The sequence below is a fragment of the Oratosquilla oratoria genome, chromosome 43 (genome assembly GCF_046742065.1).
Source record: "Oratosquilla oratoria isolate Oo_2021 chromosome 43, ASM4674206v1, whole genome shotgun sequence".
NCBI lineage: Eukaryota > Metazoa > Arthropoda > Malacostraca > Stomatopoda > Squillidae > Oratosquilla > Oratosquilla oratoria.
The window spans coordinates 29573704-29641893 of record NC_134819.1 but is presented as its reverse complement, the minus strand read 5'-3'; the positions used below and the strand labels follow the sequence as shown (position 1 = coordinate 29641893).

At 41.3% G+C, this 68190-nt stretch overlaps 4 protein-coding genes across 8 annotated transcripts; 1 reads left to right on the top strand and 3 right to left on the bottom strand.

Annotated features, from left to right (window-relative positions):
* Positions 1-5536: 5536 nt before the first annotated feature.
* On the bottom strand, positions 5537-18044 carry LOC143021887 (uncharacterized). 2 transcript variants are annotated; one of them, XM_076179689.1, is made up of 6 exons: positions 17910-18044; positions 14087-14326; positions 13354-13533; positions 12292-12432; positions 10620-10802; positions 5537-9893 (listed from the first exon to the last, which is right to left on the bottom strand). In XM_076179689.1, the coding sequence occupies exons 2-6, from the start codon at positions 14324-14326 to the stop codon at positions 9207-9209; spliced, it is 1431 nt and encodes a 476-aa protein (XP_076035804.1). In that variant the 5' UTR covers positions 17910-18044; the 3' UTR covers positions 5537-9206. The 2 variants fall into 2 exon arrangements, with proteins under 2 accessions (XP_076035804.1, XP_076035803.1); XM_076179688.1 differs by lacking the exon at positions 17910-18044 and adding an exon at positions 17033-17721 and having other exon boundaries at positions 5540-9893.
* A 10436-nt stretch (positions 18045-28480) lies between these two features.
* LOC143021809 (uncharacterized) lies at positions 28481-30231 on the bottom strand. The gene is made up of 2 exons (XM_076179545.1): positions 30189-30231; positions 28481-30052 (listed from the first exon to the last, which is right to left on the bottom strand). Exons 1-2 carry the CDS (start codon positions 30192-30194, stop codon positions 29666-29668), a joined length of 393 nt encoding a protein of 130 aa, XP_076035660.1. The 5' UTR covers positions 30195-30231; the 3' UTR covers positions 28481-29665.
* A 2004-nt stretch (positions 30232-32235) lies between these two features.
* On the bottom strand, positions 32236-33105 carry LOC143021823 (uncharacterized). Its single transcript, XM_076179586.1, has 2 exons — positions 33063-33105; positions 32236-32926 (listed from the first exon to the last, which is right to left on the bottom strand). The coding sequence occupies exons 1-2, from the start codon at positions 33066-33068 to the stop codon at positions 32540-32542; spliced, it is 393 nt and encodes a 130-aa protein (XP_076035701.1). The 5' UTR covers positions 33069-33105; the 3' UTR covers positions 32236-32539.
* A 3776-nt stretch (positions 33106-36881) lies between these two features.
* On the top strand, positions 36882-62143 carry LOC143021894 (gamma-glutamylcyclotransferase-like). Of its 4 annotated transcripts, XM_076179704.1 has the most exons (7): positions 36943-36977; positions 41769-41893; positions 42393-42579; positions 47556-47690; positions 49072-49205; positions 52283-52463; positions 54609-62143. In XM_076179704.1, the coding sequence occupies exons 3-7, from the start codon at positions 42523-42525 to the stop codon at positions 54693-54695; spliced, it is 594 nt and encodes a 197-aa protein (XP_076035819.1). In that variant the 5' UTR covers positions 36943-36977; positions 41769-41893; positions 42393-42522; the 3' UTR covers positions 54696-62143. The 4 variants fall into 4 exon arrangements, with proteins under 4 accessions (XP_076035822.1, XP_076035823.1, XP_076035820.1 ...); XM_076179707.1 differs by lacking the exon at positions 42393-42579 and having other exon boundaries at positions 36882-36977; XM_076179705.1 differs by lacking the exon at positions 41769-41893 and having other exon boundaries at positions 36923-36977.
* The last annotated feature ends 6047 nt before the right edge of the window (positions 62144-68190 follow it).

Sequence of the window (68190 nt, the reverse complement as noted above, 5' to 3'; positions counted from 1 at the left end):
AGAACCATTGAGCTCACGATACAGTGAAATATGTTAGATTGGGGTTGGACTCCATATACTTTTCTAATAGTATATTCATTTAGAAAGTTATATTTAAGTGAACGTTTAAATCCTGCCAAAGATTTTTACGTGCTCACATGATATCGTGATAAAGAAACAGCTAAAGGTCGTGCTGCTCATGACCGCCCTGTTTTGGTTATTGGGAGTTGGAGCGAGCGAGACGCAGAATCGATTACCGAAAGAGTGGGTTGTGCCGTGCGCAAAGGAAGTGAATGCAAAACGTGTCAATTACTGCATGCCGTAGATGTTGGTCTGGGTGGCGACATCGCCTGTCGTTACTTAGAAGAGCGTCTCATGGTGCGTGCGCAAAGGAATTGGATGTGAAATGTGTCAGTTATTTGGATGCTGCAGAGCTTGCTTTAGATGACGTTTTCGCCTAACCTGACATCACAAGGGTGTGCGTCGGGCCTGGGCATGGTTACCATATTTAGATTAATTTTGACATGATTATCCTTTAATCAGAGGGGCTTCTTTCAGGCGAATAAAATCGCCTGGAAATGACCAGGAAAATATAGAAGAATCGTCGCTGCCCACGGTCGGATCACTTTCAAGAAACTCTACCTTCAAAGTTTGGGAGGGTGACAAGCAGGAATATCCTGGAGTAGCAATTATTCTAATTGGGGGCAGGAGTATGGTGGTCAGTCTATCTAGTCAGGTGAAAGGTTGGTTAGGTTTGAATTGTCTTAGGTTGATTACGACGGATAAATTGATGAGTAAAGTTGGGTTGCAATGGGTTAGGTTTGGATGCATCTTCGATTGCAATTACTCTTTCCAGTAAACCTATGTTAGCGTATGATTCTTTCCAACATGTTTATATTGGTGCACGATTCCTACTAAGACCCTTATAGAAATACACTAGTCCCAAATGCAATATATATAACACAGGAATCACTAGTGAGAAATGTAGTAACACTTTGTAAACACAACTAACACCACAGTCAGACGAAAGAAAGAATTGAGTAAGCGAAACTAAATATTTCGATTGCTAACTGCAGTCGTCTTCAGTAGAACAAACGGTCCATCACACTTCTGGGAAGCATCACGCATTATCACAAGATCCTTCTCACGTATAAAAGTTTGCGATGGTTTCTTCCGTTAAAACAGCTTCAAAGTTTGTATTTGTATTTGTTTGTATTTATTTGTTTTTGTTTTGTATTTATTTGTTTTTGTTTTTGTTTTGTTATCATTTGTCTCTGATTTTCATTTATTATTAGTTATATGTTCATTTATTATTATTTACTATTTACCTGTTTATTATTTAACTATACCTATGCATTTATTTATGTATTTTATTTGTTATTTACATTATTATAGTTTTTATTTATTATTTTGTTATTATTATGATTTTTTTCGCATCCGACCTAGATATGGACCAAAAGGTCTCCTGTCGGCATGCTCCACTTTTGTAATCTTTTGTAAGTTCATCAATCAGTTGGGCACAAGGGGGACGAAATAATGGACAAGCTGACCGGCGAGGTCAGGTCACGTGAAAGGCACACGAGCACGTGGTGCCCTTCAGGTAGTTGAGGAAGTGTGTGTGTGGGGGGGTTAATTTTCTGGTGTTACTTTTAATTGTTTGAGATTTACAAGCATTTTAGGGAACGATGAACCCAGGCCACTTCTCACACGATGAGGTCAATTCACGACCCAGGTCGTGATATCATTCTAAAATGAAATATGAATTAATATAAAATGGAATTTGTATGATGTAGATATTCTTTCCGTGTAGATAACAAGCCAAAGTAGCACTCATTTTCCCCTTCAGTACAGAAGAGAATGACCAGAATGATACAAGGGCTTAGATCAGTGGTTCTTAACCTTTTTTGGCAGCGACCCAAAATTTTGCACAAATCAAGCATCGCGACCCAAGCCTACATAGATATTGTCGGTTTTACATTGAAATTTAAAAACACTTCAAATAAATTTTCTGCTTTGGAGTTTTTATTTAATCATGGTCTGCTTAGAATCCTAAAACTAGGCATCATGTATTTTAATTATTACAGTATATAATTATAATGTATTTGTAGTGGGAAAATGATTATTTTCTGCAAACCCTTAGCGACCCAATAAAATGGCTTGGCGACCCAAATTTGGGTCGCGACCCAGAGGTTAAGAACCAGGCTTAGATATTTACCCTGCGAAGACAGACTTAAGCACCTTAACTCACACTCTGGGAAGACGAAGCGTTTGTGGTGATCTAATAGATATTCAAACGGATGAAGGGCTCTAACAGGGGTAATGTAGGCAAGGTCATTATATTAAGACAACAGGGCAGGACTCGTAGTAATGGATTTCAACTGAATAAATTTAAATTTAAGAAGGAACTGGTCTACCAATAGAATGGTTAACGAATGGAATAGATTTAGCAACACTGAAGTGAGGGGGGACACGGTTGTTTTAAAAGAAGGCCAGATAAATTTATGTATAGGGATGAAAAATGCCAAGGGACATGGAATTGCCTAGTGTTGGCCTTATGGTCTCTTGCATTCCCCTCCGTTCTTATGTTCTTAATCTTGGGAACTTACACTTGCACATAATCCCATTGTTCATCCCAACGCCTTCCTCACAATCATTATCCCATCACGCTCCTGCTGCGTCATAACAACTGCGTTGTCTTATCGTGCTGGTCACTTATCTGTTGTCCCTTTTCCTTCTGAGACTCCAGTTGTCTTGTTGGTGTATTCCTATTTCATCGCCTCTAAATTGTCCATCACGTCTATGGTAGAATTACTTCTTATACTCTGTCAACGACAAAGTCTACTATTGTTCATAACCTAATCTTAGATAAAATGGTGCTAAAAGAAATAAACAAAACTAAATTTTGAATTTCATTTGAGTGATACACTTTTCACTTGTCAGGATAGCAGCAAGTCCCACCTAATATGGACGGAGTTAATCAAAGTTGGCCTAATATCACCTTATAGTTTTTATGACCAATGATCCACCGGCGCTTGTATCCTTAATTAAGGAGATTATTTTTCTTTGGAAATGGGGATCATGATTTATATTGTGTAGTATTTATAGCTTGGTTATGAGTCCTGTTTTTATTATTTTCACGATTTATTGTAATTATTGTTATTGGTTTTATGATGATGATGATGATTATCATTATTGTTATTATTATCATTATTATTATTATCATTATTATTATTATTAGTATTAGTAGTAGTAGTAGTAGTAGTAGTAGTGCATTGGTTCTGACCCAGAGCAGTGGGCGAGATGCTCCAGGATCTCCAGGAGCCAAGAAAAAGAGGGAGCGAGGGGTGGTGAATGGGAGTAGAGAATGTGAGGATGAAATAGGTGGGAATCGATTTATGCCTGACTTTGGCTACATTCCTTATAAGGGGGGAAAAGCGGAACACGATTCAGCCCTAAGCATATGCATGTGTGTATGTATGTATTATTATAATTATTATTATTATTAGCATTATTATTGTTATAATTACCATCAGTTATTATTAGTTATAATTATCATTACTATTATCATCATTATTATTATTGTTATCATAGGGAGGGAAAGGTAGTTGCAGTAGGAAATGCTAAGAAAATGACTGATGAGTGAGCAAAATGGAATAGAAATTAGAAAAGATGAGGTGAAAGCAGTTATGAAAATTATGAGAGCAGATAAGGGATCTGGGTTGGATGGGTGCCATGCGGAGTATTTAAAAAAGGGAGGTTCAGTGAGGTTGATGTTTGTCTAAAATAGGGGAGTACCAGAGGACTGGAGAAGTGCCTGTATAGTTCCACTTTACAAGGGAAAAGGGGACAAGTGTGAGTGTAGTAGTTTCAGAGAGGTCAGTTTGTTGAGTGTAGTTGGGAAGGCTTATGGGAAGGTTTTGATTGAGAAGATTAGGAGAGGAACAGAGGTAGTAATTGGTGAGGAACAGAGTGGGTTTAGGACAGGTAGGTGTCGCGTGGATAATTTTTTTGTGGTAAGGCAGATATGTGAGAAAGGTTTAGGAAAAGGTAAGGGTGTTTTTTGGCCTTTATGGATTTGGAAAAGGTTTATAATAGAGTAGACAGGGAGGCACTGTGGGAAATATTGCAAATATATGGGATAGGAAGACTAGCTGTTAAGAGCAGTCAAGACTTTTTATGAGAGCATTACAGCTTGTGTTAGAATTAGAAGTGGAGAGAGTGAGTGGTTTGATGTAAAGCTGAAACTTCACCAGGGGTGTGTTATGTCGCCTTGGCTGTTTAATTTATATATGGATGGGGTGCAAGAGGTAAAAGCAAGAGTAATGGGCCAAGGATTGGAGATGGTCAAAGAAAATGGATAAAGTGGGAGATAAGCCAGTTGTTGTTTGCCGGTGACACTGCACTTCTAATTTGATCAGAGGAGCGATTAAGGAAGTTAGTGATGGAGTTTGGGAAGGTGTGCAAAAGAAGGAAGTTGAAGAAAAATGTGGGTAAAAGTAAGGTGATGAGATGTACAAGGGGAGAGAATGGCAGCAAATTGGAAGCAAGTATTAAAAGAGACTGGAGGAAGTGGATAGCTTTAGATTCTTGTGTGCAAATAAGGCTGGAAAGGGAGGAGTGGAGGTGGAGGTAGAATGTAGATTGAGAGAAGCAAGTAAATGCCTTGGGGGATTAAGTGTAATGAGAAACAGATATTTGGGAATGGACAGAGGAGATTGTGTTGTGTTGACAGGACTGCATGGGGCAAAAATATGGAACATAAGAGAGAAAGAGTTTAAATCTGTTTGAAATGCCTGGGAAGTATGGTAGGGGTTACTATGCTGGATAGAGTGAGAAATGAGGTGAGGAGGAGAGTGGGGGTGGAAAGGGAGTTGGGAGATAGGGTTGATGAAAGAGTATTTTGATGGTTTGGACACATGGGAAGAATGAGTGAAGAAAGATTAGTAGTAAAAGAAGTGTAGAAGGCAGAGGTGGAAGGAGTGAACATGAGGGGGTGACCAAGGATAAGTTGGATGGATGAGGTAAAAGGGGCATTGGGAAAGAGGAAGATATCTATTGAGGAAGGAAGTAGAAGATAGGGGTTAATGGAGAATGGTTGTGTATGGATGATACTGTGATGCATGGGAGTGGGTGGGGGATGAGGGAGTATGTGTTAATGACATTTTGATGCAGCCCAAAGGGATTTCTCTCCATCTCTTTTTCTGCATGAGGGGACGAAGAGGTGGGCGGGGGTCACCAATTAACTGAAACAGCTTTGATGTGGATGTGCTATGTTGCTTCTGACCCAGGGTAGTGGGTGAGATGCAGGGATGACCCATCATCCAGGAGGAGCCAAGAAGAGGGAGGGAGGGGTGGTGAATGGGAGTGAAGTATGTGGGGATGAAATGGGTGGGAGTGGATTTAAGCCTTTTGACTTTGGGTACCTCCCTTGTAAGGGGGAAAAAGCCCTTGGTATATGTATGTATATTTATATGTATTTAGGTCTATGTTTATATCTTTATTCATACATACACACTGTACATAGAGGAGGTATCCAGGACCTGTCAACAATATGATTTTGTGGTCCTACTTCTCTTCACCTCCTCTCTCAATTAAGAAAAGGATCACAAGATCCCAAAGCAAGACAGACACTGGACTCCTAATATCCATTCATCTACACCCACTTCCCTTTATCCCTCATCACCTCCTATATTTCTCTCAGCTTCCTCTGGTTTATGAATTTTTTTGGCTCGAAGGCCAAGCACCGGAGCCAGCTTCCTCTGGTATTCTCTCATTTAGTTTGTTTACTTTCAGCACCTCTACTTCCCACCCTTTTCCTCCATGCTCAATATCCCTTCTACCAAAAAGTTATTGGACATTCCCCTGAAAACATGAACACTTAGAATTCTTCCAATCATTACACTGAATACCATATGAATATTAAAAGAGAGGCCTAGAGTTTTATAGTTCTTTTCCATGCAGGAGTTTAGCAGTTTAATCTCATTGTTCAGTTTTTTTTTTTTTTTTAGTCACGGTTGTTAGGAGTGAGCTTACTGATGATTTCTGGGGTGACTTCCATTCTATTTTTTCTGAGATGTTGTGTCCAGCTTGACAGCAGCTTCTCGACAAATGAGGAAAGAAAGAGGGCCTTAAGAAGAATGTATCTTTTTGAGTTCAAAGCTGCAAGTAGACACACCAACCCCACCTCCATATGGTGTGGCTCCGAGGACCCACTACCTAATGTGTGGATTGGGCTCAGAAACTCAATCTATTCATATATAAATCTGACAACCCATGTCTGCTTCCTTCCTTTTTTATTAGCAAGTGACATAGAAACTCCATAATCACACATTTCACTATTTCTTCTGGGAAAGATCAATTGGAAGGATTAAATTACTGTCATCATTGGCCATAGCTTTTCTGGAGAAACTCTAGGTAAAAATGACAACCACATACATGAATACAACACCTGGTATGCAAAAATCAAGATTTTAAAGGTTTCAAATCCTGAAAGGGTTACATAAAATATGGGCAACTGTATTTACATACTTCATGAACTCTCTCAAGGAAATCCTTGAGGGACACAGTCCCATACAATCTATCTATATACCAAAGACTTTACTCCCTTATAGGGGAGGTAACCAGCCAAGGTTATACCCATCCCACTCCTATTTGTTTCCTTTTCCTTTTAGCTCCCCGTAAAAGGGAAACAACACACATGAAAAATAAAATCTAAAGCAATGACAGAGTTCCTGATGGTCCAGCAAAATGAATACCTGTAAATTCCTCAAAAAAACTTTTATTTCTTGTTTGTATCCAATAAATTACACGGACTACAAATCACATAGAAAAGGATGTGCTTCAGCACCGTAGGAGCAACTTTGGAAGAATACATGGTTTTTAGTGCTTATAGCACATGGAATCACTTGTTGCAACTCAAGTATGGGGTCCACATATTGATTAAGATGGCAAAAGCATGGGTTTTTTTCCTCTTAATGGAAGGAGCTTCTGGCTCAGTATATGTACAAGCCTCAGATTCAGCACGTACAAAATATTCGGACATAGTACAATATACACAAGTGAGCTAGGTTTCAAGCTTTTAATTCATGTGAATACACATGCTCATGTATGTGTTTACACTGACAGACTTGCATTATACTGTATATGTCCTACTTGCATGTACCAATATATACACATTCTTTCTCAGTTATTGATATTTTTCTTTACATCCATGATTGTGAGTATTGTTCTCTCAGTTCTGATGGATGCAGACCAGAACCAATTTTCTCACAATACCATTGTGTACACATATACATAATAAGTATATATACATGCTCCATTGTATGTATATTGGGTTGACTCATATTTGACTCTCAGCTTCAATACTTTACAGTGCATTGGCTTCAGGAAATGTGAACACATTTTCCACCCATTTACTTACAAGGGTGGAGCAATGACAGGTTCTTGCAAGGGGTGATCCTACAAGATGAACATCTGAGAATCATCTCTGTGCTGTCCATTTTCAGAACCTGTGAACACTTCCACTTCCATCTGGAGGCACAACCCTAAGTTGCTAACACTCAGTCCTCATACTGGGCTCAGGCTCTTTCTCCACCTTTCCACATGAGGAGAACTGACAACCAGCGATTGCTCCCCTTCTACTATGACAACCTGGTGACACAGAAACAGCCCCACACTAATACTACACAGATGACTCAAGGTTTCTTCCTGGAAAGAATAATGGGAAGGCCCACAGTTATCAGCTGCTGTTGTGCTATAGATTTCCAGTCAATGAAAGTCAACAATTATTATTATCACTTACAGGCAAGATGACCAATGTATATATTAAAACTTTATACTCAATTTATATACAAATTTCATTCCAGATATATGTACAGATTTTAAAGTAAATTTTTACATGGGACTTAAAACAGTATATACACAGGCTTTAGTCTTATACATAGTCATCATACGTTATGCACCAGATGCATAATCTTTAGAAATGCAGGATGTAACTTAGTTTTGCATACAGTATTCAAACATGTTTCAGGCTTTATATATAATGGTTTATGATTCAATCCATACAACAACTTTAACTGGTCTACAGATAAGTTTTTAATATGGTACACAAACCAATATGACATACATTTACTCCATTTTGCAATTTCACTTCCCTACATATGTTTACAATTCAGTACCAGATAAGAAGCATGCAAAAACTGCATGCTATAATTTACAGGTTCCAAACTTACTGCAAGAGCAAACTGCAAACCCCAAGCACTCTTCCATTTTTCACTTTTGAGTGTATTAGTATTTGTGTGAGTATGGGAATGGAGGTTCAGGTATGAAAGTATACCTGGCCGTGATCTGTGCATGTATGAAACTGTCAATGTGTATACACATGTATGTGTTAATGTTTAAGTGCGCACACTCATACATGAGTAGATGCATGTAAGTGTGTGTTTAAGTGTATGTACCTTGTATTGTGTATATGTATACAAGTGTCAGTGTGGACAAAGAATGGTTACCTGGAAGTGATAGTCCTATGTGCTGGTCATCAAAGAGAACTATGTCCCTGCCACACATCTTCAAAGCTCATCAATATTCTCATCTCCATTTGAAGATGCACATCTTCAAAACCTGTCAACATTCCCACTTTTATCTGAAGATGGACATTTCAAAACCTGTCAGCCCAACTTCAACTGTATTTCCTCTACTTTTTCACATAAAGATGATTTAATCTAATCAGTGATGGCTCCCCTACTCCAGCTACTACAAACTGGTGACACAGAAACAGTTCCATACTAATAAACCAAAGACAAAAGTCTCATGTTTCTTACCACAGGGGTTTATGGGAGGATATGAGGACTGTTGACAGCTATTGCGCATACATGTATGGTCTACCTGCTCGTGGTAGACCTGCAAGATGGACAATAGAAACTACTGTCCATTTCCAAAACCTACCAACCCTTTGGGACTGACACTCTTAATCTAGATTGGGCCCAAAATCTCGACTTCAAATGCATTTCTTCTACCTTTCCACATATAGAGAGCTGACAATCATGTGACTGGGTGGAGGTGAGAGTATTAATAGGTTCTGAAACTGGGTGGAGTGGAGAAAATTCTCTCTGATGTCCATTTAATAAGATCCCCACATGCAGGGTGACGTAATTTTACTTTTATGATGTTTAATATGGAATTTCATGTTTAAAACTATCAATCTGTCATACAACTTGTATCATACATCCTTATCTCTCTTTTTTTGTAGACGGGAACATGGCTTGTTTACGTACAGAACACCGATAAAGTCTATGACGTGAAAGCTCAATTGGTCTTCGGAAACTCTCCTTACATTCAAGACACTGGAATGGCTTATTTGGGCTGTGATGCTCCCGAAAATGGGACTGGAGGGAACTCTGTAATTTGTAGGAAGATTCACAGAAAAGACAGGCAAATGGTTTCTCAGTGGCGGAAAAATCTGTTGGTGTTGTATTTTGAAGTTTGATTCCCATTCGATATCGTGTTTCTGCTGTTCCTAAACCATTGTCATATACCAGGACTGGCATGTGGAAGACTCGCACATGCATTTTCAGGGCCAAGGCTGAGTCACATCTTGTCTTACAGTACATACAGAGGAAGGCTTGAGGTCCTTCTTCTTCACTTATAACACCAACTTTCAACTTCTCATCTGGTGAAAAGAAAGCTGGGTCTGTGTCAAACACTAAATTTGAAGACATTTGTTGCTGTTGCTGTTGCTGCTGCTGCTGAGGTGGCTTTTGAATGGTGTTGTCAACTGGTCGTCCTTGAGACTGTATGTGTTGTGCTGGATATGATTCCTGGAAGTTGCCTTGATGCTGCTGCTGCTGCTGCTGTTGCTGCTGCTGACTTTCTTCATCTACATTTATGTCTGGTTCAATCTCCAGCATTGCAACACTCTGCAGAAAAAAACACCCCATTTAAACCCTTTTTTACAGAAGAGGCGACATAGGGATAAAATAACCTCATGCCAGACATAATAAAAAGATAAATACTACCCACTGCAGAAGGGTGTTAACTGTGATCATTTTAATACTTTTCATTCATAGTGATGGGATGTCATGGAAATTGATTGGTGTGGCAGCAGCCAAAATAAATGGTCAAGTATCACACAATACAAAGAAAGGGTTAATCTTGGTAAAAACAAAGTTGTGCTTCATGACACACATCTACATATATATATATATATATATATATACACATATATATACATACATACATACATATGCCAAAGGCTTTTTCCCCCCTTAAGGGAGGTAGCCAAAAACAAAGGCATAAAAACCACTCCCGCCCATTCCATCTATCATACTCCCCTCCCCTCCCTCTTATCTTGGCATATACACATGGAGTTGACCAAGTCAATGCATCCTTTTGCCTTCACTCCTCCTCATATTAGAGAATTATGAAAAGAGGGTGTTCCTACTCTCCTTGTTTCAGACCCATTCAGTCATCTTTTACAACATGCAGGGTAGTCTATTTATCTATGTACCAGGAAGAGATAATGTACTGGGTAAGGGTACAGTGGGGCAATGTAGAACGAGGTATTTGGGGTCTTCAGTGACTGCATTTGGGGCATGATGCACATGCACACAAATACACACAAAGCGAGACTTGCTTGAACTTACCTCACAATCATCATCACTAATAGTTTCATCTCCATTTCTTCCTCTCCCTCTGCCCCTTCCTCTGCCTCTCAACCTTCCCCTTGAGAAATCCTCTATCTTCCCCCGAACTCCTCGTCCTTTTCCTCGTTTCCTTACTGAGGACTGTGTCATCTGAATACAACGTAAACATCTTGGTTTGAGCATCTGAAACAAAACAATAATGACATTTATACTTGTTGCTGGTGAAAGAGGTAAATATCAACAGTTAAATACAGTATGCTAAAATGTGAGGATGCTGGGTTGGGGACTGGAGAGGGTTAATGAGATTGGTGGGGGTAAATGAGCCAGTTGTTGTTTACTGATAACATTATTTGTGGCTGGGTCAGAGGAGGATCTAAGGCAGTTATTGCGAGTTTGGCAGGGTATGTGAGAGGAGAAAATTGAGAGTAAATATGGGTAAAAGTAAGGTGATGAGATGTACATGGGGTGAGGTAGACTGAACTGGAGGTAAGTCATAAAAGAGAATAGCTAGAGGAAGTGGATATTATTAAGTATTTGGGACCACATATAGCAGGGAATGGAGGAGTGAGGGGTGAAGGTAAACTGTAAAGTGAAAGAAGCAAGTATATGTTTTGGGGAATTGAAAAGTGTCATGTGAAATAGGTTACTAGGGGTGGAGGCAGAGGAGATTGTATGAATGGGGGTGACTGTGCCTACAACACTGTATAGGGCAGAGAATTGGAATAAGGGAAGGAGAAAGGAGAAAATGAAATGTGTTTGAGAGGAAATGTTTGAGAAATATGAGGGTTACAAGGATGGATAGTGTGAGAAATGAAATGGAAAGCAGGGATGGAAAGGATGAAATGGAAAGCAGGGATGGAAAGGGAGTTGGCAGACAGGGTTGATCAAAGAACATTGGGATGGTTTGGGTACATGGAAAGAATGAGTGAAGAAAATTCTGTGGAAGGCAGAGATGGATGGAGTGAACTTGAGAAGACCAAAAATGGGATGCATGGATGGGGTGAATTGGGCCTTGGGTAAAAGGAGAAAGTCTGATGAGTAGGGGAAGTAGAGGGCAGATGACAGGTTGAGTGGAGAATAGATGTGAATGGATGATAAACTCATGTGGCCTGAAGGGATTTCTCTTCATTTTAATCTTATCTATTCATTTAGGCAAGGATGATGAGGGACAGTTGCCATGTAATTGAAACAGTGAGGATAAACTAGCTTCAGTTGTTGGACCCTGCTGCACCTTACTGCATTGCTTCTGACCCAAACAGTGATTTGGGGATAGGGATGGCCCTTCATCCAGTAGGAGCTAAGAGATTGTTTACAAGGGAAACAATTGACTTAGGAGGGATGTGGGATGGGTGGAGGGAGGATTACACACCTTGGCTGGCTACCTATTCCAAATCTTGTTATTCCCTCGTGTCACATGAAGAATTGTCACCCCAGAATGCCCACATGAAGAATCGTCACCCCATGAGATCCCACTTGAAGAACTGTCACCCCATATGCCGAATATCAACAATGGAATAAAGATTAGGTTAGGTTACATACGCCAAATATCAACAGTGGAATAAATATTAGGTTAGGTTAGATTAGGTTACCAACTTGAAATAGCTCCCATTATCCTCCTAACATCTGGTTACATAAAAATATTACTTGTAGGCATAAGCTTAGCACATCATACCTTATCTGTCCTGGGATATTTAAGTTTTAATTTATGCACCGTTTCCAGAAATTTTGTGCGAACATCTGTCTTTGATTCTGTTAAGGTTTGCTGAAGTTCATCAATAATATCTAGCAGATGGTAGCATGATTTACAAACAACCTGAAAGAAGAACAAACTTGTATTGAACAAAAAACAAACAAACCATGAGAACAATCAATAATTCAACTTGTTACCCCCAGTTCTCTCTTGCAGGAGACCTAAGATCCCCAGAAAACCAGTCAGGCCCAATTATTTTGACCATAAGTCACTTGGGAAAATAATTTATGTTGCTGTCTGAAAGGGAGTACAGAACAGTATGATATTTTGTCTGCAAGACCCAGCACTTCATCCTTGGGGACAACATCATACCAATGGTGGAAGTGGTGATGTGATATGGTTTAACATCTCAAACTCCCCCCTCTCGGAAGGCTAGGACGGTGCCCCTCAAAGAGGCCTTTGTAGTGGGGAATTTCATGAACCATGCCCTTGGTTCAACGTCGCCGGTGGCAGAATTTGAACCGCCATCACCTCGACCTTCGCCACAAGTAACGACGCCCTAACCCGCTCAGCCAGCGAGCTTCCAGGAAGTGGTAAAATATATTTAAAGAGGGTAGCATGGGATAATTGGAGTATGGTGTTCACTCAGTTTTATGTTCATACCATTCTAATATGTGGAGGTGACCTGAATATTGATGGGACACTACAATTCCTACTCGTTTTGGAAGACCTTCTCTGTTGAGTCAATTTCTGGGGGAGTTTGGTTAAGTATAGACTTTGGTAGTATTCTACATAAACATCAATAATAACTTGCCTCCAATACTTTATAATACATCCATACAAGAACAAATGCACATTCAGACTACAAAGAAGAAGAAAAAGGAGCAATAAGAAGGGGAGAAAAGGGATAATTAGGAGGAAGATGAAGATGAGGAGAGAAAAGTGCAAGAAAAAGAGGAGGACATGGAGAAGGAGGAAGAAAAGGAGGAAATGAGGAAGAAGTCTTGACCAAAACTGAGTCTACTATTTCCTTCAGATACGTACCTGAGAGTGTAATTTTCCATCTTCCAGCTTATAACCTAAAACATCCATTAGCAAGACAATCAGAGGAGCATGTGAGTGATTCATTGAAGTCTTGAGTGTTTCATAGGACTTGTCCATGACTGTAGTATTGCAGACAAAGCATTGCTGGTAATCTGTTTCAGTCCTTTGTGATATGTTCACCTGCAAATCAGGAAAACTCAAATCAACTCATTCATCAAAACCCTGAAATGTCCAAGACTGGAATATGCATCAGTAGAATGAAGAATGTAAGCAAGATTGAGAGAATACAAAGGGCAGCAACCAAAGTGGTCCTCAGCCTGGTAGATAAACCATATGAGGAAAGACTAAAAGTACTGGGTCTAACAACTTTGAAAGACTGAAGAGAAAGAGGTGACATTAGTGTTCAGGTCACTAATAGGGATAGTTTGTGTTGATAGAAAAGATCTGATTAAAGACGGGAGGGCTTTTAGAGGTCATGGAAATAAATTAAGAAAGACAGCCCAAGCTCAAGCAATACACAAGTTCAAATCTAAATATGATAATTGGAAATCAAAGATATAGATTAAGTTGGAACCGTATATGAATTTGAGTCTAAGTATGTTAGAAAATTAGAGAATAGGAGATGGAACCCGATGAGCGTTGCTCCTTTCCTGTATACTACAGTAAATACAATTAGGTAATTACATACACACACATACATATACACAAGTATAATTATGTTGTATATAAATACCGGATGTGCAATTTCCACACTGCCATGTTGCTGTAACATGTGAGGTGCTGGACTCATATGTGCATTTATGAGGTCTGTCATTGTATTTGGTGCAGTAGAAGCTCCACCTTCATCCACAAGACTTGGGCCATAATTAGTATTGTTTGGAGTCATCAGACCTGCAGGAGTTCCTGTAGGAGTGAAGGTGTCGTAAACAACTTCTGGGGAATCTGTTGTGTTTTCATCCCATTTTTCAGCCATCTGAAAATAAAAGTAGTACTGCATACTCAGTACACAACTACATGTGCTATTCAAATATCAGCCCACAAAACAAGAAGACATGCATATGTATGAATTGCAAAAGTGCATATATGATAACAATACAAGCCCTCAATTTAACAGATCCCATTTAATGGATTTTGGAGATGATGGTCAAGCCTAGAGGATCAAAAATAAATTGTGTGTCCCTCCAATCTGCAATCACAGCACATCAAGTACCTATCTATAAAATCCTTGGTAAGTCTGATATCAATTAACTATAAATATATAGAACATTACATTTATTAGACAAATCTGTCTTAATCAGTGATACTTTTGAAAACCTTTACTTCACTAAGGAGCTGAGAATTTCTAGCAAGAGACCTATATCAATAGACTAATGATCAAAAGAAAACCTTTGTTTCTCATGAATTATATATATATATATTTATATATATATATATATATATATATATATATATATATATATATATATATATATATATACATACACACAATTTCAGATATGTCTAGTTAGAAAATATTATCTGATAAAAATGCAAATCACCATATAAAAAATTACTAAGAACTGATATCACTTTCACTGATGCATTTTGTGACATCACAGTTCTTTCCTCACACAACCTCATGACATAAGACTTCTTTTGCACTGGCTTGCAAAACATTTAAGAATTAGTGTACCTACTTTAAGATATCCAAGTGATGTGCTACATACCCAGTAATCTTTCAATGTCATACCACCCAGCATATCAGCCACCTAAGGATATATCCCTCAACTGCAAAAACTCAATAGCAAACAACATATTGGCAGATGATTTGAATGCATATCACACAATTTGGCAAAACACACAAACAGGAGACTATAGGGGATGCAAAATAATAGAATTACCTCCCAACTCTTTATTTATTAAACTCTTGCAACCATCCCATTAGGAAATTTCAACATAACAACCAATAAAGCATGTCTCCTGACACAATAATATGCTCACCCTTCCTACATATATGGGAAACCATACATGACCATCCTTCAAACCATGTTTTCTGCAGTCACTATTTAAGACTTACTGATACCCCTACAGACCAGTTACACATTCTCTTACAATTAGATTGATCACCCTGATCATTTTTAATTTTTCCTATCCCTCCTTTCTAATGCTCTACTTCAAAACTATGGCCTGAAGCTAGATCTTGTAGGCAGGTTCTGGTGTCAACACCATGGTCTGTCTGGGGACACACCACTCCCATATTTTTGCCTGAGCCTCACATATTGGTGATGGTCTATGATCAAGTCCATTGCCACTCCTTGTGAGGTTGGGCCATGTGGGATTGGAGAGTTATCTGGGATGTTGGCCAGGAATTTGTCTAGTCTTTTCTTGAAAGCTTCTGTGCTGACTCCCATTAGGTCCCTTATCTCTCTTGGGAGACAGCTGATGAGTCTGGGGTCAGCTCAGGTGAAGCTTTCTGTCTGGGTTCTTCAGTCACTGGGAGCAGCTGGTTATGGACTTTCTTTTGCAGGTCCCACCAAACCTGGAGTGGTGTTTCCCTCTGATACCACCTCCTCCTTTTTGTAATGACTTTGGCGATGTGCCCTCCAAGCCTTTGTAGACATAAATCACTATAAAGCACTATTTGCATCTCTGCAGTGAATAGAACTTGAGGATTTTCAGCCTCTCCCTGTAATTCTGGGAGTCCCCGACTAATCTCTTTGTGAATACCCTCTGAACCTGTTCAGGTTCGTGTATTTCCTTGATTTTTTGTGGAAACCACAGCTGGCATACATACTCCAACTTTGACACTACCAGGGTCTCCCACAGAGGTAGCAAGTGCTCAGGCTACCTGGTCTTAAAGGTCCAGAGGATCCATCCACTCATTTTATGAGCAGCACAAGTGATGTGGGTTGTGTGCTTTGAAGCCACAGTCATCACTCATCCACACTCCCATGTCTCTAAGTGATTTCTTTGTCTTTATTTCCTCTGCACCTGCTGTGTACCAGTACTCTTTTAGGTTTTCATTTGGTGCTATTCCACAGATTCAACTTTTTAATGTGCTACCACTGATGTAATACTTCTAACTTCCCCAAAATCAAAAGTCAGGCATCAATGTGAAGTGGGTCTCTATGGTTAGACCTGTTTTACCACCAGTTATCAATAAACAGTGTTGTCACACCACCCAACAATAGACGCAGATACAATGTAATATGAAAGACACATTGAACTTATTTTATCATACTGGCTGACATGCCTTTAGAAGTGGGGAACACTACAAGAAGCCACTTCGCAAGTCTCCTCTCCCTTCATGGGTAAGCAAGACCACCACTCCTTAAGTATGGCAATGTAATTTGCTTCCATTCTTAACACAGCAAAATTAAAATAAAGCACAAGCCACAACCCATTATTATAATTTATACTACCAAATGTGCAAAATATATTTGAACACAAACTAGATTTCTAGCAATTCATTATCAATAATATTTCATGAAGTTTAAATTATCTTAGATTGACTATGGGATTGGTGGTTAGCATAGGAGGGGTAGAAGAAATATTCAATTCATACTGTCAGACAAGACCACTTTTGACTTTACTCTACGAATGCCATTGGATCTAAACTTTCCTAATGGGATAGTTCAACTTCAGGCAGTGCAACAAACTGTCAACACTGCTACAACTTAAATAATAATTAAAATCTCACCTTTCAATATTAGGCTGGTCTAAAATTTGCAACGAGTCACTATATCCAATTCATCCCCAGCAAAGTCATCTTTCATAGGTTTGTACTCTTACTTAGTAGGTAAGAATTTTTTTTTTCTCAAGTTGTTCTTAGTCTTACTAACTGTTCACCGACTACCTCAATCAGGGCAAGTATTTCAAGGACTTACACATTTCTATAAACCAATTATTATACATCAACATCAGATAAAGGCAGTTTGCACAATTTACTTGGTCCGATAATGTGAAAAATTCCAAAGCGTTTACTTGTATTAATGCTGATGAAACAACATATTTACGATGTCTCAAGACGACTGATAGACAACTGAGTGCATAGGCTAGTAGTTATCTACTATCATATTTATTAACTGAGAATTTTGTACCATTTCTCTGCATTACTGATGCTCATTTCATGATGACTACTATCACCAAATTTAATGGGCAAACTGACAATCTGCACGCCATTAATTAGGATTGACAAGTATCACATTTTGTCTTTTCCTTAAGGTTTATACAGGATTTTAAATTATATTAGGACAAAAGTACTGCCGCTGATGTTTTCAATATTATTTGTTTCTGCATTTGTTGTTATGATGTTGTTCACTAAAAAATATTCGGAGTATTGTTGTTTTTAAAACACCCATACATACACTGATCCTCTATGACGTCTATGAATATTGCTTGAATATAAACTTATTCAGAAACCTTTTAAATACAATTTGATTCTTTAAGATTTCAACAAGTTTGAACGAAGAAAAACAATATAACAGGGTATATCAAATAAATATCTAAATTTACTAAGACATGTTTACAAGATATAACGATATTATCTATGCAGTGTAAGTTTATGATGCTTTTACCCGCTTTCTCGTTGTTACACGATACTGGTGTTAATTCCTGCGGACGGTAATGCACCTTGCGGCCAGTCTTGATTTCTAGGGCTAATTCAGTGAACAGCCCCGCCATATCTCTCTCTCTCTCTCTCTACCGCCACATCTCTCTTTTTCTTTCCTCACCCACTCTCCCTCTACTGCCATATTTGTCTTTCTTTTTTCCCACCGCCATCTCCCTCCCTCTACCTTTTACCCCGCCATGCCTTTATTTTCCTGTCTCTCAAACTCTCTTTTTCCCACTTTCCCATTTATTAACTGTGTGTGTGGACATCTAAAGATATCATTTCAACGAGTACCAAATGAACTACCAAACGCTTGAACTACTTGTGCACGCCATAGCATACAAAAGTATTAGTTACATGTATCAGCAGTAATAGTCAGTTCTGTTCACGTAATGTTATACAATATTTAGTTTTCGTAACCGTGTTTTTTATTTTACATAAAAACTTCGAACTTGAAACGGTAAGCTCTTTTATTCTATGCTAAGAAGAATTTACTGAATATCATATTTCAACATAATATTTGTACTTGTTTCATCGTCTAGTTCACTTACCAATCTTGATTTTGAACAGTTTGATTTTACATTATAGTTACTGTATGTGTAATATTTCATGTGCATCTTCACGCATTTAACAAGTTGGATTGTGATTCTGCATTACAAATGAATGACCTCAATAGCGAGTCCAACCACCGCGGGCGTCAATTTCCTCGTTTCGGTCACCTTTCAAGGCAAGAAGAACATCCCGTCCGAGCCGGTGTCTGTGTGGTGATTGGTTTGACGACACCACCAACAGCATCACCACTAGTTGATACTAGTACAGTGATACTAGTCGATACTAGTTTCGTCATCGCATCGCGCACTGGGCATGACGCATCGCACGCTGGGCCCTTCTCAAGCCATAAAAACACTCTCGACCCATATGCTATTCTGCTGAAGTTTGCAGTTTTGAGATAGACACATGCTGGGATGTTTACGAAAAGGGGCATGTGTTTCCATTGGTCATTTGTGGTATACAGAGAGAATCTTAACCAATCAAAATAAGTTGTAGGAGGAGCCTATATCATTCCGAGGTTTCCTTATAGCGAGCAATAGTGTAAATTTCAGTCTTCATAGCCGCATCCCACGCACAAACATATACACTTCCTTTTTCTTCGACTAAAATTCGCTTCCTTTCTCACTTTCTCTTATACTACATCTTCTCATTTCAGTTTACCTCCCACTAAAGATTTTTCCGTTTTTCCCCCTTTCTCTACTACTACGCCTCCTACCATTTTCTCAACTTTCGTTGGTGATCCTAACCCCGTTGGTAACCCCGTTGGTAATCCCAACCTCCTAACCTCCGGCGTCGGGCGCTTCCCTCCAAGCTCCTGGTCAAGTCCTCCTATGCCATGACAACAATCTAGCCCCTAATTGCTCGCGATTCGCCCGGTGGCAATAGCCCTCTTTTATACACTACTATCTTTTCATTTTCTAACAGACGTTCTTCCCCTCCCACAAAACCCGATCCCGCGCAAGCGAGGTGGTCTTTTCTTGAATTCCAGAATTCCAGTCTTCAGTCTTCTCTCTTAAGAACATAACAACACTGTCAAGTTCAGTCTAATCTGAAATTACAATTTATTCATATTTACGTTAAATAGTCTATTCGTGACTCAAGCAGTGCATCATGAACCTTGAAGCATCCTCGCAAACCAGAGAAAGGTCTGTGCCAAAGTCATTGTCCAGCCTCCCACACCCGCACACTCGTACACATCACAGTGATTCACTATATATTTTGAATAAATCAATATCACATGATAATAAAAGTCACATAATTGAGAAACATTAGTCTCATTCACCACCAAATGTGAAGTGATAATTTATTGTATATACGTTTGATCATGTTCCTTGTTATTCCGGTTTTCTTGGCCACAGCTACCACTTACGTATATCTATTCATATTTATTCGTAAACAAGGAGCACGACATCTGGAGAGGTGGCTCATATGTAGCAGTTATAAGTTTTGGCGATAGTACATAACGTGAAGTAACGAAGATGTCACCGAATTCCAGTTTTGCCATACAACACATGAAGAGCGACTGATTCATACGTTCGCCGCCAGAGTGAAAGATCCAGACTATAGACTTCCAGTTCTATAATGGACTGTCCTCGTCACCCTTGACGTATCAGCACTGGACTTGTGAAGAAAACGAACAGAGGATAGCCCTGGATTATTTTTGCGTTGACTTGTCTTGGGTGGACTTCCACTTGCTCTTGTACTTCGACTCCTGATTCGTGATATGCGGGTTCCAAAACAGTTGTTGCAATAAATTGCCGTCATACCGATAATGATACCGCTAATGCATTGCCAATGAGACGTCTCACGTAGCCAATCCATCAGGTTTAGCCCTCTCCCGCTTTTCCAGCTTTCGGGCAATCGACAGATGAACTTTTTCTTTTGGACATCTGTTGGGGTCATGGAGATAGAAGAGGATTGGTAATCCCTTCTCTCCTTAAGAACGACCATCGATCTCAAGGAGCTCGTCTTAATTCTTTCAGCTTCGCGAATGTAGGTGGTTTACAGTCAGAGTTCTCCCCCCAGGAGGGCTACCGACCAAGGTTCTTGAGCCCTACCTACCAGAGCACGACTGGTTTGATGCGGCGCCAGTCATTCGCTGATCGGGCTGCTTCCGTCAGCAATATTCAGCCCCATACGACATGGAGGCCGAAGTCAGCATTTGATGGATTAAAGCTACGCTTTGCGCAGGCCTTAAGACCATTTAGCTGGGTTATGTTTGGTTAAATCATGCCCGTCTCGGCCAGACCCACTACTTGAGGATAATGACTGTCCCACGGTTGGTACCATATTGTGCAAAAAATAAATAAATAAATAAAATAGATAAATTATTTCTTTGTCGCGGCTCGTGCCGCTTAAATTCTTCTTATCGGCTTAAGAAACCTGCACAGCGAAGCTATAGCGATAATCCCATACCACACTCCTGGTCATATGGCCATTTCCCGAAGGTTGAGTGTGGTTTGAATTTTCCGCCAAAATCATCGGAAATTTAAAATTCCCGGCTCTGTGCAGGCATGCGCATTGTCGACCCCACCTCCCCCTCCCTATTCCCTCCCTTCTTACCCGGCTAGCTCGAGCCGGACGTCGCGTCACTTCAATGAGAAATGAAGGCTTCGCCTGTGGGAGGAGGGAGGGACCCTAAATCTGTGCAGGTTTCTTAAGCCGATAAGAAGAATTTAAGCGGCACGAGCCGCGACAAAGAAATATTATCGGCTGAAAGAAACCTGCACAGCGAAGCTATGCATGAGACGAGGACAGGTGGGAGGAGAGGTGAAGCCTGAATCAAACCGTTATTACGTGTGTCTTTCCTATGGGAGACTTATTCATTTTATCACTCAGTAGAGGGGAGACAGAAACGTCAAGTACCCACGCCGAAGAATGTGACATGCACAACATTGCACTGTTCACACAATGCGTAAATTATACGAAATTTGTATCCTGTTCAACGGTTCCTGGCCCCTCCCCACTCCTCGGTCGCCCTTTGCCCCCTCCACTTTTTTGAGATGAGAGGGGTGGAGCCGTTTCCATGGCGACACATGGGACAGGGGCGACTGAGTGGTAGAGACACCGTGTCCCCAAGGGAGTCGTCGATGTCCAGTCCCTAGGTCCCGCACCCGCTCCACAGAGTGGGTGCGGAGAAAACTCCAGCGACCGGCGTAGGGCCCCCGACCGAAGCCAGGGACGCAACAACCTGTGGAGTGCTGAGGGTATCGGCCCGGGCAGGTCACGCGGGAGAAGCAGTATGCTCCTGTCGACCTCCCGTACCAGCCGTCGGCGCCCCAAGCGGCTCAGTGGAAGGGCCGGGGTCGCGAAGTTGAGGCCCCCCCCCCCCCCCGCCACCGAAGGAGGGAGGACGTGTGAGAGAAGCACGCTCTTTTGGCGCAGGGGAGCACCCGAAGGACGCTGACTGTGTCCCACTCAATCCCGAGCCAATAAAGTCTGTGTGGGAGCAAGGGCAGACCCGTCCCAGTCCACCCCGAACTCCACGTCCGCCAACACACTCAGAGCCATTGAGATGTCGGCCGATGCACCCTCCCCGGTGGGCAAATGCATCCACTAGCCGTCTAGGAACATGAGTGTGGAGACGCTTGCTTCCGTCCAACGTACGCCTACCACTCTCACTAGTTTCGTGAAGATCCTCGGGGTAAGCGAGAAACCGAAAGGGAGTATGCGAGGCCAAGTTCGTTTCCGAGCGACCTCGTCCGTGGGCGTTAGTCAAGAGGCTTCGTCCTGGGTGAAGACGTTCCCTGAGCGTCTCCCACGAAGACGGGCCTGGACCCTCGGTATGTATCCAACTCACCCCAAGTCTTCCCGCGGGAAGTTCTCGAAGCCCGTGGCGAGCGTCTTCATCCAATAGTGTGCTATGGCAATTTGTGACGTCTCGTCACCCACAAGCGGACTTCTATATGTTTAATACCTAGTGACATCATGTGATTGTACTGTGACGTCACCGGATTGATCATGGCGCCATAGGATCGTCTCGTGACGTCACAGGGACACAAATTGACGTCATAGGACTACATGGTGACGTCAATTTATCACAATGACGTCATCATACCGTGACATCACTGAGTCACAGTGAGCGTTGAAATAAATTTTGACGTGGTAAAATTCTGGACCATCATGACTGTAGATTAAATTAAGTTGAATAGGAAAAGTCATGTTCATTTCGACCTAAGTCACAGTGAGCGTCGAAATTAATTTTAACATGGTAAAATTCTCGACCATCATGACTGTAGATTAAATTAAGTTGAATAGGAAAAGTCATGTTCATGTTGACCTGAGTCACAGTGGGCGTTGAATTAGTTTAACATGGTAAAATTCTTGACCATCATGACTACAGATTAGCTTAAGTTGAATAGGAAAAGTCATGGTCATTTCGACCTAAGTCACAGTGAGCGTCGAAATTAATTTTAACATGGTAAAATTCTCGACCATCATGACTGTAGATTAAATTAAGTTGAATAGGAAAAGTCATGTTCATGTTGACCTGAGTCACAGTGGGCGTTGAATTAGTTTAACATGGTAAAATTCTTGACCATCATGACTACAGATTAGCTTAAGTTGAATAGGAAAAGTCATGGTCATTTCGACCTAAGTCACAGTGAGCGTCGAAATTAATTTTAACATGGTAAAATTCTCGACCATCATGACTGTAGATTAAATTAAGTTGAATAGAAAAAGTCATGTTCATGTCGACCTGAGTCACAGTGGGCGTTGAATTAGTTTAACATGGTAAAATTCTTGACCATCATGACTACAGATTAGCTTAAGTTGAATAGGAAAAGTCATGGTCATTTCGACCTAAGTCACAGTGAGCGTCGAAATTAATTTTAACATGGTAAAATTCTCGACCATCATGACTGTAGATTAAATTAAGTTGAATAGGAAAAGTCATGTTCATGTCGACCTGAGTCACAGTGGGCGTTGAATTAGTTTAACATGGTAAAATTCTTGACCATCATGACTACAGATTAGCTTAAGTTGAATAGGAAAAGTCATGGTCATTTCGACCTAAGTCACAGTGAGCGTCGAAATTAATTTTAACATGGTAAAATTCTCGACCATCATGACTGTAGATTAAATTAAGTTGAATAGGAAAAGTCATGTTCATGTCGACCTGAGTCACAGTGGGCGTTGAATTAGTTTAACATGGTAAAATTCTTGACCATCATGACTACAGATTAGCTTAAGTTGAATAGGAAAAGTCATGGTCATTTCGACCTAAGTCACAGTGAGCGTCGAAATCAATTTTAACATGGTAAAATTCTCGACCATCATGACTGTAGATTAGCTCAAGTTGAATAGGAAAAGTCATGTCCATTTCCACCTGAGTCACGGTGAGCGTCGAAATTAATTTCAACATGGTAAAATTCTCGACCATCATGACTGTAGATTAGCTCAAGTTGAATAGGAAAAGTCATGGTCATTTCGACCTGAGTCACAGTGAGCGTTGAAATTAATTTCAACATGGTAAAGTTCTTGACCATCATGACTATAGATTAGCTTAAGTTGAATAGGAGAAGTCATGTCCATTTCGACCTTTTTTTTTTTTTTTTTTTTTTTTTTACTTGTATCGATATCAATCAATATATATATATATTCATTTATTTATTTATTTTTTATAAAATAATATTGTACAATTCACATAGTGCATAAATTCTATGTAGAATATTGTATCTTGCTCAGCGGTTCCTGGGCCTTCCCCTACCCCTCGGTCGCCCTTTGCCCCCCCTTCTTTTGCGAAGAGGGGTGAGCCGTTCCCATGGCGACATGGGACAGGGGTGATCGAGTGGTAGAGATACCGTGTCCTGAAGGAATATTTCTTTGTCGCGGCTCGTGCCGCTTAAATTCTTCTTATCGGCTTAAGAAACCTGCACAGCGAAGCTATAGCGATAATCCCATACCACACTCCTGGTCATATGGCCATTTCCCGAAGGTTGAGTGTGGTTTGAATTTTCCGCCAAAATCATCGGAAATTTAAAATTCCCGGCTCTGTGCAGGCATGCGCATTGTCGACCCCACCTCCCCCTCCCTATTCCCTCCCTTCTTACCCGGCTAGCTCGAGCCGGACGTCGCGTCACTTCAATGAGAAATGAAGGCTTCGCCTGTGGGAGGAGGGAGGGACCCTAAATCTGTGCAGGTTTCTTAAGCCGATAAGAAGAATTTAAGCGGCACGAGCCGCGACAAAGAAATATTATCGGCTGAAAGAAACCTGCACAGCGAAGCTATGCATGAGACGAGGACAGGTGGGAGGAGAGGTGAAGCCTGAATCAAACCGTTATTACGTGTGTCTTTCCTATGGGAGACTTATTCATTTTATCACTCAGTAGAGGGGAGACAGAAACGTCAAGTACCCACGCCGAAGAATGTGACATGCACAACATTGCACTGTTCACACAATGCGTAAATTATACGAAATTTGTATCCTGTTCAACGGTTCCTGGCCCCTCCCCACTCCTCGGTCGCCCTTTGCCCCCTCCACTTTTTTGAGATGAGAGGGGTGGAGCCGTTTCCATGGCGACACATGGGACAGGGGCGACTGAGTGGTAGAGACACCGTGTCCCCAAGGGAGTCGTCGATGTCCAGTCCCTAGGTCCCGCACCCGCTCCACAGAGTGGGTGCGGAGAAACTCCAGCGACCGGCGTAGGGCCCCCGACCGAAGCCAGGGACGCAACAACCTGTGGAGTGCTGAGGGTATCGGCCCGGGCAGGTCACGCGGGAGAAGCAGTATGCTCCTGTCGACCTCCCGTACCAGCCGTCGGCGCCCCAAGCGGCTCAGTGGAAGGGCCGGGGTCGCGAAGTTGAGGCCCCCCCCCCCCCCCGCCACCGAAGGAGGGAGGACGTGTGAGAGAAGCACGCTCTTTTGGCGCAGGGGAGCAACCGAAGGACGCTGACTGTGTCCCACTCAATCCCGAGCCAATAAAGTCTATGTGGGAGCAAGGGCAGACCCGTCCCAGTCCACCCCGAACTCCACGTCCGCCAACACACTCAGAGCCATTGAGATGTCGGCCGATGCACCCTCCCCGGTGGGCAAATGCATCCACTAGCCGTCTAGGAACATGAGTGTGGAGACGCTTGCTTCCGTCCAACGTACGCCTACCACTCTCACTAGTTTCGTGAAGATCCTCGGGGTAAGCGAGAAACCGAAAGGGAGTATGCGAGGCCAAGTTCGTTTCCGAGCGACCTCGTCCGTGGGCGTTAGTCAAGAGGCTTGTTCCTTGGTGAAGACGTTCCCTGAGCGTCTCCCACGATGGACCCTCGGTATGTATCCAACTCACCCCAAGTCTTCCCGCGGGAAGTTCTCGAAGCCCGTGGCGAGCGTCTTCATCCAATAGTGTGCTATGGCAATTTGTGACGTCTCGTCACCCACAAGCGGACTTCTATATGTTTAATACCTAGTGACATCATGTGATTGTACTGTGACGTCACCGGATTGATCATGGCGCCATAGGATCGTCTCGTGACGTCACAGGGACACAAATTGACGTCATAGGACTACATGGTGACGTCAATTTATCACAATGACGTCATCATACCGTGACATCACTGAGTCACAGTGAGCGTTGAAATAAATTTTGACATGGTAAAATTCTGGACCATCATGACTGTAGATTAAATTAAGTTGAATAGGAAAAGTCATGTTCATTTCGACCTAAGTCACAGTGAGCGTCGAAATTAATTTTAACATGGTAAAATTCTCGACCATCATGACTGTAGATTAAATTAAGTTGAATAGGAAAAGTCATGTTCATGTTGACCTGAGTCACAGTGGGCGTTGAATTAGTTTAACATGGTAAAATTCTTGACCATCATGACTACAGATTAGCTTAAGTTGAATAGGAAAAGTCATGGTCATTTCGACCTAAGTCACAGTGAGCGTCGAAATTAATTTTAACATGGTAAAATTCTCGACCATCATGACTGTAGATTAAATTAAGTTGAATAGGAAAAGTCATGTTCATGTTGACCTGAGTCACAGTGGGCGTTGAATTAGTTTAACATGGTAAAATTCTTGACCATCATGACTACAGATTAGCTTAAGTTGAATAGGAAAAGTCATGGTCATTTCGACCTAAGTCACAGTGAGCGTCGAAATTAATTTTAACATGGTAAAATTCTCGACCATCATGACTGTAGATTAAATTAAGTTGAATAGAAAAAGTCATGTTCATGTCGACCTGAGTCACAGTGGGCGTTGAATTAGTTTAACATGGTAAAATTCTTGACCATCATGACTACAGATTAGCTTAAGTTGAATAGGAAAAGTCATGGTCATTTCGACCTAAGTCACAGTGAGCGTCGAAATTAATTTTAACATGGTAAAATTCTCGACCATCATGACTGTAGATTAAATTAAGTTGAATAGGAAAAGTCATGTTCATGTCGACCTGAGTCACAGTGGGCGTTGAATTAGTTTAACATGGTAAAATTCTTGACCATCATGACTACAGATTAGCTTAAGTTGAATAGGAAAAGTCATGGTCATTTCGACCTAAGTCACAGTGAGCGTCGAAATTAATTTTAACATGGTAAAATTCTCGACCATCATGACTGTAGATTAGCTCAAGTTGAATAGGAAAAGTCATGTCCATTTCCACCTGAGTCACGGTGAGCGTCGAAATTAATTTCAACATGGTAAAATTCTCGACCATCATGACTGTAGATTAGCTCAAGTTGAATAGGAAAAGTCATGGTCATTTCGACCTGAGTCACAGTGAGCGTTGAAATTAATTTCAACATGGTAAAGTTCTTGACCATCATGACTATAGATTAGCTTAAGTTGAATAGGAGAAGTCATGTCCATTTCGACCTGTTTTTTTTTTTTTTTTACTTATATCGATATCAATATCAATATATATATATATATTCATTTATTTATTTATTTTTTATAAAAATAATATTGTACAATTCACATAGTGCATAAATTCTATGTAGAATATTGTATCTTGCTCAGCGGTTCCTGGGCCTTCCCCTACCCCTCGGTCGCCCTTTGCCCCCCCTTCTTTTGCGAAGAGGGGTGGAGCCGTTCCCATGGCGACACATGGGACAGGGGTGATCGAGTGGTAGAGATATCGTGTCCTGAAGGAAGTTGCTGATGCTCACCAGCCCCCGAGGTCCTGCACCCGCTCGCTCCACAGAGTGAGTGGGTGCGGAGAAACGACGCCAGCGATGCCGCAAGGCCTCTGATGTTGTGGGCGTGGGGGGCATGGCCCGGGTCGGCCTTCCGGTGCCCTGTTGGTGGTGTCAGCTAGCCAAGACAGGAAGTCCAGAACTGTGCTAGCGGAGATGGTCACTATCGCGTGTCTCCGAAGGAAGTCCTGGAATCTCCGGTTGGGAGGGTTGTTGGATCTGGATGACGGTCGGGACCGTAGCGAAGACGCGGTCTGTCGCTTCCTGGTCGAACAGACCACGGGAAAGGGGAGCTGCTCTCACCACGCCCCGGCGAGCTATCTCCGGGGCCGACCGCGCTGCAGACTGACGAGCTGCCAGACGAGCCGCGGTGAAGGCCCTCGCTGCTGGGGGTAGGGCTGATGACGCCATGTTGGCTGTACCCTCTGCCACGGTAGAGAGTGCCGCCAGGGTGTCTCTGCATACAGAAAACACGCGAATCAAATTAGTAGGGCGAGAAGGATCCCGATCCCCGGAGGGTGTAATAAAGTCACATCGCTCAATTGTAGAACGTATAACATATGCGAAGCCGAGGTCGTTTCCGAACGACCTCGTCCTCGGGCGCTAGTCAAGAGGCTCCGTCCTGGGTGAAGACGCTACCCGAGCGTCTCTCGCCAGGACAGGTCTGGACCCTCTATAGATTGAAATATCCCACTCACCTCAATTCTTCCCGCGGGAAGTCCTCAAAGCTCGTGGCGAGCGTCGTCAGCCAGTTCCTCATCATCGCCATTGCCGTGACGGTCGAGATGGTAGAGGCAAGGTCTTGTCTGGTCGAGGCCTCCGTCGTCAGCAACTTAGCCTCCGGTTCACTAAGTTGCTGGGGGAGGGCGGGGTCCCTGCCCGAGTGCCACAAGCAATCGCGCAGGCCCTCCGGCGCGAAGGGTGGTGGCAGGACGACGGGGAATGATGAAGGGATATGCCGTCGAGGAGGAACCGTCTTGGGTTGGTCTTGGGCCCGCTCGAGAGCAGGGATGTCTAAGGCTTTCTCCCCTTTCTCCTGCGGGAACCAGGCGTTTGGGGAGAGTGCTACCGCCGGTGAGTCCCCCGACCTGTCGACAAACATATGCCCATCAGGGTTTAAACGAGGGTTCCCCAGGAGAGCACCTAATGCGTCCAGAGTGTTAGAGGTGGAAATCCTGGAGGGCGTGGAGGCCGGGGCGGAGAGGGGTCGAATCTTATATAGAACCTTAGCCCCCTCCGCGTCGTTGGCCCACTTTAGGATAACGTCATCTCTCCTCCTCCAGCCCTCCAGTAGCGAGTAGTCGGGAGACCAGGCCACTAGCTTGTGATCTTCTCCAAACGAGTACTCCCAGGACCGGGGAAGGTCACACCATGAGAAGGGGTGAACTCAAGAGTCCGTCATGGTAGGAGGATAAGGTAAAGAAGAACTGTAGTGGTCCTCCACCCCGTCCAACCCGACGGACGTCTGATTGGGGGGTTCCTCCTGAGAGGGGCCTTCTAGTCCTATACCTGTCGCCGGCACGGAGGGGCGGAGGGAAGGACCAGGAGGGAGAGTGGGAGGGGGGGGCTAGAGCCGTAGGTTCAATAGGAGGTTGCTCTGGAGAGGGGTGCGTTATGATTTGCGCGGTCTGAAAGGCCGGATAATGTGATAGGGCCGATTCAAGGACGGGGCCTATCAGGGACGGAAGGAGGGCAGCCACTTGGGCAGCCAGAGTTCCCTCTCCCCTCGTTTCGTCCCCCGGCTCCCTGCCCTTGTGGGATTTACGGCGAGGAAAAGGAGAGCGAGGAAGGGAGGGTGAGTTGGGGGGAGAGGCTGTGGAGGGTGGGGACAAGCTGAGCGTCCTGGACCTCGGTGAGGCAGACCTCTTTTTCGAGCGAGATTTCCTGCCGGGTTCACGTGAGTGAACTAGGGAGGAAGACGAGTTCGTGGGGGTGCTTGACAAAGCAAGCCGTAAGGGTTTTAAGGACCCTTGATGGTCGGATGTATGGGGCTGCCGAGAGGCCTGAGGACGCTCGGGGACACCATACTCCGTAACATCAGACTCGTCCCCTTGTACTCCGAGAGGCCCAGGTTGTCCACCAACGGAAGTCTCGGAGACATAGGGAGACGGATGGCGAGGGCGAACGAGGCCCAATTCCACGCCTAACGCCGGATCCGCCCACACCAGGGGGGGGGGGGTCGTCAGCGGATTTCAATTTCCGAGCTCTGCGCCATGCCTCCCGAAGAAGTTCGAGGGCGGCTAGCTTGGAACGGGTTTTGGGAGGAGCAGCACGAATCTCCTCAACCCGCGCTTTGCACACAACGCAGGCTAGGGGGTTAAAGCCAGCTTGTGAGAAACAAGGGGCATGGCGGGAGCAGAGGTCGTGGTGGCCGTCTGACGAGATCCTGGCTGTGCAGCCGGATTCCACACACAAGCGTTTGGTCTGAAAATAGAATAATGATAATCATAGAAGGGGTGTCCCAAAGGTGTCTGGACACAACACCGAAGGGGAAAAACTGCAGGAGAACAGGTAGGGCTCCCTACGAGAACACACGAGCACGAGCAGGAACCAGACTTACCGGCATGAAAAGAAGGTGGGTTGTGGAGTGACCGACTCGTCTGGTTCCGCGATGCTAAGTGACGCGACGTCCGGCTCGAGCTAGCCGGGTAAGAAGGGAGGGAATAGGGAGGGGGAGGTGGGGTCGACAATGCGCATGCCTGCACAGAGCCGGGAATTTTAAATTTCCGATGATTTTGGCGGAAAATTCAAACCACACTCAACCTTCGGGAAATGGCCATATGACCAGGAGTGTGGTATGGGATTATCGCTATAGCTTCGCTGTGCAGGTTTCTTTCAGCCGATAAGTTGCTGATGCCCAGCCCCCGAGGTCCTGCACCCGTTCCACAGAGTGGGTGCGGAGAAACGCCAGCGATGCCGCGAGGCCTCTGATGTTGTGGGCGTGGGGGGCATGGCCCGGGTCGGCCTTCCGGTGCCCTGTTGGTGGTGTCAGCTAGCCAAGACAGGAAGTCCAGAACTGTGCTAGCGGAGATGGTCACTATCGCGTGTCTCCGAAGGAAGTCCTGGAATCTCCGGTTGGGAGGGTTGTTGGATCTGGATGACGGTCGGGACCGTAGCGAAGACGCGGTCTGTCGCTTCCTGGTCGAACAGACCACGGGAAAGGGGAGCTGCTCTCACCACGCCCCGGCGAGCTATCTCCGGGGCCGACCGCGCTGCAGACTGACGAGCTGCCAGACGAGCCGCGGTGAAGGCCCTCGCTGCTGGGGGTAGGGCTGATGACGCCATGTTGGCTGTACCCTCTGCCACGGTAGAGAGTGCCGCCAGGGTGTCTCTGCATACAGAAAACACGCGAATCAAATTAGTAGGGCGAGAAGGATCCCGATCCCCGGAGGGTGTAATAAAGTCACATCGCTCAATTGTAGAACGTATAACATATGCGAAGCCGAGGTCGTTTCCGAACGACCTCGTCCTCGGGCGCTAGTCAAGAGGCTCCGTCCTGGGTGAAGACGCTACCCGAGCGTCTCTCGCCAGGACAGGTCTGGACCCTCTATAGATTGAAATATCCCACTCACCTCAATTCTTCCCGCGGGAAGTCCTCAAAGCTCGTGGCGAGCGTCGTCAGCCAGTTCCTCATCATCGCCATTGCCGTGACGGTCGAGATGGTAGAGGCAAGGTCTTGTCTGGTCGAGGCCTCCGTCGTCAGCAACTTAGCCTCCGGTTCACTAAGTTGCTGGGGGAGGGCGGGGTCCCTGCCCGAGTGCCACAAGCAATCGCGCAGGCCCTCCGGCGCGAAGGGTGGTGGCAGGACGACGGGGAATGATGAAGGGATATGCCGTCGAGGAGGAACCGTCTTGGGTTGGTCTTGGGCCCGCTCGAGAGCAGGGATGTCTAAGGCTTTCTCCCCTTTCTCCTGCGGGAACCAGGCGTTTGGGGAGAGTGCTACCGCCGGTGAGTCCCCCGACCTGTCGACAAACATATGCCCATCAGGGTTTAAACGAGGGTTCTCCAGGAGAGCACCTAATGCGTCCAGAGTGTTAGAGGTGGAAATCCTGGAGGGCGTGGAGGCCGGGGCGGAGAGGGGTCGAATCTTATATAGAACCTTAGCCCCCTCCGCGTCGTTGGCCCACTTTAGGATAACGTCATCTCTCCTCCTCCAGCCCTCCAGTAGCGAGTAGTCGGGAGACCAGGCCACTAGCTTGTGATCTTCTCCAAACGAGTACTCCCAGGACCGGGGAAGGTCACACCATGAGAAGGGGTGAACTCAAGAGTCCGTCATGGTAGGAGGATAAGGTAAAGAAGAACTGTAGTGGTCCTCCACCCCGTCCAACCCGACGGACGTCTGATTGGGGGGGTTCCTCCTGAGAGGGGCCTTCTAGTCCTATACCTGTCGCCGGCACGGAGGGGCGGAGGGAAGGACCAGGAGGGAGAGTGGGAGGGGGGGCTAGAGCCGTAGGTTCAATAGGAGGTTGCTCTGGAGAGGGGTGCGTTATGATTTGCGCGGTCTGAAAGGCCGGATAATGTGATAGGGCCGATTCAAGGACGGGGCCTATCAGGGACGGAAGGAGGGCAGCCACTTGGGCAGCCAGAGTTCCCTCTCCCCTCGTTTCGTCCCCCGGCTCCCTGCCCTTGTGGGATTTACGGCGAGGAAAAGGAGAGCGAGGAAGGGAGGGTGAGTTGGGGGGAGAGGCTGTGGAGGGTGGGGACAAGCTGAGCGTCCTGGACCTCGGTGAGGCAGACCTCTTTTTCGAGCGAGATTTCCTGCCGGGTTCACGTGAGTGAACTAGGGAGGAAGACGAGTTCGTGGGGGTGCTTGACAAAGCAAGCCGTAAGGGTTTTAAGGACCCTTGATGGTCGGATGTATGGGGCTGCCGAGAGGCCTGAGGACGCTCGGGGACACCATACTCCGTAACATCAGACTCGTCCCCTTGTACTCCGAGAGGCCCAGGTTGTCCACCAACGGAAGTCTCGGAGACATAGGGAGACGGATGGCGAGGGCGAACGAGGCCCAATTCCACGCCTAACGCCGGATCCGCCCACACCAGGGGGGGGGGGGTCGTCAGCGGATTTCAATTTCCGAGCTCTGCGCCATGCCTCCCGAAGAAGTTCGAGGGCGGCTAGCTTGGAACGGGTTTTGGGAGGAGCAGCACGAATCTCCTCAACCCGCGCTTTGCACACAACGCAGGCTAGGGGGTTAAAGCCAGCTTGTGAGAAACAAGGGGCATGGCGGGAGCAGAGGTCGTGGTGGCCGTCTGACGAGATCCTGGCTGTGCAGCCGGATTCCACACACAAGCGTTTGGTCTGAAAATAGAATAATGATAATCATAGAAGGGGTGTCCCAAAGGTGTCTGGACACAACACCGAAGGGGAAAAACTGCAGGAGAACAGGTAGGGCTCCCTACGAGAACACACGAGCACGAGCAGGAACCAGACTTACCGGCATGAAAAGAAGGTGGGTTGTGGAGTGACCGACTCGTCTGGTTCCGCGATGCTAAGTGACGCGACGTCCGGCTCGAGCTAGCCGGGTAAGAAGGGAGGGAATAGGGAGGGGGAGGTGGGGTCGACAATGCGCATGCCTGCACAGAGCCGGGAATTTTAAATTTCCGATGATTTTGGCGGAAAATTCAAACCACACTCAACCTTCGGGAAATGGCCATATGACCAGGAGTGTGGTATGGGATTATCGCTATAGCTTCGCTGTGCAGGTTTCTTTCAGCCGATAATGGAAATAAGCGTTCATGCTTTTTGTGTTATCCTCGGCAATTTACATTTATTATTTCGAACTATGTGTTCTTGTCATTATTTGCACTTCATGTACATTGATTTATTGCCAAATAAAGTCTATCTATCTATCTATTTCTAGCTGAGTTTCAACACTAGACAGCGACATTAAAGAGAACTACTACCAACAGCTCAGTCACTGAGCAAGAATCAGAGACCGTGCCATCATCATGAGACTGAAGTAATGCGATATGATATCTGGGTTTTATGGGATGGGAAGGATAGAGTTTGGAGCGTGTGGCAGCTATTTCCCAGTGTTAATTGGGTCTCCGTGCATTGAGCGGTCACCGTTTTATCGCCACCATTACTACCATCAAAGGTAGGCATTGCACAAATAACTTTACCTCCATAACCACAAGTCCACCGCTGCTTTGGTGAGGGATTTGGCTCAAACAGAAACGATATCCAACAATGGGGTCGAGATCGTGGAACAAGCTCAAGGTCGTCCAAAGCCAGGCTCTAGGCGCCATCACAGCGTACCCTCCAGGGATCCCTGTGGCGAATCTTAGATGGGAAGCGGGAGTTACCTCCCTTCGTCTACGGGCGGAGAGAGTTTGTTCCTGTCCTCTCATCCGACTTCTGGCCGGTCCAAGGGAGGGAGAGTGAAATCAAGGCCTTCTAATTGCCCTGGACGTCACAAAGGAAAAACAGACAACAGTCCTACTGGCCCTAACAAGGCTGTTTGTGTTTACAAAACTAAGCTACCACTATCCTATCCAATCACAATTAAATGCCAGGTTGTCAGATCTTTTATTGCAAGGGTTAATAAGGAGACTCTACCGGTCACTCCTCGCCTTTGGAGTCCGGAAATTCGGCGTCGAACTCTGGACAGACGCCATGCAGACTATGCCTTTCCTCCCCCAAATCTTCCATCTCACGAGGAGTAAGGCTGACTGCGACCCGGCGGCAAGATTACAGCCCGTGGTCCTCGGAAGTTCCACTACAGACGGATCTTGCTGCCATCTACAAGGCCCTGGATCACGCCTCTCTCTGCTGGGCAGGGGGCAGTCGTGATTCATACTCACTCAAGGAGCTATTGATGTCACCCGGTCGAAAAAAAAAGCAGATGACGTCTATTTACGATGTCAATCCAGCCCTCGTTGAACTTCTTGCACCGCCAAGTCTCTAATGTTTCACAGGATCCCCAGTTACACTGGGGTTCCAGGGAACACTTGCGTAAGATGCTTTCAACGCCACAACAAAGGTTTAGCAAGATCACACAGATCAAGGGCGTCACTATCAAGAAGGCCAGATTGTCGGTCAGGGTCAACCATAGCAGCCTTATTGCTACTTTGGCCTTGACGAGGTGCGAGGCAGTCCACCTGCCTCCTGGTAGAGTGGCTGAATATATCTTCCGCAGGGTCTCCCTTGGATATCGTTGTGGATGGCAAGTGTTACGTGCAGGGAGAGACATTCACGAACACAGCAAACTCTGTGGGTTTGCGGTACAACGACCCCCACCACTATCTTCTAGAATGCAGAGTTACTGTTTTTCTTCGGCTTGGCCTCAGCCCGCCACTCACCTGGGAATGTTTGGCGCGGCACGTCGCTGTACCCTTTTCCGAAGAAACCTTCAGCTTCCTAAAGGAACACCCTCACCCTGGATCGAAGGGTTGCCCTCCCTTCCCGATCTCCTCCGGGTACTGCCAATCCTAACAATGGCATTGCATAGACACCGCTTCGTAAGTTCACGTGCGAACTGTTCCGGTCAGACGCGCCGCAAGTTTGAAGTTCAGACGAGTCCCAGCCCAGCAAACCTATGATTAAATGCAGTGGAGTTAGGTGTTTTGTGGGGATACTAGGGGAGGTTGCCCTGCTAATCATTAACACATTTTTATTTAATTCACTATTATTTGCTTATTTATGTACTTGGTAGTATACTATTCTTTCTTTCTTTTCGTTGTATGTTGTTTTACCCATTTATCAATTTACTCTCTCAACTTATGTTATGTGGTCATTGTTTTATTTCCAGTTACGTTATAGACTGAAATATCTCTCATAAGGGTGCTTTTCCAGTGTGAGCTAGTACATTTTGTGTTGCATTTTACATGTTTGATGGATGAGATATATTACTGTGTTTCATGTCATATTTTGTGTAAATGATAGTCATATTGTTGATAAAATCATGGATGGATGGAAAACAACTTAAATTGAATCCGAATAAAACTGAGGTGTTGATTGTGGGAAAGAAAATGAGTCTCAGAAGATTAGGTACTAGGAGTCTGCGGATATTGGATAGTACGTTGGATGGAAGAAGTGCTGTTAAGGATTTGGGTGTTCTATTGGATGAAAATCTCTCTTTTGAAGCTCAAATCAATAAAGTGGTGAAAGTTGCTGGATATCATTTGAGGAATATTGGTTTTGTGAGAAAATATTTGGATGAGGATACTGTAAAGATATGCTTCTTCATAATTATGTTATAAGTAGACTAGATTATTGCAACTCTCTTTACTTTGGCTTACCAAAATATCGGCTTCGGAAACTACAGTATGTTATGAACAGAGCTGTGAGATTACTCATAGGTCTTGCACCTCGTGAGAGAGTAACTCCAGTACTCATGGAATTACACTGGCTACCAATAAAGGCGCGGATAGTTTTCAAGATATGTCTTCTGACTTTTCGAGCCTTGAAATATGGAAAACCAGAATATCTAAGGAGTCTTCTCAACGATTTTCAAGTGGATACTACTATGGGGCTTCGGCATAGTTATGAACAATATAGGTTGAATGAGCCAAGAAGTAATTTGGTAATGGGTTTTCGAGCGTTTGAAAGATGTGCGCCAAGACTTTTTAATGAGCTACCACTAAATGTCAAAATGAGTAGAAACTGTGCCATTTTCAAGAAAAATTTGAAGACACATTTGTTCACCGAGTGTTATGACATGGATGATTTGTGTATTAGAAGTGACTATAGTGTTTGATAACATCAATGGAGGCCCTGCAGAGCACCGATGCTGGTGGAGCGGGGCCTAGAACTCCCAAATAACAAGTAACAAGTAAAAATGTGATATCATATAAATCCTTATACAGATAATTTACCATTTCACGGTGAAAGAGAATTGGTATATATCTATTTAATTAATCATCATTTGCTTATTTGTGTTCTTGGTAAAATATCGTTATATGTTGTTTTACCCAATTATCAATTTACTTGCTCAACTTATCTTATGTATGTAATTATTGTTTTATTTCCAGTTACGTTAGACCGAAATATCTCCCATAAATATGTTTTTCCAGTGTGATCTAATATATGGTGTGTGTTGTATTTTGGATATTTGATAGATGAGAAATAAAATGGTTTCTTCTCAGTTCAGTATGATGTCGACATTTTGTGGAAATTGCAATCCTGTTGATAATAAAATTGTTATATTATGTAAATCCTTATATAAATAGTTTGCCTTTTATCATAAAACATAATTTTATACGATTAAAAAATTATCTTGTGACAAGTTTCACTCTTTATCATCATTTATATTTAAGATACCTAACATATAAAATAACAAAATGAAGAAAACATTAAAGCAGACGACAACGTTGAAGCCTGTCAGCTGAGCCTATATGACAGTAGTCAGGTAATATAGTCTTTGAAATTGATGCATGAGTTTGCGTGGGTATTTGAATTACATCGGAACTTATTGTATGAACCACGTACTTGTAGATGCGATTACTGACGAACTCTTTATGTGACTAAGAGAAGCCAGAAGCTGTAAAACAATGTTGATAATACTGATGTGATTCCCCAGATTCGCAAGACTGGTGTGGAAGGATTATCTACAATATTGTACTAATGAGTTTAACCCCACAGTTCATTATAAAATGTCAAGAGAATTTAGGAAGTGACACAAGTAGATATTCTGGCTAGCCTTGTAACTTGTTGGTGTGGATTATTATTTAAGTAAATGCACAAACATGTAGAGTATATTGTTTGTTAATCATTGCATGCAAATTAATTACGAAATAATTGTTATACGTGAAAATTCAACGCATTTGGCTTATTATAAGTCTTCGAATGTGTATAAAGTTTTGATGAACAAAGAAAATGTCTGAAGTTCATACTCCAAGGTGTGAAAAAATAATATAAGAGAGAAAAGCTCAAAAGTGAATAAAAACCAGTCACATTTGGTTACATAGGGGAATGTGGCTAAGAATAATTATGTTTATGTAGAGTAAGTAAGGGGGTTTCAAGAGGCCCTGGACTAGGCTAAATAGTAAATAGTCTTTGTAATCAGTTTCACTATTTTCCAATTTTGCTCTTAATAGATCTATTTTGTATACAATTTCTTGAAATAAGAAATCAGAAATAACTAATATTACTATGATTTGATTTCCAAATTATTATATCATCTGTGTTGTCATTTGCAGGATCAAGGACAGTAACTGACCTAACCTAACCTAACCCAATTTAAGCTAAACTTATGTGACTCTATTAAGGGCATACATTGTAACTTGTTATGGAGAATGCTGTTGATGTGCTTTTCTTCATTTTCCTTGTCTCTGTGAGAGATCATATCCATGAGGTGCAAATTAGGAAATGCATTAAGTGGGTATTAATATGTTTAAAGTAGGTGTGTGCTTTGACATGACAACCCTCCTTACAAGGTGTAATTTAATTTTCTAATGCCATACTGCATAGGTGCACACTTCTAAAAAATACCATATATATATATATATATATATATATATATATATATATATATATATATATATATATATACAGTCCAACCTCGAAAGCCCAGACCCAGAATGCCCGGACCCTCGTATGACCGGTCGAAATGAACAAAGGGAGGACTTTTCAAGCAAAGTTCCCTATTTGTCCGGTAGGTGGCAGCGATGGCCGTACACGTGTACTCAAACCCGGCCCAGTCAAGCCGCCACCAGGGTTGCCGTTTTGTAGAATTTTGTACCAAAACGTAGTAAAATAGCGGCATGTGGCAACTGCACAAGGACATGAGGAAATTTTTTCTACATATCAGCGGGCTGTTAAAAACGTTCAAAAACTCAAACTTTTGTTTAAAAATCATAGAACTAGTTATCAAATAATAAATGGTACATCAAAATATGACTTTTATTGGTAATTGTGTTACTTATAAAATATTATACCCCAAAAGATATGTTTTTACTGTGTAGAAAAAATTCTACGCTAAAGTTTCAGCTTTCTTTTAGCGATGATAATAATGAAAAAAATAATTTTTATATCTTACTGAATATGTTAGGGCATGGAGGCCTTATATACATTCAAGAATAAAAAAAAACTAGAACCAACATTTTGTCAAAGTTTGACAAGTATATCTTGCTATGAAAGTCTGCACACGCCCGAGAAAACTATATGCCCCGGTATGGCAACACTCCCATTCTACACGGCAACCCTGGCCGCCACCACTGTCCCGTGTGCATACCTTCCAATATTTACAGTGTACGTAATAAAAATACAGTACAGTACACTGTATATACAGTACATTTACATGCCTGTATTACAGTTATTATTACAGAATTATTAGTATTATAGCATTATTATTACAGTATTGTTATTATTACAGTGTTAGAGTATTATTCTTATGTGTTTCTATGCCATATCATACATTACCTATACGTATACCACTATGAAAATCTATGGGTGTTAGGGCGATATTTTCGATGACCAGACGTTTGGCATGACTAGACCACCCTTCCCCCCAATTAGTCCGGGCTTTCGAGGTTCGACTATATATATATATATATATATACACCCACACCCACACGTACATACCCCCTGTTGAAGGACAAGTACATACCAGTAAAAGTCAAGAGGACAATTTATAAGACCATCCTCCGGCCCATACTGACCTACGGTTGTGAGGTATGGACTTTGACAATGAAAACGACATCCTGAGTGCAGGCAGTGGAGATGCAAGATCTGCATTTGATCCATGGAGTCACAAGAAGTGACAGACAAAGAAATGAGACCATCAGGAGAGAGCTGGACGTGGAAAGCATAATCAATTACATTGAAAGGACTCAGTTGTGGTGGTATGGACCTATTAAAAGGATGGAGGAACATAGGATGCTGAGGAGGTAGTATCACTGGGTGCCCAACAGAAGATGTCCCAAGGGAAGACCAAGGAAGAGATCTGGGACCAAAATGTTGACAAAGCCCTCAGAAAGCGGGGAACATCGCTTGACGACATCTGTGCACAGGAGACGTTCCTTGACCGAGAGAACTGGAGGAGGCTGGTCACCGACAGGCCTAATGGCCTACCAGAAGTTGGGTGAGAAGAGAAGGTGAGAAATATATATATACTGATGGTGTAATCAGCAACATGCTGGTCTCACATTCAATTGGTTGTGGGTTTGAATCCCGCACTCCTCTCCAATTCCCAGCAGTGACTATTACCTGCCCAAACAGTTCTAGCACATAGAGCAAAGGTGATGGCTTTGGCCATAGCTACACTCATCCAGGTATAGGCTTCTAACCTTGTTGATTATCAAATTGCAGTGTTTTAGAATTACAGCCTGGAATTACACAAACTGGAAGATCTGCGGCTCCATAATGAGTGATCTCAGTCTTTGGAACTTCCCATATGGGAAGAAACTTTGGTCAGCTGCATTTATTATTAATTTGTTATACTCTGCCTCCATAGATGTTCTTGTTTTTGGAAGAATATGTCACTGCAAAGTCTTTTTCCATATTCATCACAACTTTCATATTCATTATCTCAGCCATTACTTCTCCCTTTATTTATTATTCCACTTTTATGCATTTAGCTGGCATCTTCATTCCCCCATTTGTTTTCATCTGTTGCTCCACCATGTGTTATACTGTTCCTCACCCATATGAATCTCAGTGTTACCTAGCCAATAATGCCATGTTCAAGTTTTATGCAGTGGCAACAGTAGTTTGCTTAAGTGATGTCTATTCTGTGTAATTTAGATTGAAATAAGTGTATTGTCAGTAGTGGAATGGCCAAGAATCCTGTTAAGCTGATGTAAAAAGAAAAAGTGAAAAACACACACGCACACACACACTTGATGCTGGAAGATACAAAGATGGATCACCACAAGCATAGCTCCCTTCCCGTGTAATACAATTAGGTAAATACACTGGTGGCATGGTTGGTAGAGTCCCCAACTGTCACAACGGTGGTCTGGGTTCGAATCCTGCCCTGGGCTGAAATAATTTCAGTATTGCTGCGCTTCGAGTCGTTACTCCAACTCTCATGGGTGGGGAGTTGGTGGTGTGTGTTCATGTAAGGTCGTAGCATTACCCATAGATCATTCATACGAGCTCTGAGCTCTCTTCCGGGAGGGAAATAGCTGTTGTTCACAAGTCCAACATGTGATCCAAAGACCAATGACCAAGGTGAATGCACACAAAATGGAACAAAAGAGAACCAAGGGGACACGAAAAACTAAAAAAGGACAGTTACAGAAGAGATTTGAAAAAACAATAGCTTTCCACACAGAGTGATGTCTGGAAAAAACTAAATGGGGAAACGGTGAGTGCCAAAACTATACAAGATTTTAAGAACAAACTGGATGCGGAGAGATACGAAAAGGGTCATTATGAGCATAGCTCTTATCCTGTAAGATATAACTAGGTAAATACACACACACACATGACTTTAAGAAAAAACTGGATGCGGAAAGATACAAAAGTGGGTCTCTACGAGCATAGCTCTCTTCCTGTAAAATACAACTTGGTAAACACACACACACACATATATATATATATATGTATATATATATATATATATATATATATATATATATATTGACTATATTATGACAAATAAGATTGAAGGTGAAAGAAGTTGACGAGGAGAAACGGGAGAATTTTACGCCTTAACGTTTCGACCCGCAGGGTCTTGATCACAAAGCTAACAACTCAAACGTAACCGGATACTCCGGTTACGTTTGAGTTGTTAGCTTTGTGATCAAGACCCTGCGGGTCGAAACGTTAAGGCGTAAAATTCTCCCATTTCTCCTCGTCAACTTCTTTCACCTTCAATCATATATATATATAATATGCATACATATATAATTATATTGTAATATTCTTATAAGTCTCCAGATCTAAATAAGGGTTATAAAAAGCTGTCATGTATATATAGGAAATGCTATTGTAAAGTAAGTTAAAGAACTTACAGAAGGGTACATACTCTCCATGTGTATGGTGTAATAATTTTCTTTCATGAAGTGAATCTCAAAATTTTATTTTGTCTTTTTTTTTTTCTTTATTTATTAATTTACTGTATTTATTTATTATTTTTTCCTTGCATTTGTGCACTTACCACCAGTTGCTTGAAAGTTTTTTAGGGGAAAGACGGTGCCACAGCTCAAGCAATTACTCCGCATCTAATTTGCAGGTTTGTCTTCTCTTGTCTCAGGTATGTGTGGCAGAGGAACGGAGGCAGTTAGGTTGGACAGGAGAACTCGGATGTGTATACATAAGAACTGACATATGTAAATGCGAAATGGTTATTCAACTGTTGTGTACATACTTGGGTGTGAGGTGAGTATATGACATAAAGAGTCTCAGGTCATATTTTAGTTTATATTGTTACTTGCAGGACATTACTAATATGAAACTGATTTTGGATATTCATGTTTTCAGGAATACATATCAGACTGGATATATTGAATTTGAGAGATCTTTTTAAGCATAATTAGGTGAAGAATATTATATTTTGCTTTTAATCTAGGCATAAAAATTAAGGTATATGTACTAGATATGCTGGTAACAACTCTATAAATAATCAGTATATCCAGGGCTTCATAATGAGCATGTTTGTTTTGTGAGGTTTTGAAGCAATGGAAATTATTTTGATAATTTCCTTCCATCATTTTTCGTATTGATTCGAATATTGAGGACTTTTTATGCTTATGAGTACCTTTCATTGTTTACTCCTTTTTCTTCCAGAATCTGTGCAGCAGTAACAGAGTTGTTTGCATATTTCAAAATTGTATATGTTATTTGTTGAATTTGCTGTTATTTATTTTCCCTTTCACAGGCTTCCAAAAGTGCACACTATTACTCCTAATGAATGACCTCTACCACAGCTACTACGGCTTCTACCACCACCATCCCCTCACCATAATCTTTTCCTCCTCCTCTTGCGCACTTTTAATCGTAAAAAAAAAATGTGTTGCCTTTTTAACAGAACTATTCTTGGTGTGGGTAGGTGGTATATGATGCAAGTAAGATATTGTGATATTTTTATTTTGTTGGTTTCTGCTTGTCTTTTTGTGATCAACTCATAGCTTAACTAGACTGCTTTACTCAGCTTCTAATCCCAAGATTATAATTTCCTTGTTTGCAGTACTTAAACATTTCAGCAAATATAATCTCTTTAATATTTTTTCTAAATATCTAATTTCTTAACTCATTAGTCTTGCAGGTGGGGATTTTTTCATTCTTGCAGACTAATTTTTAAAGCCCATTATGGATAGATAAGTCCTGAGACTTAGTATGTTCATATTGATCTTGAGTGTTTGTTTATTGATACAATGTTTTATAATTGATACAGTGTTTGTATATTGTTCATTGAAATGTGAAAGCAGTTTGCTGATATTGGCAAAGATCCCTAAGATGTATAATAATGAGTTCCAGAATTCATAAAACTTGATTATAGCCATCCAGTAAATCATCAAGGATAGGAGGCTAAGAAAACAAAAATTGCTTCTGCATTTGCTGTGTAGGTATTTGTTGTGCTTTGGGTTCATTATATTGATTGTGTTCAGAATGAAGTGCAATTTTCTCATGATTAAAGCAAAAAGGAGTTAAAGGCATGAGTGTGATGGTTGTACAGTGTGTGAAAATTGTCTTCTTCCATGCATAGCCACTTTCTTTTGAAGTTAACTTGAAAGGAAAAAGTATACAGAAGTTTATTAGTTTATAAATGTATACTTTGTAACCAGTGATTGTCCCCACTTCCTACTGTAAGATGAAGATATAGAAAGAGTCTCACACTTATATAGTACAGACAATAGTCTGATGTTTCTTACTGGAGAAATCTATGGGAGGGTTTAAGGACTGTTGCCACCCAGGAGCGTTCACAGACACGTGTGTCCATTGTGGGGTTATAGACTCACAATGGGCCCCCATAGTGCACCCCTATTATGGGAGATGTTCATTTCTGACAAGGTTCAGTTCACTTACTACCTCTACCTTTGATCTTTGGGCCCATTTGCATAATGTATGTCTACCATAGCTACTTGTGTGGGCACCCATGTTGCCAGTCTAATTGTGGCTTCAGGTTTGAGGCAACAGTTATTATCAATATTTTATTTTATATACAAAAAGATTAGTTTGTGTACATATTAATGAATTTTCATATAGTAATGATCAGTCAATCTTTTATCCAAGATCTCTTGTGCTGGAGATCTGTGGCTGTGAGAAATCCAGCTACAAGTACCAGATTAGCCCATAGATCACCCAGTGAAGATATTTTGTGGAGTTGTCTGGAGTGAGTGAGGAGTAGGGTGAGATTGCATCATCTGTATATTTTGTGAGCTGATTACATTGGTCAACAGTTTTTGACAAATTGTGTGCTTCTTAAATGAGATTAGTTCATTCTTGTGTATTTTCATGCACTGAATCCAAATATCACATTGAAAAATGCTTATTGTCTATAAGTTTAAAGATAGTTGCATGTAATATTTTATTATTTTGTTATAATGTTGTATTATAGAATTATAATGGCAGCAAATTGAAAGTGAGTATTAAGGGAGAGAGACTTGGGTGTAAATGTGGCAGGAAAGGGAGGAGGTGGAGGTAGAATGTAGATTGAGAGAAGCAAGTAAATGTCTTGGAGGATTAAAAAGTGTAATGAGAAATAGACATTTGGGAATGGATACTAAGAGAAGATTGTATGAAAGAGTGATTGTGCTGCCAGCACTGTATGGAGCAGAAGCATGGAACGTAAGAGAGAAAAAGTTTAAATGTGTTTGAGATGAAATGCCTAGGAAGTATGGTAGGGGTTACTATGTTGGATAGAATGAGAAATGAGGAGGAGAGCAGGCGTGGAAAGGGAGTTAGACAATAGGGTTGATGATGAAAGTATTGGGATGGTTTGGACACATGGAAAGAATGAGAGAAGAAATATTAATAAAAGAGGTGTGGAAGGCAGAAGTGGAGGGAGTGAACATGAGAGGGCAACCAAGGATGAGATGGATGAAGGGGAGTAAAAGGAGCATTGGAAAAGAATGGAATGTCTGTTTAGGAAGGAGGGAGAAGACAGAAGAAAGGGGTGAGTGGAAAATGGTTATGTATGGATGATGATGTGATGCACGGAAGGGAGTGGGTGGGGGATTGGGGGTGAGGGAGTATGTGTGAATGATATTTTAATGCAGCCAGAAGGGATTTCTCCCCATTTTCTCTTTCTCTGCATGAGGGGATGGATGGTGGGGGGGGGGTTGCTGATTAAATGAAGCAACCTTGTTGTAGATGTGCTGTGGCTTGCTACATTGCTTTTGACCCAGGGCAGTGGGCGAGATGCAGGGATGACCTGTCATCCAGGAGCCAAGAGGGGTGTGAATGGGTGTGGAGTGTGTGGGGATGAAATGGGTAGGAGTGGGTTTATACCTTTGACTTTGGCTATCTCCCTTGTTAGGGGGAAAAAGCCATTGGCATATGTATGTATCATAATATACAGTATATGTCATGTTTTAAACTCTAATCCATATCTTCTGTCTGACTTTTTGCTTGATGCTTATAATGGGCTGAAAAATCATCTCTTGCCAATGTCCAGCAATAGTCTGGTACCGCTTTTCCATGGTTGAAATATCTTGGTGAAACCTCTTACCAGTTCACTGGAAAAAATCTAAATTCAAGTCCAGAAAGTGGATTTTAAGTGACATGTTACATCCCATGTTCTTGTAAGCCTTGATAAGGTTTTCCACCAATTGTTCATAGTTTTCTTCCCCTTTGTTTCCAAGAAATCCCTTTGCCACTAACTTGAATGGTTCCTAAGCAGCTTTCTCCTCCCCATGAAGGGCTGACTCAAAGTCACCATCTTTAAGAAGCTCTTGATTCTGAGTACCAATGAAAACTCCCTCTTTTATATTAACATCACTCAGTGAGGATTTGTCCATAGCTTTTACTAAGTTTTTCATGAGCCCCAGTTTACTGGTGGTAGTAAATTTTTGTTTGGTTCAGTGATAGGTGGATGTAGAATATTTTTCATCCTAGGTTCCATTGGTTGATAAGGTGGCAAGTCTCTACTGATATAGTGGGAACCTCTTGCATGGCAGTCCCATTCACACAGAAAGCAGCAGTACTTGGTGTATCCACCCTGCAAGCCCATCACAAGAACAACAACCTTTAAGTCATCACAGAACTACCATTGATTTTCATCATGTTTTATGCATTGCAACATATGCTTTATATTTTCATATGTGGTGCATAGTCCACAGGAACTGATGGTTCACTATTGCCATTATGCAGCAAGACACCTTTCAGCTTGTTTTTAGTGAATCTATGAACAGCCTCCAGTGTCTGGGTTCATATTCATTTGCCAAATGCTTCTGTCAGACCATTATGAAGAAATTGTTGAACTGCTGCTGACTGTCAAATATTTTTTAAATTTTCACATTAGCTGTTAGAAGATTCCATTGTTGAAGATGAGAGTCTAGCTATTCTGCCTTATTTTTGAGTAGTTGTAGATCCTAGAGAAGTGTGCTTCATCAAAGTTTGGGTCACTCTGTAATCCAGCACTGTCATCCTTCTCTGCTTCCACCTCACCACTTTTCTCATCTGACTTGAAGGATACTGAAGTTGGTGCACCAGGAACAGATAGACCTTCTTCATGTGGAACTGGGTGAATAGCTGATGGAATGTTTAGATACTCAATGGACTCCTTCTTTTTTGACAAGCCCTTTTGTACTGGAGGTACCATGCAGATATTGCATGTCATTAGCCCAGTAAAAGGCATTCCTTTCCTCTTCCTGTTGTACCATTGGTGAAGGTTACTAGCACAAATGTTGCATCATATGTGAAGAGCCCAGTTCTTATCCTGGCCACCATTCTTGCCTTTCTAATCATATTATTTGTACGGTGCTTCTGTGATGCAAAGGTCACCCTACCACAAATGTAGTAGAAGTTGTCTGCCTTATTCACATAAGTATGAGGCATCTGAAAGGAGAAAACAATAAACAATTAGAAGATAAACAGAAAATTTATTCATAAATTTATTATAATACAGAGCATGACAGCTCAGCAGAAGTATTTATATAATTCATTAGGAAAATAAAATTTATATAAAATGCCTCACATACTTATAAATAGCTTGCTCAGTGAATATTTGTTATGAGTTTAAAAAATGTTTGACTAGGAGAATCACCTACCTTTCTCCTCAAAATGTAAACTTGCAAGGCACAACCACCTTCTATAAACACTGAAACAATACTGAAGGACAGTGAGACTGTGAGTGTAGTAAGAAACACATTGCTGCAAGACTGTTAGATCCTGTTGGGACACATAGGTGTATCTTGAGAAGTAGAGATAACAAACAATTTTAACCATGATATTTATGATCAGCGACCTAGAATTAGTTGGAAATGCTACTCTGGTCTCGGAAGCATTTTGTTTGTTGACCAGTGTTACAGCTGGACCATAAATGATAATATAAGAATGAAATACATGGATTAGAATTAGGCTCAACATTATAAAACTGCTGTTCTTGTTAACATTTGTTGTTATTCTGGTGCAATTTGGATTTTTTTTATTTATTAATTAATTAATTAATTAATTTAATTATTTATTTTTCTTATATCTTTAGAAAATAATGATTGCCTGAATTAAGTTCCACAGCTATTTTGTACAGTGGAAGACATACTATATATTGTGTATAAATATTTGGGAAAAAAATTATTGAGAATATATTTCAGGATTTCTGGTTAAATAATCTGTTTCTCCTGGATAGTACAGATATTATTTAGAGATAGGGATTTAGAAAAAAATATATAAAGTAGTTCTTTTCATTTACAGAGAGCAAAGTTGAGCATGACAAAGGAAACATTTAGTTTCCTTGTGCTCATTGTTGAATGAAAATGACAATATTTTCTTTCAGATATCAGTAATTTGACCCATGAAAACTATGGTTGAGCATGATTTTTTTTTTTTTCAATTAATCCAAGCAAGATTACATGACTTAAGATGTGCTATAAACACACAGGTGGAGCGAGTGATACATCACAAAATGGCAGGCCAGTCCACTTTCATGTACTTTGCCTATGGGTCCAACCTTTACGCCAAGAGGATCCATATAAACAACCCATCTGCAAAGAAGGCTGCTATTGGAGAGCTGAAGGTAGGCATTCTTAAATGATGAAGATATTTGTTTAGTTTAGACATGCATAACTCATGGAGTAGGAATGTGTATATTAGGTTGACTGTCCCTTAAGTAAATCATACTCCTGATTTTGAAATTTGTGGTTGAGAGTGATGGAAATAATAAAGGTTATGTACTCTTCAAAAGTAGAGTAAAGTGGCACCAATCAAATTGTAAGTCAGTAGAGTGAATGCCTCATCTACATATGTATAGTAAAGGCCATTTTCCCCTTATAAGGAAGGTGGCCAGCCAAGGCACATGTCCACCTTTCTCCCATGCCATACCTATTCAACACCCATTTCTCCTCTTAATCCTTGCCCCTTGCTTACCATTTGGGTCAGAAGCAATGTAGCAAGACACAGCACTTCCATAACAGGGCCTGAGAGTCAAAGCTGGTTTACCCCCACTGCTTTATTTCATGGTGATCTTCCCCTCTCAACTACTCGTGAGTAATATAGAGGAGACAGGGAGAAATCCCTTTAGGCCACATCAATTTATTATGTATTCGCAACCACTCTCCACTCACACCTATCTCTTGCCTTCTCCCTGTATGCTGAACAGATATTCCCCTTTTACACCTCATCTATTCAAAAGTAATTTATGGAACAGATGAAAAGAATATTCCTATCCAAGGCCTCCTTCACACATCCATCCAATTCATTCATGGGTTTTCCTCTCCTTTTCACAATCTTTTTGCTAGCCGTTCCTCATACATGCTTTCCATTTGCCTAAACCACCACAGCAATCTTTCATCTACCCTGTCTGACAGCTCTTTCCAGCCCCATTCTTTGCCTCATCTCCACATATCTCACTGTATACATTCTTGTAAAACTTATCATATTTCTGGGGGTTTGCTGCTGACCTCATCTTGCTGCCAACTCCTGTGTGTGCCTGCCACCAACCACCACCTATATGTACAACAACACACAGCCTTTGCCTGGTAGATAGGCAAGGCCTGCTGGGCAATGCTTGATCATGTGTACAGTACAGGCTTTTGTTGGTGTAGGACTCTTACTATGTCTCAGGCACCACTTGTCAGATCTCCTATGTGTGTGTGAAAAGGTGTAAAAAATACAGTTGAATTTGTTAGAGAAAGAGAGATATCTTGGTCCCAGCCCAGGGACTAAATGTCAGCCCCTCAGGGCTCTACCTCCCGATGTGAGCTTAAATTGTTACCTTCACAATGGAAATATGAACAGCAAGGATAAATGGAAATCTTTGCTTGGTATTTGGGACTGAACCAGAGCTTACATGGCCATGGGAAGACTGAATGGAAGAGACTTGCAAAAAAGGTCAAATTGATTGCTAATTATAATTTTTCCACCATTTTGAGCTATAATTATTATCTTTTTTATCACAGAATTTTCGCTTAGACTTTAACTACTATAGTCGACGGTGGAAAGGAGCAGCTGCAACTATTGAAGAAAGTGATGGCGACAGTGTTTGGGGAGTCTTATGGGAAGTTCACCTTGACGACATGGATAATCTTGACATGTTAGTAACACAGGAATGGTTATGTTTATATTTGGTAGTGTACATACATACATACATATACCAAAGGCTTTTTCCCCCTTATAAGAGAGGTAGCCAAAAAACAATGGCATAAGAACCATTCCCACCCATTCTATCCCTGATTTGGTAGTGTAACACGTGTAAAATTGATATTGTGAGTATATAATGGTTTTCAATCATTCAATCTGTTGTCTCACTTCTCTCTTGCAAGAGACCCATAGTTCCTATAAAACCAACCATATCCATCAGTTCAGCCCATAAGGCACTTAAAACTGTCTAGAGTGAGTGTAGGACAGTGTAATGTAAAGGGTTTTGTGTCTTCTGTATGGTGGTTGTATGTAGCACATTTAGTAGTCTGTTTCTGTGCCATTTCAGTTCTGGTACTGCTTTGGTGTAGTGAGGTGACCTTCATGCTAGTATGCCAGTGCATTTCTTGATTTTCTTTGGAGTGATTTATCTGCTAGGTTGATTTTTTGTGGGAGTGGTGAAGCATAGAATGTGGCAGTCTAACAAGAAGTATTTATTTTGTGGTCTGTACATATATTAACCTAATTATATTTGCCATCCTCATAAGGGGGAAAAGCCTTTGGTGTATAGATAGATCAGTTTACCTAATTGTAGCATACAAGAAAGGAAAAACATTTGTTGGGTCCTGTCTCCAATACTCTAATCATTTCTCTATCATAAATAGCCTCAAATTTATGTACAGATCTAACTTAATCTATAGCCTTGATTTCCAATTATCATTTTTAGATTTGAATTTGTGTATCATTTAAACTTGGGCTTTATCACCTTCTAAGCTTGGAAAAAGTGGAGAAAAGACAAAAAACAAAGCAAATGGCAAATTTATGTTAACTATAGAAATGAGTATGTTAATGTGAGAAGAGAGGAGAAAAGGAACCATGAGAAGGATATTATAGACAAATGCAAAGAGCAACCCAAACTATTCTATCGGTATGTGAATGGTAAACTTAAAAACAAACAGGAATTGGTGAAACTATGCCAAGGAAACATAGAATACACAGAAGATTTAGAGATGGCCGAAGTCATGAACAATCACTTTAAATCTGTTTTCACCAGAGAGAAAATACCGAATTGTGACATAGACGAAAACAAGAAATCTCCCCCCATGAATGAGTTTACAGCATCACTAAAGGAAATATCAGAACATTTATCAAGGCTGGATGTCAGAAAATCACATGGCCCGGACGGTATTGCAAATTGGATTCTAAAGGAGTGCAAAGAAGAACTAACAGACAAAATACACATCTTAATAAACAGCTCACTCAAAGAAGGAAAGATACCCGAGGACTGGAAAAAACGCTAACATTGTACCAATACACAAAGGAGGAAACAAAGAAGAACCCACCAACTATAGGCCAGTATCACTAACAAGCACCATTGCCAAAATTTGTGAGAAAATAATCAAGAATAGATGGGTAAAACATCTGGAAGACAATGACATATTAAACCCAAGACAATTCGGATTCAGACAAGGAAGATCATGCTCCACAAACTTAATATGCTTTTACTCAAGACTAATAGACATAGTGCAAGAAAGAAATGGATGGGCTGATTGTGCATTCCTAGACTTGCAAAAAGCCTTTGACAAAGTACCACACAGAAAACTACTATAAAAACTGGAACACATAGGAGGAATACAGGGAAACCTACTAAAATGGATAGAGGACTTTCTGACTGGTAGAAAGATGAGAGTAGTGCTCAGAGAAAAATATTCAGACTGGAAAGAGGTGATCAGTGGAGTACCGCAAGGATCTGTGCTGGCACCAATAATGTTTGCTATCTATATGAATGACATGGATGAGGACGTGAACTGCTACATGAGCTTCTTTGCCGATGACGCCAAACTGCTAAGGAAAATAGAAACTGATGAGGACTGTGAAGCACTGCAAGAAGACCTAAATAGGGTATGGAACTGGAGTCAGAAATGGGAAGTGGACTTTAATACTAAGAAGTGTAGCATAATGGAGTTTGGAAAAAGCAAAAACAGAATATCAGGAAAATATAGAATTGGAACCAAAGAAGTAAAGAAAGTAGGATCCGAAAAAGATTTGGGAGTAATTATCACGAACGACCTGTCCTATGATATACAGATTAACAAAATTGTCGGGGAGACTTACAATTTGCTAAGATCAATAAAAGTGGCGTTTACATACTTGGACGAAGACATGATGAAAAAAATATTGGTTACATTGATAAGGCCTAGATTAGAGTATGCAGCGACATTGTGGTCCCCCAGTACCAAAAAGAATATAAAGAAAATAGAAAGAATCCAAAGAGCAGCTACAAAAATGGCACCTGCACTTGCAAACCTATCATACGAAGAGAGATTGGCTAAACTGGAGTTACCGACACTGGAGCAAAGAAGAGAGAGAGGTGACCTATTGACCATCTACAGAATCATGAAAGGCACAGAGGTACTCGATAGTGAGAACTTACTTAACTGGGACAAAAGAAACACAAGAGGACATGGAAAGAAAATAAAAAAACATAGCTATAGAAGAGAACTGAAGAAAAACAGTTTTCCTCATAGAGTTTTGGACACTTGGAACAAACTGGACAATGAAATAGTATGCGCAAAAACCATTCATGAGTTTAAAAACAAACTAGACACTGCAAGATACAAAGGCGGGACAACACGAGCATAGCTCCCCTTCCCGCAAAATACAACTAGGTAAATACAACTAGGTAAATATGGAGAACTATTTCTTCATATCCCTTTGACATGTTGTCTTTCTGAATTTGTTTCCATAACAAGCCCTCCCATCTTTAATCAGATCTTTTACATCAATGCAATCTATCTCCTTCATTTACCTATGTCCTGTAATCATATCACCTCTTTCTCTTCAGTCTTTCAAAGTTGGCAGACCCAATGCGTTTAGTTTTTCCTCATATGATGTATCTGCCAGGTTGGGGACCATTTTGTTTGCTGCCCTTTGTATTCTCTTGATTTTACTCTGTGTGGGGACCATACTACTGATGCAAATTCCAGTCTTGGACAGATCAGTGTTTTGATGAGTTTTTCATCATCTCTTTAGGCAGGAGGGTGTGCATCAGCAGATCTACAGGCCTCTTCAAGTTAAAGTTTTGACCGGAGATGGTAAGGAAGTGAATGCACGAACATACCAAATTATTCGTCCTGTGGAGGAGGACCGTAGGCCCTCCACTGTCTACAAGAACGTCATCTTAACTGGGGCTCGAGAAAATGGGCTTCCTGAGGTAAGTATCAGTGTAATTTTTTCATGGTTATATAGGGAATAGAACCCTATGTTTGTAGTGCTGTATTAGGTATCAAAAAGTAAATTTTCTTTGTGGTTAAATCAACACTCGATTGTAATTTATATTTACTGTTTAGCATTTTAAATTACCACATCCTGAGTTTATCCCCACTACTCAGGACCAGTGATAGGTATGTGCATGTGAAGGTCCTGCAAGATGGATAGTAAAGCTGCTCATTTTCAAAATCTGTCAACCCCCTCACTTCCATTAGGATTTGCAGCCCTGAGGGGCTGACACTCAGTTTCTGGACGGGGCCCAATATCTCATTTTATCAACTTCAATTGTATTTCTTACACTTTTTCACACATAGACTTGATGACCTGCAACTTATTGATTTAGGCTCTAATATGGGGCTAAAACACTCAGTCCTTTTTATTTCTTTATTGCATCGTATCTAATTGAAAGACTAGTAAAAGAGGTATTGAAGGGAGATGTGGAGAGAGTGAACATGAGGGGGATGTCCTAGGATGAGGTGGATGGATGGGGTGAAGGGGGCTTTGGGGAAGAGGGGAATGTCTGTTGAGGAAGGACGGGAGAGGACAGAAGACAGGGATGAATGGAGAATGGTTGTATATGGATGATGTTGTGATGCGTGAGGTGGAATGGGCGGGGGGATGGGGGGTGAAGTAGTATGTGTGAGCAAAATTTGACGCAGCCCAAAGGGATTTCTCCCCGTCTTCTCCTTTTATGCATGGGGGGACGGAAAGGGGAGGGGGCGCCGATTTAATGAAGCGGCTTTGCTGTAGATGTGCTGTGTCTTGCGACACTGCTTCTGACCCAGGGCAGTGGACAAGGTGCAGGGATGACCCGTCATCCAGCAGGTGCTAAGATAAGAGGGAGGGTGGAGGGGTGTGGAGTGTATTCAGGGATGGAATGGGTGGGAATGATTTTATGCCTTCTCCTTTTTGGCTACCTCCCTTGTAAGGGGGAAAAAGCCTTGGTATATGTATGTATGTATGTATCTAATTGACTTTGAAATTAAGTTTTTGGTCACAGTGGGGCATACATACATTTATGTTACTTCCTTGCACATAGTTGTCAACTAGAGAATCCGTGTCATTAGTGTGATTCATATGTTAAAGTATAGATGTTGATCTTCATGTAGATTTGTAGAAGTTGTAATGATAGTATGTTTGTTTTTTTATTTAATCCTTATTTATCCTTAATCCTTATTTAATACTTATTAATCCTTTTGTGATGGAAATAACTTCACTTGGGGTAGACACCATGTGAAGATTAATGGCCATACTTTTAAACCTTCCGCTAGCTCTGGCGAATGCTATCTACCATTGGAAGGTAGAGTTTTACCTGATGTTGTGGTTAAATGTATTTGGCTTATCAGCTTATCTACAAAACCTACCAATATTTTTTTGTAGAGGGAGGGAAGAGGGTGGAGGGGAGTGGAGTGTGATAGGGATGGAATGGGTGGGAGTGGTTTTTATGCCTTTGATTTTTGGCTACCTCCCTTATAAGAGGGAAAAAGCGTTTGGTATATGTATGTGATTAACAGATAGGAAGCTCGCTGGCTGAGGGGGTTAAGGCGTTGTTACTTGCGGCAAAGGTCAAGGGGATGGCGGTTCAAATCCTGCCTCTGCGAAGTTGAACCAAGGGCATGGTTCATTAAATTCCACACTACAAAGCCTTCTGTGAGGGGCATCATCCCAGCCTTCCGATAGGGAGGAGTTTGTAATGTTAAACCAACAAACCAGAAAAAAGTAATTAACAGTTAATAGAATTTTTCTTTCTAATGGTAGAAAGTGATTGCCAGGGATGGTAAAAAGGTTTAAAAACACAGTCCTAAATCCTTGTTAAAAGGATTTATCCTCACGTGGTGTCTACTCTGACCATTTTGTTGGCATTTGCCTTTTTAAACTATAAATTCAGTTCTTTTGCTGCTGAAAGGATACTACACAGCTGAACAGAATAATTTGATATTTTGTCAGAATAAATAAAGTAATTCTTGGTACAGAGGGGATTCAACTTATCACTTTTATTCCAGTATGGCTTGATGAGATATAGTTGTGATTAGACTATGATACCAGCAACCAAGACATCTCTTGATAATGGTCATTTGTTGTGTTGCAGGAGTATATCAAGAAACTAGAAAGCATAGAAGACAATGGGTACAATGGAGAAGTGGATGTACAGCTCAATCTATTAGACAAAAACTAAGGTTTAGTCACAGAAATGTAACTTGGAATACTCTGTTAGATCAATTTACTTGTTTGAATGTAGATCTTCATTCTCCTTCATATATTCTTCCTTTGAAAGGAGAAATTTACTATTGCTCTTCAATAAGAAGTAATGCTGAGGTAATTTTCTTTGGTGGAGTAAGTTACTGTAACTCATCTCTCTTTGTACACCATGACAGCACATATGCTAAGTTGTAACCTCACTGATTCAGTTTTACAGTAAACCCTCGATACAACGGATGATATGGGGACAGGGGTCTGTTGTTATATCCGAAGATCCGTTATAACCGAGGATCCCATGCTATAACGGATGAAAATCCGTTATAGCAAGAGTATGTCCGGTCAGATTTTTTGTCCATTATATTTGATATCCGGTATATCGAGATCCGTTATATCGAGGGTTTACTGTACTGATATATAGGGAGGAAAGCAACCTAAAAAGTGCACCTCCCTAGGGACACCACTAGTGTAATGTCATTGTAATTACAAACATATCCAACCCCAATTTCACCTTGTTGTTGCGAGAATCTAGGATTTCATTTCCCGTCGTCAACATGCATCCTACAGAAAACAAGGAACACCTGGTTTTTCACCCCTCAACACTTAACACTATACAGACAACAGTACAAAGCTTCTTCTTTTAGTAATTTATAGGCCAGCCCTGGAGCTGGTGCTGCAAGAGAGAACTGAAGGATCTAATTGAGTGATTATATATAGGAACATTTCAGTCTTCCAGTGGTCTTCAACAATGATCATCCTTCCCAGCACCAACAATATCTCAAATATTAGCCAAGTTTATTGTATCAATAGGACACAGATCCAGACAGAAATTTCCTTACACTGTTGTCAAAGCCAGCTCTTGATATTTTGAAGAATCTTGCTTCATACCTGCAACATGATTTTCCCATCCAACACTACCTCCAGCACCAGCATTGCCTGCAACTCCAACATTGCCTTTAACACCAACATTGCCTTCATGAAAAACATGTAACATCAACATGAAACATAAACAGCAATTGCATTTTCCAGTATTGGAAATTTCTTAGTTCTGCCTGCTGTAAGTGGCTTATTTCAGGATAGGAACATGAAATTAAAAAAAAAAAAAATGTTTTAGAGAATGATAAGATCTGACATTTTCATAGTCATACAAACATAATTATAAGTTTCAGAAAGGATATTATTCTTAGATCAGTGCTGTTGAAATAAATTGTGGGCCAGAAAGACTGGAGAATTAAGTTGATTTAAGGCATGCACCCACTCCCACCTATTCCACTACCTTCCATCACCCTTGATTCCCTCTCATCTTAGCTCCATGTGGATGAAGGGACCCCCCTGTCTCCTGCTCACTGCCTGGGTTAAAAGCAATGCAGCAAGACACAGTACATCCACAGTATGGCTGCTTCACTTACACGATGACCCTCCCTCCTTATCTCCTCATGCAGAAAATAAGATTTGGACAAATCCTTTCAGGCTGTATCAACATATCATCCATACCCATTCTCCACTCACCCCAATCCCCTGCCTTCTCCCTTCCCTGCTCAACAGACATTCCCCTCTTGCTCAAAGCCCTTTCACCCCATCCATCCATCTCATCCTTGGTTATTCCTTCAAGTTCACTTCATCCAACTGTGCTTTAACACACCTCTTTTGTTAATTATCCTGCATTTATTCTTTCCATATGCCCAAACCACTACAATAATCCCAGTAGATAAATTCAAACTATATTATATGAGCTGTAATATCTGGCATGTAGCAACATTAAGGACAAATGGTCTTAAAGGGCTTCAGACCTGATTTATATTTTTTCCATAATGAAAAATTAGATTTGGTTTGTAAACTGGAATTACTGGAGAATTAGTGTCTTATAAGAGGGATGGGCGAGTCAGACCTGTGTCATGCACAGATGAAAGCCATTTAACCACCAACTTCATTTCAGCTCATTTGGAATGAAGGGTTCTCCCATATCCACAGGAGAGCTGGACAGCTGGAATAGTTTAATCTCGCTGTTTCATTATATGGTGATCCCATCCTCATCCACTGAATTTTTTTTATTTACCAATTAAATTTTCTTTTCATTGTTCATAATTGCACATTAAGGAAATGACATTTCACTTGAATAAAGACCAGAATCAGTTATCACACTGAAGATTATTACATACTGAGGTGTCTCCATTAAAATATCAATTTACACAAAAAAAAAGTTTTAGAATATTTCTTGTGTATTATCTTTATATAACATTAATTTAGTATTATCACAATGTGTATTTTAATTGCTTGTGTAAAAAATGTATTAGAGTCTTTAGAATGTCTTTATTACTTGTGCTCTTGCATTTAATTGGCACAAAAATACCAGATATATTTATGATGTCTTGTTACGTAGCATCTTGTTCAACATTCCCTCACTCATATAGCTACCTTACACTAACTTGATAGATATTTGTTGGAGGTTGAAAATCAATTTAGATTGAGTGAACTTGAGACGTCAACATGAAAAGAAAAACAGGAACTTATAAAGAAATCTATGTTCACAAAAATATGAAAACTATAAACCAAATACTTAGGAGGAATAAAAGAAAAAATAGTCTCCACTAGGTTATTGTAAGGCATTAATAATGCCAGAATGTTCTCAGGCATACCAGGGCTGGATATTTTTCATGTTGGAAAATTTATTTGTTAACTTATGATACCAATGGTTTAATCCTTTATCTCGCACATCAGTAACACTTTCACTAAGACCAAAACATGATCATGGTGCTGACATTTGTTTTCCACAGCAGTTATGTCAATGTCTTTGCATTGTTTTTGGATAAAGACAAGTCATTGGATCTTACTGATATTGTTTCTCACTATGGTGCTTCTGGCACAGATCTTCAGCACAGCACATATTGTTTTCAGATATTCTTGTGACAGTTAAACACCAAGTTTGTAGAAATCAGTATATGAATATAATTTTTATGGTTCAGTAGTTGTAAATGATGCTGATATTTAAAGATGGTGAACCATTAGTATTTCTCACACACACTGCCAGTGCATATGTTCTCGTAAGAAAATTTTGATCAAGTAAATGTGAAAGCTGTGACCTGGAATTCCATCATGAAAACATACATCAAGAAATGTAGCATAATGGAATTTGGAAAAAGAAAAAACAGAATATCTTGAGATTATAAAATTGGTGAAGAAGATGTCAAAAAAGTAAACTCGGAAAAAGACCTTGGAGTGATGATCAGCAAAGACATGACACTGGATAAGCATATTAATAAAATAGTTGGAGAAACCAATAATTTATTGAGGTCAATAAAAGTGGCATTTGCCTATATGGATGAGGAAATTACAAAAAAAAATTAACTACACTAATAGGACAAAAACTCGAGTATGGAGCAACACTATGGACACCCAGTACCAAAAAGAATATAAAGAAGTTAGAAAGAATACAAAGAGGAACAACAAAACTGGCACCAACTCTTTCCAAAATGACATATGAACAAAGACTGTCCAAATTAGAATTACCAACTCTGGAACAAAGAAGGGAAAGAGGAGACCTACTATCTATAGAATTATGAAGGGAATGGAAATCTTGGATAAGAATGACTTATTGAAATGGGACCATGGAAAAACAAGAGGACATGAAAAGAAACTAAAAAAATATAATTACAGAAGAGATCTGAAAAAAATAGCTTCACACACAGAGTGATAGATACTTGGAACAAATTAGACAAAGAAGCAGTGTGTGTAAACACTATTCAAGATTTTAAGAAAAAACTTGATGCTGAGAGATACAAAGATAGGTCACTATGAGCATAGCTCCCTTCCCATGTAATACAACTAGGGAATTACATATACCAAAGGCTTTTTTCCCCCTTACATGGGGGGTAGCCAAAAAGAAAAATCAAGAAAACAACAAAGATAATTTTATTGTTGGTACTTGTGGCAAAGGTTAGTAGTGTAGGCTGTTCAAACTCTGCCTGGCAGCAAGTTTGTAGAAACGGCATACTACATTAACTTCCCTATTCAAAAAGTTCTCTTGTTAGGAGGGACCATCCCAGAAACATGTATGAGAGAGGGAGTTCATGATGTTAAATTAAATCATTATAGGTTATGTGAGCTTGAAACTACCTCATAATACAAAGGCTCTGATTTGAATCCTTTGATACTGTTTATTGCCATTTCCATTTTGTGTGAGAGGGGAGGAGGGGAGTTGTAAACTAAAGGTAATGGTGTTGGCCATAGATAAGCACCTAGCTTTAACCATAGATTGTAATTGATATGTTAGGGACCAGAAAAGGGAGCCTGCATGTTGTGGTACTGTGAGATGGGCATAGGAGAGAATTAGCTCCCTGATGCTCATCCATAGATTCCATCAATCCTTTCATCTTTATCTGTAAGTGCAGCCTCAATTGGCTGGCACTAAGTATCTGAATAAGGCCCAGAATCTCTCTCTATTAAGTTTGTATTTCTTCTACCATTTGCCATAAGGAGAACTGTTCCCATCCCCCTGCTACTATATGCTGGTGGCATAGAAAGAGTCCCACAGTAATACAATACACATACAAGTCCAACATTTCTTTCTGGAGAATTTTATTCCTCTACCTTCCAGTCCACACAACAAAACTTGTGACTAAAATGTTAGGAGCATCTAACAAACCATTTGAAGACCATCAAGCCTCATGTCTTGGACCTCATTGTACCAGTATATCTAATGCTTTCTCACAGTCTGATCCATGACTGTCTTATGTCTCTCGTACCTTCTTAACTTTTTTGCAACATCCTAACTTCTCACCTCCCTCCTCAAACAACAATTTCATTACATATCTTTTTAGGAGAATCAACATCAATACTTCTCACCACACTTTTCTCCAGGACATATGCCTTCTTTCTAATATGTGACCATCTTGTACCATCCACACATTATGTGACACAATTATATTCCTACAGTTTTAGAATATCACACTACCACATACTCACACCATACAAGCTGAGTGAGCTTCTACCTAATTCCGTGATCTCAATACAGTTCTCAGTAATGGTATGAAATTGTCCATGAAGACAAGTACTGATGAATTTTTTATAATGAAATACAACACAACTCATTGAGAGATATATGGGAGGGCCCTAAGTTCCTTGTTGACTTCTATGGGGCTGCAGCTTTCCAGTCAATGAAACTCAAATCAACAGTTACTGTAATTTGAAGAATACAAGCCAGCCTGGCCTATAATTTAACTTTTAAGATTTTAATCTTAAAATTTGGGATTAGCTCTGTATCTGCCAGAAAGGTTGACCCCCAAAGATATGGTAGGCAACTAGTATGTCAGAATGTTAACATAATACAGTAATGAATTTGTATCATTATTTCATATTGATTTCTGCATTAATATATGGAGTCATAGCAAAGGGTGTACTCAATCAGGTGACCACAGTCATATGTGTTCAAATCTTATATATGTTTTATAAGTCAGCCCTTGGTTTTGTAAAGATTGCTCAGGTCTAGAAATCTGACTTCTACATTGCAGTTGATGATATTATTATTACTTTATTTATTTATTTATAATGTATTTTTATTTGTTTATTTTTATTTATTGTTGTTCTTGTTGTTATTGTTGGCATTGTTTAACCAACAATGGATACCTACAAGTAGTGGTCCTGCAAGATGGCCATCTTCAACACCCTCACTTCCATCAGGAGGTGCAGCCCTGAGGTACTGACACTCAGTCCCTGGATCAAGCCCAAGATCAGTCTCTTTCAGCTACAGTTATATTTCCTCCACCTTTCCATATAATCACTAGTTGGCAACTAGTGACTGCTCTCTTCCTTCTACCACCATATGCTGGTGACAGAACCAGCCTCACACTGATATAGTACAATAAAAGTTAGTTTAACATTTCTTCACTAAGAGATCCGTGGAAGGGCTTGAGGGTTATTGCCAACAACTGTGGGCTGTGGGTTTCTAGTAAGTAAAAACCCAAGCAACAATTAATAAATTTTATTGTGACTTTACCTTCTAAATGTATCTCCAGTAAATACAAGATAGGTGTATTTTAAAAGAGTCTGCTATATACTTTTACATATAAGTGCCAAGGCCTGAGTATGTGTTTATTGAAGTGAAAGCCTGTCAGCAGGTATGGGAAATATGCATGATTTTCCTTACTGAATTAATTTAGTTTTTGTATGCAAGGCCATTCCACACTAAAGTTTTGTTCCAAAATGTTGTGTCCTTTTTTCAAGAATGTTTTAGCATAGATTCATGGTACTGTTGTCTTCAAGAACCAAGACTTTTATCTCTATATCAAAGGGTTATTCCCCTATATAAGAGAGGTAACCTTTTTACAGGTTTATTGATTGAGTAGTTTTGATTTGTTTGAAATTTGTATTAATTCTATTACTAATTAGTTTATTTAATATTAATTTTATATTGGGTAATACATTATTTTTTATGAAGATTTTTTTAGCTCCACTTACCATGTAACCTCTTCAATACGAGTCAAATTCTTGTGGGCAGCATCAGCTGCCTAATGTATGATGATTTGATAATGCATCACAATACTCACATTATAAGATATTAAGTTACAGCTGTATTACTTGATCTTTTTCACTCTGGATATCAATAACCACAGAAAATATGATCAAGCCAGCTCACAGAATATGGGGGTCACTCAGCTACAACTACAAAATAAATATAATCAAGATGCCGACACAGGCATCCATATATACCCATTCGCGCTTCATGACGCCAATGAAGGTGTCATCGTATGGAAGGGGTTAAGTGCATGATAGCTCTTTTTTATTCTAAATTTAAACAGTTGTAAATGTTCAACAATGTCTCACTTCCTATATACAGTTTTAGTAGTTTTTTATTATTTCGGTGCAGAGTGACATTTTAGGTGTAACAAAATCCTCAATATTGTATTAGTTTCTGTATAGCTCTGTGGGAAGAAGGGCAGTTGTATTTGATGATGTAGGTCATATTACAGTGTCAAATAGGAATTACAGTTACCTTCCAAGAAGGATACTAGCTCTCAGTGTCTATTAGTTCTGTGTTGAAGAGCATAGGTCAGTGGAGCCAAATGGTTGTTTGCTGTGCAAAACAATTGGTTGAGAGGCTGACACTTCGTCTCCATACTGGGCCAAAGATCTCACACAGTTGACTTTGTATGTCTTCTACCTTTTCATATTAGGAGAACTGACAACTAGCAACTGCTCTCTTCCTCCTCCAGTTATTATAATCTGGAGACATAGAAATAGTCCCACACTAGTACAACAGAAAACAGTCTGATGTTTCTTCTCAGAGATATCTTTGGGAGGGCCTAAGGACTGTTGCCAGCTTCTGTGGGGCAGTGGTTTTCTAGTATGCAAAACTTGAGGCAACAATCATTATTGATTGCTGAGGCTTGCTTTGAAAATGAGAAGACATACTTGTCATACAAATAAATTAACCCACAAAGATTTGTATTATTTATTACTATATTCCACACAACTGAGAGAGCACTGTGCATTAGTCCACCTAGTAGTGGATGACTGTGTTCATAATGAATACTAACTCTTTTCTCATGGATTTGATGGGGTTAGATTGTTCTTATCTGCAGTGAATTCTATTTCAAATTATTGCAGCCTTTTCTATCCTCCTCCCTAAGGAGAGGGCAGAAAAATCTTGAAATTAAATTTGAAAACAAGTAGAAGGAAAATCAGCTGCTACCTTACCACGTCTAAGTGATACCTTTGGGCTATGCCAAGAGGTGGGAAATGACTGAGACTGACTGTACATTTAGTCTATATACCAAGGGCACCCACTCCCATCCATTCCACTTGCATCCACCTCCCTTGTTTCCATCTTAGCTCCTCATGGATTTCCTCCCACTAAGTACAAAAAGTATTTTTCCAACTAACAGCAATAAGTCTTCTGGTGATGGTGCATGCTGGTGGGGGCAGGAGATGGTGACCTTTGGAAGTCCTTTGTCATAACCCACACAGCAGGCAGTGGTCACCCTATGCAAGGGTAGGGTGTAGCACAGCTTGGCAGGAACCTACATGACTGAGCACCCCTAATCAGGATCTACCTTGCTCACCCCACATGGAGAGAGGACTAGAAAAGATGCCTTAAACATGGTCTCTCTGAACCAGTCAGGCTGGAGAGCCACTCCTAGCATGGATTATAAATAATAATGATAATAATATAGCAATGATAATAATAATTACAATAGTAGTAATAATAATGTTAATGATAATTAAAAAAATATATAAGATGGAGCAACCGCCCTACCAAGACCAAGGTCCCTCTGTTGCACTCCTGCCCCACCCCACCCTACTTCCCAGTGAAAATATCCAACAAACTCATGAACAACCTACAATGGTAACACTGTTCTCTGGTGTTAGCTGTGTTGTTCCTCATAATGAGTGACGCAGTTTTATTTGGATTGTGAAAGCAGACTAAGTTTAATATTGTATGCTGGGGGTAAATGTTATTAACTATTCTATGAATAACTTTTTCCTCCTCTTTGCTATGTTCATTGTAAAACATCTTATAAAAGATGGTGATATTTTCAAGACTGTCATTTCTTTTGACTAATCTTAAGGAATCTTTCCATTGTACAGCAAGCACCATGCTCTATAATTGCATCAGGAAACCCAATGTTGCTTAAGAGATGCCTGATGTGTTCAAGTTCATCATGAGTGTCTTGCCAGGTGCTGCAGTGTGTAATGAATATTTAGGCAAAAGCAGCAACAACACTTTCTTTTGTAATTGCTGCTGCATTCACCCCTGGCATTCATAACAGTCCTGTTATTAGTAGCTTTTGTGAATATGGAGGTTTTAATTTTGGTGTTGTTAATGTCAACTAGGAACTCTAGGAAAGGTAAGAGACTTTGAAATCTGAAAATACTAGTATCCAAATGAATATTGGAAACTTTTCCACATTTAACAATACATACATATACCAAGGCTTTTCCCCCTTATAAGGGAGGTAGCCAAAAAGGAAAAGGCATAGAATCATTCCCACCCATTCCACCCCTGAATACACTCCACACCCCTCCACCCTCCCTCTCATCTTAGCACCTCGTAGATGACGGGTCATCCCTGCACCTTGTCCACTGCCCTGGATCAGAAGCAGTGTCGCAAGACACAGCACATCCAGAGCAAGGCCGCTTCATTAAATCGGCAACCCCCCTTCTCTGTCCCCCCATGCATAAAGGATAAGACAGGGAGAAATCCCTTTGGGCTGAGTCAAAAATTGTTCACACATACTACCTCACTCCCCATCCCCCCGCCCATTCCACCTCACGCATCACAACATCATCCATATACAACCATTCTCCATTCACCCCTGTCTTCTGTCCTCTCCCGTCCTTCCTCAACAGACATTCCCCTCTTCCCCAAAGCCCCCTTCACCCGATCCATCCACCTCAACCGAGGACGTCCCCTTATGTTCACTCCCTCCACATCTGCCTTCCATACCTCTTTTACTAGTCTTTCTTCACTCATTCTTTCCATGTGTCCAAACCATCCTAATACTCTTTCATCAACCCTATCTCCCAACTCCCTTTCCACCCCTGTTCTCCTCCTCACCTCCTCATTTCTCACTCTATCCAGCCTAGTAACCCTCATCATACTTCTCAGACACCTCATCTCAAACACATTCAAACTCCTTCTCTCTTCCTCTCTTATGTTCCATGTTTCTGCCTCATACAGTGCTGTTGGTACAATCACTCCTTCATATAGTCTCCTCTTAGCATCCATTCCCAAATGTCTACTCCTCATTACACTTTTCAATCCACCAAGGCATTTACCTGCTTCTCTGAATCTACATTCTACCTCCACCTTCACTCCACCTTTTCCTGCCACATTTACACCCAAGTATCTAAAACTATCCACTTCCTCCAGTCGCTCTCCCTTAATGCTCACTTCCAGACTACTGCCACTTTCACCCCTTGTGCATCTCATCACCTTACTTTTACCCACATTTATCTTTAGCTTCCTTCTATCACACACTCTCCCAAACTCTGTCACCAACTTCCTCAATCCCTCCTCCGATCCTGCCACAAGCACAGTGCCATCTGCAAACAACAGCTGGCTCACCTCCCACTTTTCTCCATTTTCTTTAACCATCTCCAATCCCTGACCCACTACCCTTGCATTTACCTCTCACACTACCCTATCCATGTATAAGTTGAACAGTCTGGGCGACATAACTCATCCTTGACGAAGTCCCACCTTTACCTCAAACCATTCACTCTCTCCATTTCGAATCCTGACACAAGCTCTACTACTCTCATAAAAACTCTTGACAGCTCCCAAAAGCTTTCCTCCTATCCCGTATATCTGCATAACCTCCCACAGTGCCTTTCTGTCTAACCTGTCGTAAGCCTTTTTCGAGATCCATAAAGGCCCAAAAAACATCCTTCCTCTTTCCTATAGCTTTCTCACATATCTGTCTTACCACAAAAATCTGATCTACACAACCTCTACCCGTCCTAAATCCACACTGTTCCTTACCAATTACTCCTTCTGTTCCTCTCCTAATCTTCTCAATCAATATCCTCCCATAAGCCTTTCCAACTACACTTAACAAGCTAATCCCTCTGAAACTACTACATTCACACTTGTCCCCTTTTCCCTTGAAAAGTGGAACTATACAGGCACTCCTCCAGTCCTCTGGCACTCTACCTTCTCTACAGCAAACATTAAATAACCTCACCAGCCAGTCCACCATTACTGTACCTCCTTTTTTTTAGACCTTCTGAATGTCATCCATCCAGACCAGGTGTCTTACCTGCTTTCTTCATCTTAACAACTGCCTTCACTTCATCCTTACTTATTTCTCCTCCATTTTCCTCACTCATCACGGTCATTTTCTTAGCATTTCCCACTGCAACTATCTTTCCCTCCCTATCCTCCTTCACATTTAGCAACTCCCTAAAATATTCTGCCCATCTTCCCCTTACTGCCTTCTCTTCCATTATCATCTCTCTATCTGCACCTTTTACCTTTTCTTCTCTACTTGATTCGCCTCCTCTTCTTCTCTTAATTTCTTTCCAAAACATCTTTTTATTACTTTCAAAACAATAAGGAAAAAAAAAAGTATTTTGCAATTTTGGGCAATCAGCCACACAGGTCGTCAGAACGTCAGTGGCTAACCAATTTAAGAAAAATTATTATAATTATCATCAAAAGTATAACCTACATGGATAGATACATGCATTCGTGCATACATACATATACACATAAATGCACACATACATGCATACATACATATATGTATACATATGTGCATAGTTAGATATATGCACACATTGACTTGTGTATGGTTACATACATTCATATATACATATATACATACATAGACATTTGTATGGCTACATACATTCATAACTGCATACATACATACATTCAAATATGTATTCATACAGACATCTATGCATAGGTATTATTATGCATACATGTGTATGTGTGTGCATACAATAATACATATGTAGTTACATATTTGCATATATACACATGTGAATGCCTACATACATTCGTATTTGCATACATACATTTACAAATATATGCATACATGTATATGTGCATAATCACACATATACGCAGCATCACTTTGGACACCCAGTACCAAAAAGAATATTAAGAAACTAGAAAGATTACAAAGAGCGACAACAAAACTAGCACCGACACTCGCCGAACTAACATATGAGCAAAGACTATCCAAATTGAACCTACCAACTCTGGAACAAAGAAGAGAGAGGAGATTTGCTAACTATCTACAGAATAATGAAAGGAATGGAAGTTTTAGACAGGAACGACCTATTAATGTGGGACAACGGTAAAACAAGAGGACACGGAAAAAAAATGAAAACGGATAGTTATAGAAAAAACTTGAAAAGGAACAGTTTCCCACACAGAGCAATAAATACATGGAACAAATTAGACAACAAAACAGTATGTGCTAACACTATACAAGATTTTAAGATAAAACTTGATGCGGAGAGATACAAAGACGGGTCACCTCGAGCATAGCTCCCCTCCCGTATATTACAACTAGGTAAATACATGCATACGTATTCACATATATGCATACATATGCATACGTATGCCTACATACATACATGCATACAAGCATACGTGTATATACATATATTGATATGTGCATGTATATGTATATTCACATATATGCATACACATACAAAATTATACATATGTATGCCTACATACATACATACATGCATATGTACATACATACATAGATACATACATACATACATACATACATGCATACATACATACATGCATACATACATACATGCATACTGCACATGCACGCAAGCATATTCCCAAATATCCTTCATCCGAGACGTCTGTTTGCCAGTCGTGGGTCTGCCGTCTTGCCAAAGAACCTCGAGAACATTTGGGGGACTTCGGCGACAAACAGACACTCCTTGGCGCGCTCGGCGAGACTCAGCGGCAGAGGACAGCGGCGCCAGCGGACAGTGAGACGAAATTAAATAAAGAGATTTAGAAGGAGGTCTCTGGAATGGACGAAAGAGTCTATGGAGCTGAGGACAGGAAACATGACATACGAAGGCGATATTGGTGACAACGGCCGAAGGACTCATTGGGCCGCGCCTTTCTGGTCCTGGAGGAAGGCGGAGAGCCTCCTTCGTCGAAGAACGTCCTGTGACAGCTCCTCCAGGAACTTGACAAACGGCGGAGGACGGGCCGACTTACGGATTTTTTTTTTTTTTTTTTTTTTTTTTTTTTTTTTTTTTTTTTTTTTTTACAAGCCGCGGGCTTCGCCCTTTTCGGCTTCGACGGGGGCTTGGCTGCGTAAACAGCGCTCCGCGCTCTAATCCCACGATAGGGATCCCGTGCTGAGGATCCCGTGTTGGGGTTCCGCCCCGAGGCCGAACCCGAGGGACATTTTTTCCTGGTCAGTTCAAGGAAACATGGCGACCACTGAGGACTTGCGACCACGGAGGACTTCCGATCACTGAGGACTTGCGACCACTGAGGACTTGCGACCACTGAGGACTTATTGCCTTAGAGGACTTATTACCTTGGAGGACTTATTACCTTGGAGGACTTATTACCTTGGAGGATTTACAACCCCGTAGGACTTGCAACTTCAGAGGACTTGTTGTCGGCTTTGGTGGGCAGGTCGACCGACAATTTTTTTTTTTTTTTTTTTTTTTTTTTTTTTTTTTTTTTTTTTAACATCCGCCGGAGGACGGGAAAAGTGGTTGGCTTTGGTGGGCGGGCCGACCGATGGAAATAATTAGTAGTAATTTTTTTTTTTTTTTTTCTTTCAGCGGAGGGAGGGAAAACTGGTCGGCTTTGGTGGGCGGGCTGACGATTTATCTTCTATGTATTAATAAAACCTAGTGTATGTTTGCGCCTTCGCTTTTTTTTTAACTTTACAAGCAGTGCATCTACGTGGACATGTTATAGCATTTTGGAATCAGGGTGATGCTCAGAGTTCAAAAATTATATTTTTTGG

Bases quoted from the DNA above. Each gene is read 5' to 3' on its own strand.
- LOC143021887 (XM_076179689.1), bottom strand. From the start codon at position 14,326: ATGGCTGAAAAATGGGATGAAAACACAACAGATTCCCCAGAAGTTGTT. The intron at 12,433-13,353 runs GTACGTATCTGA...TTCTTCTTTCAG, and splicing joins ATGGAAAATTACACTCTCAG to GTTGTTTGTAAATCATGCTA. The intron at 10,803-12,291 runs GTATGATGTGCT...GTTTTGTTTCAG, and splicing joins AATATCCCAGGACAGATAAG to ATGCTCAAACCAAGATGTTT.
- LOC143021894 (XM_076179705.1), top strand. From the start codon at position 42,523: ATGTGTTGCCTTTTTAACAGAACTATTCTTGGTGTGGGTAGGTGGTAT. The intron at 47,691-49,071 runs GTAGGCATTCTT...TTTTTATCACAG, and splicing joins CTGCTATTGGAGAGCTGAAG to AATTTTCGCTTAGACTTTAA. The intron at 49,206-52,282 runs GTTAGTAACACA...TCATCTCTTTAG, and splicing joins GACATGGATAATCTTGACAT to GCAGGAGGGTGTGCATCAGC.